At 36.7% G+C, this 72089-nt stretch overlaps 4 protein-coding genes across 6 annotated transcripts in view; 3 read left to right on the top strand and 1 right to left on the bottom strand.

Moving 5' to 3' along the window:
* The first annotated feature begins 3762 nt into the window (after positions 1–3762).
* On the top strand, positions 3763–8976 carry lypd6b (LY6/PLAUR domain containing 6B). The gene is made up of 5 exons (XM_055215643.2): positions 3763–3927; positions 5970–6094; positions 6752–6850; positions 7089–7219; positions 7922–8976. The coding sequence occupies exons 2-5, from the start codon at positions 5992–5994 to the stop codon at positions 8090–8092; spliced, it is 504 nt and encodes a 167-aa protein (XP_055071618.1). The 5' UTR covers positions 3763–3927; positions 5970–5991; the 3' UTR covers positions 8093–8976.
* Positions 8977–19606: 10630 nt separating this feature from the next.
* On the top strand, positions 19607–49878 carry lypd6 (LY6/PLAUR domain containing 6). 2 transcript variants are annotated; one of them, XM_055215642.2, is made up of 5 exons: positions 19607–19732; positions 38220–38385; positions 40370–40468; positions 46242–46372; positions 48324–49878. In XM_055215642.2, exons 2-5 carry the CDS (start codon positions 38268–38270, stop codon positions 48492–48494), a joined length of 519 nt encoding a protein of 172 aa, XP_055071617.1. In that variant the 5' UTR covers positions 19607–19732; positions 38220–38267; the 3' UTR covers positions 48495–49878. The 2 variants fall into 2 exon arrangements, with proteins under 2 accessions (XP_055071617.1, XP_055071616.1); XM_055215641.2 differs by having other exon boundaries at positions 19607–19796.
* A 7568-nt stretch (positions 49879–57446) lies between these two features.
* On the bottom strand, positions 57447–61757 carry mmadhcb (metabolism of cobalamin associated Db). 2 transcript variants are annotated; one of them, XM_055216027.2, is made up of 8 exons: positions 61629–61757; positions 60982–61017; positions 60623–60761; positions 60271–60488; positions 59954–60062; positions 59245–59375; positions 58119–58205; positions 57447–58031 (listed from the first exon to the last, which is right to left on the bottom strand). In XM_055216027.2, exons 2-8 carry the CDS (start codon positions 60988–60990, stop codon positions 57837–57839), a joined length of 888 nt encoding a protein of 295 aa, XP_055072002.2. In that variant the 5' UTR covers positions 60991–61017; positions 61629–61757; the 3' UTR covers positions 57447–57836. The 2 variants fall into 2 exon arrangements, with proteins under 2 accessions (XP_055072002.2, XP_073711237.1); XM_073855136.1 differs by lacking the exon at positions 60982–61017 and having other exon boundaries at positions 59954–60064; positions 60273–60488; positions 61629–61755.
* An 8269-nt stretch (positions 61758–70026) lies between these two features.
* Positions 70027–72089, top strand: part of rnd3b (Rho family GTPase 3b) — an 8448-nt gene continuing 6385 nt past the window's right edge. The window contains exons 1-2 of the mRNA XM_055215810.2: positions 70027–70449; positions 70602–70689. Of these exons, the coding sequence (XP_055071785.1) occupies positions 70318–70449; positions 70602–70689 (220 nt within the window). The 5' untranslated portion in view covers positions 70027–70317. The remainder of the gene's footprint in view (positions 70450–70601; positions 70690–72089) is intronic.

The following is a 72089-nucleotide window of genomic DNA, read 5'->3' as shown; positions in this document are numbered from 1 at the left end:
AGTAAATGTTTGAAATGTTGTTGCTGTGTGAATTATGAGCTTGGGCAAACATGTTCAAGTGGTTAAACTGAAACGTTATGAATATATTACTGTGCATCATGAAGGTCTCATGACTGTGCATCATGGTTAACTGCTGTTCTGAGTGTTTGTGTCTTTGGAGCTATTTTTTGTCCATACTGAAATATTTCAACAGTAGTGCATTACATGTGGGTGTAAGTATTTTTTACTTGAGTTGCCAGGATCTGGGTAGAAGCCATGCAGGTGCTTACAAGTGAAGTGTGGGAATGTTTTCTTTTGTCCTCTTCATGTTTTAACAAAGTGATACTTAATATACACTTAGTACGGAGAGTCTGGAGAGATGGATTAACGTTAAGCTATATGCCATTCAACACAATGGTTACAATGTTACATTTTAAGAAAGAAATATGATTATTTTATAATGGTTTGGAAATCAACATTCATCTGACATCATGCACTTTTGGCTTCTTTGTTTAACCCTACAGTAAATCTCCACAAATCCATTTTTGTAGTGTAACCTTAATGCGAAAATATCCCACTGTATCAATTGGATAGCTCATGAACCTGAGGGCATCAGTAATGCTTTTCAGCCCTTGATAAGGGTGTGTGTATATAAACACAGAGGTGCATGCCATGTGTGTTGCTTTCTCATCCAAAAGACTGAGAGTTTTCAAACAAAGCAATAAATCTGCCGAACGCTTACTCTTTCTGCAAATGAACAGATATAACAACGCGGTATTGTTCTAATGTGGGTTTGTTATTAATGTTTACAAAACATCATGCAATACTGCAAGTCCCTTTGGCTATAAACTATCAATCATGTCATTATAAATAAGGTAAAAGAACATGCTATTGGCACATTCCAGTGAAATTATTTTTTGTTCTTGCAGTCAGCCCTGATATCACAAATATTATGTTATTTATAATGAAGAATTGTATGCCCTATTGCCCTTACTAAGGTTATTAATTGTTACCATTATGATTCCTATTCAACACTTTATACTTTATATTTCTTGGGATAACTCATAAAAATTTAAAGCGATTTTATTAGTTAGCAGACTAAGATCCTAAAGTCATAACAATTTGTTCCTCTGACTTTCGGTTAAGTCCTTTAAAGCCTCTTTGTTTTGAAGCCTTCTTTTCCCTTCAGGCAAGACATAAGTGGCTGGAAAGTTTGCATTCTTCACCAAAATATTTTTTAAGAACATTTTCTCAGATTTGACATTAGCCAGGATGAATTGACTAAAGCACAAAACTTAACTGTGCAATTATATACACATGATATCATACAGTACAGTATGGATTTAATTGGATCAGGAGACTTTTACCAGCACGCTTAAAAACGCTCCAGACATGAATGAGAAACACCAAACCATCCTGCAGAGGATTAAAGCACCCATAAAAAGTTCAGGAATTTATTTGACAGTATCACCACTGATTTTTATGCGAGTGTGCATTAAAGGATGAGCCACCATTAATTTAAGGGATTTTAAGTGCTCTGCTTACTCTGGGAACATTCCTGTAATTCAATTCTAAGCCTGTCGGCACATCGGGCTTGTATAAACCTCAAAGGATCCACTAAAAATTACAACGGTGTGGTATTTACACAAGACTTGAAGATTTCACAGCTGTATATTTACTGTGACAGCTTTGAGAGACAGAATATGAGAATCGTTTTATCATATTTCATTGCAAGGTCTTATCACATTATCTTTTCTGAAGCAGACAGAAATCCATAATATTATGCCACAGCAGTGGCAAAAAAAAAAAAATCTGGGAGTAATTTCTGATTTACACATGTCAGCTGTCTGGATCATATTTAACAGTGGCAGATTTTTTTCAAATTAAAAGACTTAAATAAGCAGCTTTACTGATCTGATCTGATATTTCTATTAAAACAATTATCTAGTAAAGCTAGTTATCTCTAGCAAAACTGAGTAGCATAAAGTCTAATCCACATCAATTTAAAGTGCTCTTAAAATGCCTTCCTTCAAACTGTTCCACATCAATACAACTTGGACTTAGGGTGCACAGATTTCTATCAGTCTGATGATAACAAAATTGTATTTCAAGTAGGGATGCACCAATATATTGGCCAATAATTGGTATCGGCAGATATAAGATAAAAACATCCGCTACTGAATTTTGGACGATTGTTTAAAAGCAGCCTACACTGTAAAAAAATCTTTAAAAAACAGTAAAATTACGGCAGCTGGGATGCCAGAAAAATATCGTAAAATAACGGGCACAATAAATTACAGAAATTTTCCGTGATACACAAATACATATTTTTTCCGTAATTTTACATTAACACTGTTAAAAATAAAAAAACAATAAAAATTCAGCATCTAGGGTGCCGGAAAAATACTGTAAAATAACGGGCACAATAAATTACAGAAATTGTCCATGATAGAAAAATACAGATTTTTTCCCCCGTAATTTTACATTAACACTGTTAAAAATCCATAAAAAAATAAAATTCCAGCGGCTGGGGTGCTGGATAAATACTGTAAAATAACAGGCACAATAATTACAGAATTTTTTCATGATACAAAAATGCATTTTTGCTGTAATTTTAGGATTAGGGCAGATTATATGCTGGCAAATAAAAGGGGTGGAAAAACATCATAACTCATGGTATTATGTTGAATTTAGTCAATGACAACAGAATTACATTGTATGCTCTGTACTTTCTAGAATTTCATAACATACTGTAATAATTTGAAACAAAGAGTAAAAAGCAAAATTATCGGTATCTATTGAGATGGTTATGTCATTCTAGAGAATCAAATATCGGTATCAGCACAGGAATTTTATAGCAAGATGTCATCCCAAGTAATCAAAAATGTAATACCGGTACAGAAATAGTGTATTGAAATGTCATTTCAAATAAACAAATATCAGTATCGGCATGGGGGGGTGTTATATCAGTAGATGTTGCACAGAATTGTATTTTATCCACAGAAATGTGCCACCATAAATAATCAAATATCGGTATTGGCCCAGAAATTTTGTATTGGGATGTAATTTCAAGTAAACAAATATTGGTTTCGGCACAGGGGTGGGGGGTGTATTATACCTTTATTTTTAAAAGTGCGATTTAAAAGTTTGCTACAAATATAGGTCATTGTTTTGTTTTGGGCACTGTTTTTGGTAGCAAACATACTGTTCAGATGTATTTGATTGCTTTATTTGTCTGTTACATGGGTTCTTATCTAGAATAAGCTTTTATGTAAACTATTCTGTGTGCCACAAGTCAAATTTGTTGTTTTACAAGTAAACGTATTAATGTTTAAAATATAATTTTGTCAGTTTGCAAAACATTGAAGATCATCTGAAATGTCTTTCAGAAGAGGTTGCATGAATTGGAGTCTTTACAGTAACAAAGCAGATGACTCTGCAGCCCCTTAATGACAATCAAGCGGATTTATACCTTTAGTAGATTTATAGTATGGATCTCTGCTGTCAGATCAAAAAAAAATCTATATGTAATTTTCTCCTGTTGATATATACAGGAGCTACATGTAATTTGTTTTGTTGAGGCTCTTGGCTTTGCAAAGGTTATGGGGATGGGGTGTGTTTAAGGGGGCGGGCCTGAGTGTGTTTGTGTGAATGGTAATTACTTGGGCTAGACTGGCTTGACACCACACTGTTGACTTCACACAATGGCTAGAGGCTCCACCCCCAAACTGCACCTGCTGTCCAATCAAAAGCGGGGGTTTTCTGGAGGTTGGGGTCGGTGATTTCTGTGCTGTTGTTGTACGAGAGAACTGCACTGGAAAATGTCTGCTATAAGCTTTTTCTGTCCTTTTTCTTTAAAAGTCTCAGTGAGAACATGGTTATCTTAGCACATTGACGCAGGTTATCTATCTGTAAATGTGTAAATGCTTCATATTTCACAGACAGAAGGTAAGTCTTTGTTTTTTTTATATATTCTGAATTTCAAATTTATAACAGATTGTGAAACATGTGTGTTTACCATCTTCTCTCTGAATATTATTTTTTGGGTACATTTGTTTTTTAAATTATTGTATTAATTGATTTTGATTGTATTTCTATACAGTATGTTTAGGCAGGTTTTTATTATACTTATAGGCTTTTTTCAACAAATGTTAAAGAAGTATCAACAGGCAGCATGCACTATAACAGGAAAAACATCTAAGGGGTTAGGATCTTACACATTTGTTTTATAAGAAATGAATCTTTCAGAAGTGTAGGTCAATTTTGTTGCTTCACAGCTCATTGAAGCAAAGGAAAGGCCTCTCTTCTGGTTCTTAAACCAGTCAGACGTCAACTGGGCTCTCTGTAGCTCATTTACACTGAATTCATTTCACTAAAACCCAATTATTTAATGCATGCATTTAAATGCCAAACTGGAAAAGACTACAAATCTCTGAAACAAACTGTATGTGGGGATGGATATAACTACTATACCAATTTTACGCTCTTCACTCTTAATGAACTGCTTTTAAGTCCCTACATGTCCGTGAGCTGGTATATGACCTGAGAGCACTTGTGTTAGGAGCTGAAAAGACTTCAAACTACAGGAGGCTGTGTGTGTTCTAACCTTCGGGTCAGTGTAGCTCATTGCTGTTGTGGTGTCAGTCATTATATATGTGTGATCTCTAGAGACCCTCAGACACAGCGTGTCACTGCCACAAGATTAATGACATTCATCTGTTTGCTCAAAACCACATGCTCTGATCTGAGATGGAGTATTTATATCCTGTTGAGAACTGTTAGATCCATTCTTGTCTTTTTTTAAATCATTTGACCAGATTGAAAGTTGAATATGTTAGCATATTTAATAAAGCAAGCACCTTTCTGTTCCATTTTGCGTGTTTTACCTTTTCCATATGTGTTTATTCGTCGAGAAAATGAGAAATTCTAAAAGCTTGAGAACAAAATGCATCTAAATCAAAATTCCAAAAAGATGAAAAATGATTGTCAATAGTAAATAAATATTGACTGAAACAGATCATTGATTGAAGCAGAAGATGTAAAAGTGCTTTGAGAATGATTAATCTCTAGGTCACTATGCATTACTGCTCCCTAAAATGCCAGAGGCAGGTGAGAGAGGGTTTTTAGTGCAAGACATTTCAACTATGTGTATTGCATGGACGTCAGCAAAGCATGTTGATTCAGTCCATAGAGATCAGTTATAAGACTTGGACTACTATATTATTTATACTTTGCTAATACTTAAAAATGTATAGAAAAATACATATTATTGACTTTTTGCATTAAAGAGCACCTATTTCATTACTAAAAACAACGTTATTTTGTGTATTTGGTATAATAAAATGTGTTTGCATGATTTATGGTAAAAAAACATATTATTTTCCACATACCGTACACTTTTGTAGCTCCAGATTTCACTCTCTTCCTGAAACACACGGATTTGAAAAACTCTGTGTCCGTGATTGGCCAGCTAATCTGTACGTTGTGATTGGCCTAAATACCTCTGATGTCAGCCGGAAACGTGACACTTTGGTTGCAAAGATTTGGTTGCTAACATGAGTTAACTTACAGGCTGTGAGTCCGAAGCGGGAGGAATTATGATAATGTTGTCTTATCTACATCACCAATCCCAAGAAGTAAACTGTTCCCTACGATCCGTGTGTTTGTTGTAGTCTAAGAAAAGAGATTTACGTTGTTAATGATATCTCGTGTCATTGTTTACTTTGGGGTTTTTACCTTTTGCATATCGTTAAGTTAACATGTACTAATACACGCTTACACACCAATGGAAATTTAAAACCGTGAATCGGACAATAGGTGCTCTTTAAAGTGATTAAATATCAATTTAATCCAGTCTTTGTTATTAAAATGCATAGCTTGTGGTGTTATTGTATTTTGACAGGTAACAATTACTGAATTAAGAGACGCCATGTCATTGAACAATTGCAGGAAGTCTTACATTTATCTTATCTCTAACTGTTTATTTGTAGGTGTTGCTATCAGTCCTTTAAAATGGCAACATATCTGGCCTTAGTCACTGTTCTTATCCAGCTTCTAGTTGATAAGGTGACGAGTGACAACATCGACTTTTACAATCTCATGCCTGCCGTAGAAGGTAAGTTTATGTTATTCATTCAAAAAAATAATGAATCCGAATTTTATTTTAATATACAGTACCGTGCAAAAGTCTTAGGCCACCATGCTACCATTAGATTTGTTGTTTTTGCAATTGTGTAATCATATGTCATTATTTCTCAGTCTCTTTAATAGAATACAACCAGAAAATACAGGAAATGTGTATGTAGTATTAAAAACAGTAGAAAAGTATAAGCTGAAGTGTCAAGTATTTAGGGTAAACTCCTCTTCCACTTGAGCAATAGCAGGCAGCTGCAGGATCTCTTAAAACTAAATGAAATTAAATCCTAATTTATAATTCTAATCGAATGACTTCAAGACTTCAGTCTCTTCAAAAAAGCTCAAGATGTGTTTCATGCCAAGAGAGGTCACAATAAATACTGACTAATGCCTGAAGAAGACATTTAGTCCTGAAAATTGTTTTGTTTTTAATTTTGGGTACATATTTCCTGTATTTTCTGTTTGTATCTTAAAAAAGAGTGAAAAATAAATATGAATGGACATTAAAACTTTGCTAAAACAACAAAGCTGGTGATGGTGGCCTAAGACTTTTGCACAGTACTGTATATTAGCCAATGATCTATCAAGCAGAATGCAGTTTAATGTACAAATGTATAAATAGTGTTTATGTTCACAGGAACCCCTTATCCCAAGAGTTTCAAGTGCTTCACATGTAAACAAGCCACAGACAACTACAGCTGTAATCGCTGGGCAGAGGATGTGTGGTGCCCTCAAAGTAAGTCTGTATCTTTATTACAAACACAAAACATATCTTTAGAAAAAAGCAGTAACGGTTACCAGAATGTCAAACCAGTTGTCACTGTTTTTCCTTGCTATAATAGATCATGTGAAATTCATATTGAAATTTAAGCTTTTTATGAAATAGCAGGTGGAAATAAACAGTTTAGCTTCTTTATATTACTAACTCAATATGCTGGTGTATATCCTAATAATCTGTTCCTGGGAATCTGTAGATACCCAGTACTGTATGACAATACATCATTTTAACCATAATGGGAAGACAAAGTCTGTTACCAAAAGATGTGCAGTGCATGAAGAATGCCGATCATCAGGCTGTAAACATCATAAAAATCCACATCACATGGTGAGTATTCACATTTACAACACTACTGCACTCCTGAGATCAGTGCACACTATGATTTTACCAGCTGAGATACATTTTCTTGATTTTTTTGCAAAAACATGTATGTGTGATGCTCAAGCAGTCTACAGCAGTACAACTTTAAATGTAAAACAGAATTAAGAAAAACAATAATTTACAAAGTTTTGATATCAGTGGCAGACGGTGATTTCTTTTTTTTAGGGCGCATGATGCGAAGTTCATTACAACATGTATGTAGCCCGTCATGTGTGTGGTTCGTAATTTCAAAATATGTGTTGGGTGCATCGAGTGAACCTATGTGCATCACATGTCAAATAAGTGCCTGCTGCAGATGCATCTAAAGGATTTATGATAAAAGAGACGTTCGCGTCTGCCAGATACTCACATCATCTCATGCATAATAAGAGTTTACTGTTAAGGGAGTGTCTTGCGTGTATTTTGTGAACGTGAGCGTCTCTTTTATCATAAACGGTTTTGACGCGTGTGCAGCAGGCACTTATTGTGACAAAACACGTGATGCACATGGTTGCAACAAACACATATTTTGAAAACACGAGCAACACACATGACACTCTGAACACATATTTTGAATTTGCGCCCCTCGGAAGAGCAGTCACGAGCCGCCATGGTCAAATGTATTGTCACAGTGTAATTTCCTGCATTTGTATTTTTTCTGTCTTGCAGGAGTGTGTGTCTTGCTGTGAAGGGATGGTTTGTAACGTAGAGTTGCCTACCAATCACACTAATGCAGTGTTTGCTCAGAGACGAACCCACAGCTCAGCAGCATCAACTTTCAGGACCTGGAATTCTGTTTTCCTGCTTATAACAGCTTTGACTGGACTATTACCATTGTGATCCTAAATCAAAACAACCTGTACTGTGATAAACAGTACTAGAAATTAATGACTCATCACCACGGAGACGGCATCCACGATGAAATACTATTGCATGCTGACTGATGAATGTTTTCATTACATCATACCCAACAGTTGTTCAGCATCCAAAGCCTTCAAAGGAAATGGAAAATGTGATGTGATATAGCTGCATAATGCATTGTCCAGTCAGATCCGAACGAACAAGATCTGTTAATGCATTTCAAGTGCAGCTTGTGCTTACTAATGATGCTCTAAACAGGACAGGAAAACAGACGTAGTGTTAAGCAGCAAAGGCAGTGGATGTTAATAGTGATGCCTCACTGGATTTGTATTGACCAAACTTAGGCTGTAACTGAGCAATGAGAGTCTCTGTGCGAGGAGGACGGACTCGCTCGATGGCTCTGATCCCAGATTCTGTCAAACAAACCAAGCACAGCAAAAAGAATATGAGGAACGTATTGTTCCTTTTAAACAATGTGGAAGACTTAAAGAGATCTTGATCGCAGAGATACATCACTTGTTTAAAAGCATGGGCCAGGATAAATCACAAAAAAGCACTAATGAATGAATTAAGTATTTATGATATAGGCCGTTGTGGTTTGCCTATAGCCACTGAGTTTATTCCTTGGCATTTTATTTTCCCAAAGAAATAATAAAATACTGTGCCTAATTATACATGTGAATTCAAGAACAAAATGAAATATAATTTAAATACAATTATGTTTTATAAACATCCAATACACATGCATGCATTTCACTGGACGCATTGCAAATTGCAATCTACACTTAGGTTAGCCAAATTAAATTTTGTTTTAACAGAATCAGTGCTTCTAAATATTATAAATGAAATGAACTTAAACTGCAGATTTGTTTCTTGCTTAGAAAAACTTGACAGTAAGGTTGACCCCTTCGCATGCTGGATTGACGTGAGTTAATATGACAAATAGTCTTGTTTACCTTCACTGGGTTGTAGCTCTGAGGCTTGTCAGAGATTGTAAATGATTCCTCATCTCTTTAATCTATAACATACCGCTGTGCTTTTCGTGTGTGACCAGCGGGGCTCTCTGCACATTTAACATAAAGCTTTTAAAAAACTTCTCTCCTTGCTGATCGGAAAACAGTTTTGTGTTTTTATATGAGACAGTCTGGGTTTGAATTAAAAGGAGGGAGCTGAACCACAATCAGTACAAAAGAGCAACTCCACCCCCAGAGCCCAGAGCACAATGAACAGATTCCCAAGAGGATCACGGTGTGGGACACAAAGCCATGGATCATTTATATTATTGCTGTCTGGAATAATGAGGAGTTTTTTTCCAGACTGAACATGACATATTACTTCAATATTTTGGTCTTGGGAATGGTTTTCTCTGTTCTTAAGCTTCTTCGCCTAGAAAGAGAAAATGTGTGCTCTGTGTATTGCTTTAAATCGAATCACAGGTTTAATAGGTTTGTGTGAGGGTGAGGTGCAGAGGAAGGTTTAGAGATGGGCAATAGATGCACCTTTAAAGGGATAGTTCACTTTAAAATGAAAATTCTCCTCATGTTGTTTTAAACCTGTATGCATTTCTTATTTCTGATGAACACAAAAGAAGATATTTTGAGAAATGATGGTTAACACACAGCAGTAAGTGACCATAGACTTCCATAGTAGGAAAAAATATATAATGGAATTTAATGGGTACTGTCTGCTGTGTGCTAGCCATCATTTATCAAAATATTTTCTTCATCATTTATCACAATACTTACAAAATATTTTTTTCCTACTATGGAGGTCGGTGGTCGCTTGCTGCTGTGTGTTTGCCATCATTTTTCAAAATATCTTATTTTATGTTCATCAGAAAAAAAATAATTCGTGCAGGTTTGGAACAACATGAGGATGAATAAATGATGACAGAATTTTCATTTTAAAATGCACCATTTGGGGAGGTTTATCGGACAGGGCTTAAGATAGTCCTAGACTAAAATGCTTTTTTAAACTTAAAATATTTCAGTACCATTGTTTTGTTTCAAGATTCACACCCGTAATGTTTTGTAAGGTTTGTTTAAACGACTTAATTTCCTAATTTAACTAAGGCCTAGTCCTTTTAAAAGTCATTTTAAAATCTAAACCTTGTCCAGGAAACTGCCCCTATAAGTTCTACTACATTTACTTACTGTATATGTTTTAGCAATTTTACTAAGTTCATTTAAATTGGATATGCAGGCTTTTTGAACCTGGAACTGCTCATGTCAAAAGAAAATCATATTACAATATTATCAATATGGCAATCTTTTTATTTATTGAATTTATTGATGACTGCTGTTAGGAAATATTTCTAGCAGAATGAGAGGGGTCCCGCGCACTATCTGCTCGCAAATGAAAACAAGAGGTTTTATTGCAACGTTTCGATCATTCAATCTTTTTCAGGCATCAATGATTGAAACGTTGAAATAAAACATCTTGACTTGTGTTCATTTGCGAGTGGATGGTGTCCGGGACTTTTCTTATTTTGCTGATATCAGGATCACATTGTCCTGCTTACAGACGTACCTATCACACACAGGTGTGCGACGTTGTTGTGATTGAGGAAATATTTCTAGGAAAAAGACAAATGTGATCCGGTCTGTGATATCCAGCCTAAGTCTCATAATCTAAATTTGAGATTTAAAGCATCAGTGTAGTCATAATAGCCTTAAAACATTGATATCAATCTTTGGCCTTAGTCAGTAAATATTAAAGATATCATGCTTTTATTTTCACAGAATGTTCTTTACATAATGTAAGATTATTTTATGTTGAAAATGACACAAAATTTGACTTTAGCTGGGTTGTCACAGACTGGGTCTCACATACAATCTTAGTATAAAAAACAGAAAATCTACATTTAAACACATTTTACTGTATATTTTGTGTGTTTCTGTTTAGATTATTGTTCAGGTTGCCATAGGGAAAACTGCTTATAACAAAGTCTTTACAACATAACGGTCTGTTTGTGTGTCCTGCTCTGCTCACTGTCTCGCCGTGTGTGCTGTTTGCACTGGCTGCTGTCTCTCTTTGTTCTCGTTTTATTAGGCGTGGAGTTGGAGTCTGTCACTTCCAGCCTTTGGAGAGTCATTTATCTCCCATTGAGAAAAACAGTATCAGTGTGGCAGCCCTCATCTACAATTCCTGCATCCTAGTATTCAGAAACCACTCTGCCTCTACAAAGAGGCACAAAGCTTATTTTTCTGACCATTACGAATGGATTAAACTGCAGGCAAGTCAGTCATCTGAAAGACAGCATGATAAAGTATAATATTATTCAGTAAAATAATATACGGATCCAATGTTTGAGACCACAGTGAATAAATCTGGGGAATCTAATTTAATTCTGGAAATAAACTTAATATTTTAAAATTAAATTTGAACATGTAATATTAATAAAGTATTTTTACTCATGGTCTTCTGGACCCCACTGTATAATGAAGATGGAAAATGAAGAAAATTATGAAGAAACGATGGAATGGACAGCACCAGTGTGCTCACGGACACAAAAGCGATTCCCGTCCCTGAGGTCCTTTGCCAATCCCGCTCCCCTATCTCCACCCAACACATTCCTGTCTATGCTCCACTATACTGTCTAAATAAAGGCCCAAAAAAAACATAACTAAAAAAAAAGATGATTATGATTGTTATACAGTATTGTCTCCACAATAAAACATCATTGTACATTTAAATATCATACATTAACACACATTTAACCTATACTGTATATGCATTGGAAAGTCCTCACTCATCCTAAATGTGTATTTTTTAAGTTTTTTTTTTACATGATTCAATTATTGTTTGATTTAGTTACGCATTCGGTCATAGGAATGATCACAAAGGTTAACGTTATAAAAGTAGTACAAAAGCATCATTCATTAACCAAATGTCATTTGCTTTTTTTAAACAATGAACAACTTATATTCCTGCTCTTGATTTTTATGGTGGCGCCATGTAAATGTGCATTTCATTGAAGTCTGGTGATTGATTATGTCATTTAGGCATTTTCAATAAATAGGCTCTTCCTGTTTCGGAAGTGACTTGTGCATATGATCCCAGCGAATGAAAAATAACACATCAATATTACTCTGTTTGAAGAATATGAACATAGTAATATTTTTTGTAAATTAGAATAGAGTTTATTTCGAATTTATGCAAAAAAACAACATTAAAAAAGGATACAAATCACACAAAATGTAAAATAATAATAAATAACAATAATTTCCCCAAAGATGTTTTTTTTTATATAACTATAGTCAATGTGCTTTGCATATTCGAAAAGGCAGAAATTAAGGATGACTTATGTTATGCATGTTATAAATCAGTCTTGGTATAAATCAGTGAGCATATGAAGAGTTTCGTTGCAAAACAAGATAAATCTATTTTTAACATTTTTGTCATAACATGTCTATTATTATGTTATCATGTTATTATTTTGTTTTATGGTGCAACTTAGCTGTATTTTTTTAAGTTATGAGGGTTTAAATCAAAACAAACCAACTGCAGTTTAATTGATATTAATTGGAATGCACAACCAAAAAACGAGATTTCAGAAAAATTAAAAAAACTGAGTTATCTCATTTTGCAACGAAACTCTTCATTATTGTACTATTAGGAGATTTAAACTATTAGCTTTTCTTTTTAAAAGAAGTGATTACCCAATGAATATACCAACATGATCTCATGGGAAGTCGTGTTATAGTCACATATTTTTATTAATTTATTCGTGTCCATGGCACGAAATTCAACTTTTTTGTTCCTTGAGCCCGAATGTCTTTTACGTGTCACTCACACAAATTTCTATAAATATTTTTTCGTGTCCGTGGCACGATTTTCTTTTTCGTGTCATTTTATGTAATCTTTTCTCTTTTTGTTCCCTATTTTTAAATTTGGGGTTAGATTTGGGGTTTGAGTTAGGATGTACTTTTATGTATTGGCAAATACCCTTCTAGACAAGCCTTGTTTTCTGCTGTAATCCCAACATAGCATTGGCAGCATTTGATCATTGGATCTGGTTTGTCCTATTATCCAAATGCATCACCCTGGCTGCATTTTCTAATTGTGTTAATGCTCTGCACCCACCAGCGGGGCTTAACATTCCTATGCACGGGCAGAGTTCAATGCACTAATTGGCAGCAGGCAGTGTTTTCAGGGAGATTTGGTTTTCCATTAGGATCTGACCTCTCAGAAACCTGGATAAGTAGATCCAGGTCTCACGCACACCCATGTCCCCTTTATGACACTTAGTCAAGGAAGCATAAAAACACCAGTGATTTCTGATGGAATGCAGAGCGGTGGCTTACATTGCTGTTTATGGATCAGACTTTATCAAATAGGGGTATTTAGTAATGTGGATGTACAATAGTGGCCAAATTTATGTCTGGAGTGGGATTTAAAAGGCAAACCCGATTGTATTAAGAATTCTGGATTTTATTCGATCAGTAAACTAGAAACTGTGATGCTTCATATGCACACTCCAATCTAGTCAATTTAAAAAGGCGAACATTTCGACATATCTAGATAAAGCTACATTATAAGGTATAACACCAGACTCCTTGTGTTATTAGAAACAGACCCTTTTGTAGGATCAAGCTTATTCTGCAGTGGTGACATTCAGCTGACAGAGGAAAAACAGGTGTATGTGCTGATCCTGTGATCTTTAAGCACATGTGAAGAGCAGTTTCTGTGAAGTCTAAAGTCTTGCTGAGATCTTAAACCCCCTGTGTTGCCACCAAACCTTAGGCCTGATGGAAAGTGCACATTTAGCCTCTCTTGACCCTCTCCCAAAAACGGTTTAAGGGGATGAAAACTGAAATTTTGATCAATTGTGGATTCAGACATTGTGCTTGCTATAATATAATGTATGCGTCATGTTCATGTAGCTCAGCTGGTAAAGCATTACATTAGTAATGCAAAAGGTCATGGGTTCAGTCGCAGGCACTGCTAAAATGTTTAATTTAAATGCACTCTAAAAAGCATTATTGAATAAAAGTGTCTGCCAAATGCATAATGTTTCACTGTATTAAGCATAAGGTCCTAAAATCAAAATGACCTAATATTTTGAGGTATGCTTGTTGATAAAAGCATAGAAAAGAAACTGGCAAAGGATGTTAGATATAGAAATGAGGAAATAAATAATAGCTTCTAGCTATTATTGCAGTTCATTTCGGTCTTAAATCATCTTTTGCAGATGGTCATGAGCTTTTGTGCCATTGAGCAGAAATGATTGACATCAGTCTTTGAAGAGACTGTCGCTGATTGAACAGTGCCTGGGGCTGTCATAGGTTCACCACTGTCCCTCTGGTGTATACCATCAAAGCCACATCCTTCAGTTTAAGATGATCATGCATGCCAACCAACTTGAAGGAAACCCTGGTGACAGGTAAGAGGACATACCAGGTGTGTTAATAGCCTCTGGTGGTAAATAACATAACATAGGTGAGAGGAAGAATGAGTTGTGTTGAGCTGTCAAGTCATCAATGTGCACATGGAGAAACTGAATGTTTTGTCTAAGTTGTCTAAAGTTTTTTTGGGTCTGGGATGGTTCTGTTTATAATCTTTGAACGAATGGAAGAGGTTTTCATGTATAAGAACCTCAGAATGAGATCTTAGTTACAAACATCACCACACCACTGCCTGGACACAAATATAACTAAGGTGCTCTTATAGAGAGCGTGTGGATATAAAATGACTGCCGGTGTTAGGTAGAAATGTCAATGGCGGTTTAGTCTGTTTCTTATCTTCACCTCTGTGTTTATACTATAGCAGCTCTATTTTAAAAGGACCCTTAGTTATAAAGTGGACCTCTTTGTGGTTTGGTTTGGTATGGTTTGGTTTGGTTTATTTGCACAAATATAAAATATATACAACAAAAAAATTACAATCCAAATACTTTTTTAAACAGAAAGGTTCATTGGATGTTAAAGGTTCTTTGTGGAACCATTTAGCCTCATATTTCATGGTTAAGTTCCTTGGCATCATAAAGTACCTTTATTTTCAACAGTGTGACACTTTGCATTAGAGCAGAACGTTATATAAGCACAAGTTAATTTTATGTTATTACCGTTTCAAACATTGACATTTGCTGGAAAGAGATTAAATACAGTTATGTTTGCTCAAAATAATAAAAATATCAAAAGTCATTTAATTCACTTCATACATATCATATTTCACATGAAGGTACGGTGTTTATTAATGTGACATGCTCCTCATGCACACACATTTCATAAAGTTCATGCCAACAGATACTGTATAAAGGCATGCAAGGAAAACAGATAAGCTGTTTCAGTCTCTGAATGGATCTTTGTATCTTTTAATGGCCTTTCACTAATATTAGCCCTCAGACACTGAGACAGCCCTGTCATGTGCTCAGTTTCAATACATAATCTAATCTGCTACATTGTTGGCACTGAATATTGCACTTTGAAAGCATCACCTGAGACTGCTTTTATATCTGCCCAAATTTATTCTGTTCCTCTATTGTCTTTCTAAGTCTCTATGTCTCTGCTATTCGCTGTTCATTTTAACCTGTAGTAAAATTACCCTTATCTTGTGGCTCTGCATACCAGGGAGACGCTGCACCTCCATTACATGAAATCTGAGCCTTCAGGAGGAGGTTGTAATTATGGCTGAACGGCTGATTTTAGATTTCAACTTCAAGCGGAATTCAGTCATGCACGAAATTTGTACATGGTGCTGATGTCCATTTTTACATCATGAGGGTCGGCTATGACAGTCTGTTTCAGATGTTTCACTTGTGCACTTGGTGGACTTTATCTCAGTCTGTCAGACAGGAAATTCATCTGAATGAGCGAAAAGTTCATGTAGTTCTTTTACAGTAGTGTGAATCACCCAGTCTGAGTAAAAAGCATGTGTTTTTACAGAGGGATCTGATTGATTGTTTGTCTATTTATTAAGCTATCCATGCAGATAACTGCTTTTACATATAACTTACTTTAAGTTAAAGTAAAACAAAACCTTATGTTGATATGATTTTCTTTTTACAGTGTATCCTATTCAGGCTGTAAAATTTACTCAGCAAACCCCAAACAACAGTAAAGTTTGGCTTTAGTTATTTAAAGGTGCAGTGTGTACATTTTAGCAGCACCTAGTGGTAAGGTTATGAATTGCAACCAACGGCTCAGTCCACTGCTCACCCCTCGCTTTTAAAAACACATAGAGAAGCTACGGTAGCCGCCACCGGACAAACATGCCATCATCGGAGACAACTTAGTAAAAACACTTTGTCCCCTAAGGGCTTCTGTAGAAACATGGCGGCACAAAATGACGACTTCCATGTAAGGGGACCCTAGATGTATGTAGATAAAAACATTTCATTCTAAGGTAATAAACACATAACGATTTTTAATGAAAGGTCATTTTACACCCCTGATAATATAGTTTTGTATATGATTTTGCATTTCTGTTAAAGCAACACTATGTAGTTTCCATGTAAAAATGACTTACAGCTCCCCATGTGGTTGAAAAGCGCAGGCAGGGGGAGGGGCGGGGCAGTGTTTCCTACCCTCCACCGCCACTTTCAGAGTGTGCTTGTAGCAGCTAGGAGGCTGCTCAGGTTGCAGCAACAGTACAATTTGTCCAGTTAAAAGTTGTTCTATCACTGAAATGATTTTAGAGACATTATTTAAAGGTAAAAAAAACTACATAGTGTTGCTTTAAGAGATCCTTCTAAAAATTACACACTGCACCTTTAAAAAAAATTCCAGAATGTCAAAAAAAAACGAATAAGGCCTTTACACTTTTTGTCAAAGGTGATGTTTTATTCATGAATGAGTGACATGAATCTTGAATTTTCTTAGGGCTCAGTCACACCAAAAGCGTTTATGGCAGTTGCCGGCGCCTTTTTTGAATGATATTCTATGGGCAGGGCGCGTTTGCGCGCTGTTTATGCGCGCCGAGCGCCTTGCGGTTTTCTGCCGCCTGCCGCGCACGCGTTTTTGAAGGAGCGCTGAGAGCGGAGGAGTGCCTGACGTCATTCGCGTCTTCCATTGTCCAATCGAATGAGGGGAGAGGCGGGCCTTACGTTGTGGCGAGGGAAGTTTACAGTTGCTTTGAAGAACCGGACTCCACTCGCTCACTCTCTCCTGCGTGTTTGTGCTCCTCTTATCCTCAAACAAGGTCAGAGCAAGCGCCCTCTTTTTAAAGTTTCTGCTAATATGACAGTTAACAGCAAAAGAGCGCTCACGCTTCAATATTTGATTGACAAGACAGCTGACTCGGTGGTTGCTTAGCAATATGAAAAGCCGCGCTGCACTGCTCTTTTTTAAAAAAGGCAGTGCGTCGCGCCTTGCGTTTGCAAGCGTTTAAAGCGCTTTTGGTGTGACTGAGCCCTTACTCAACCTATTTGCTGCCTGTCACAAATATGCAAAGAAAAAAGTTAAATAATTTTGTGATTAGGATAAAAACAAACATATATTTGATTAAATAAATTAATTAAATGCAAAATACCGTTTTATAGCTGATAAGAAATATTTTCATTTTTAAACATTTTCAAATAACTTAATTTTCAGTCAATACTTATTTTGGCCCAAGTCCTTTATTATACCTTTTAGAAAAAAATACATACTATGTGAATTAACCACATGAAAACTGTAGTTACATGGCTGGTCTCACATCAGGTTTTAACCTTGCCATCAATCTATCTGCACTTCCATAAAACGGCAGAGGCCTCCCGCATTGCTGTCTAAATCCACTTACTACAAATCAAACCTTCATCCTGTGTAGAGATGGCTGATCACAAAACCTTTGAAGTAGATCTTTAGGCACAGACCTTTAAGTAGCTACGATGGATTTATTTACACTTACAGTTTTAGGGCCCTAGATTTTTTCCAAATGACGTTTGTCCTCCAGAAAACACCTAACAAACTTTTAAAACATATGCGTCATCTACAAAAAGATTTTAAAATGCTCCAGCAACAAGCTACAGCATTTATTTCATGATAATTTCATTTATTTTAATGCATACTCTTGCATGTCATCACATTTTATCAGCCTCTTTGTCTTCATGTTGATAATCGTTGCCCTGGGGAAACATGTTGGATTTTTGTGGTGGGGAACATTTTACAACATACTGTATAACAGCAATAGATTAAAAGTTTAGCAGATTTAGCAGACAAATGGTTAATTACAGGTTAAATAAGATGTATTGACTTTGAACATACATAATATAGTAATGTGTGAGGATGATGCTATAATCAAGTTGATTCACAGTACAGTAATTACAGAGACAGTGCCAGCTATCGAGGTTAAGGGCCCTGCTAAAAAACACTGGTAACAAGGTTGTTCTCTGACACTCACCGGTTTATGGGTCCACCCATCCCCCATGGCTTTTAATTTGCCCTCATAAAAATGCTTACTTTTACGTGAAGGTATGGCAACACAGTTTACTAAAAATATGAGCTTTTAAGTATTCCTATTTTTTAGATATCCCAAATATTGATATTTTGAATTGTATCTTTATAAATAGGCTAATAGTTGTAGTTAAAGGTGCAATGTGTAAATTTTAGCGGCATCTAGTGGTGAGGTTGCGAATTGCAACCAACGGCTTAGTCCACAGCTCACCCCTCGTTTTTGAAACACATAGAAAAGCTACGGTAGCCGCCACCGGACAAACATGTCATCGTCTGAGACAACTTAGTAAAAAAATTGTCCTTTAAGGGCTTCTGTAGAAAAATGGCAGCACAAAATGGCGACTTCCATGTAAGGGGACCTTCTGTGTATGTAGATAAAAAGGTCTCATTCTAAGGTAATAAACACATAACAGTTAATTATGTAAGGTCTTCATACACCACTGATAATATAGATTTGTATATTATTTTGCATTTCTGTCAAAAGATCCTTCTAAAAATTACACACTGCACCTTTAAAAGGAGAGTTTAAGGGTAACAGAACCTTATTTTGGATTATAACAATATGTATGTGATATTGTGGGTGACTGAGAGAAAGATAAGATTAGAAAGGTCAGATTTGAGATTTCACTTATTTTTGGCCATTTACCAGCAGAGGGCAAATAGAAATTTGTAAACTAGACAGCATTTATGGGCATCATATAGGCACACACAGTGTGTCTGTCTACAGATTTGTAAAACATGACAAAAGTACTTATGACATTTTGGCTTATTGGATGGTTCACAAATCAGATCTAATGACAACAAGTATGTGTGAGGGTTTAGGTTAAGGTTTAGTTCATAAGTTGGGTATAATGTCTTTGTAATATCAGTAGTATAAGAACCATTGTAATGTATTACCAGTACAGTAGCTTCAGAAGTAGCCTATGTGTATGTTTGTGTGTCTGTCTGTCTGTCTGTCTGTCTGTCTGTCTGTCTGTCTGTCTGTCTGTGTGTGTGTGTGTGTGTGTGTGTGTGTGTGTGTGTGTGTGTGTGTGTGTGTGTGTGTGTGTGTGTGTGTGTGTGTGTGTGTGTGTGTGTGTGTGTGTGTGTGTCTGTGCGCGCGCGTTTCCATCGGGACGCGCCTCCTCTCGACCTCTGATAGGCTCAGCAGAGCGTCTCATCCGTCTTTTAGGAAACCCTTGAGTTCACAGGATTCAGCTCGGACGTGTCATGAGTACAGAAAGCCGAAAGGAGACTATTGATATAGGTGACTTTATTCACTCGTTGCTCTTAAAGGAAATCTGTCGTGATTAACCTTTAGAGTCGTGTAGGTAAGTACCCGGAACATTTTTATTTGACCTGCTGCGACTGATTTATTGGATGAGAAAGCATTTTAAACCTGTGCATTGTTTTACCTGTTTTCCATTCACAATATTTTTTACTTATTACTTGTCGAGGTTAAACGCATAGCCTAGATATACCGTTTCTTTTCTGATTGTAACCGTAGAAGGAAACCAAACATGACAAAAACAGTGACAAAAAAACAGTTTGACAGCGCAAATAGTCAAATCAAACTGCACGCGCTCCGCCACGCACCAAACTCTGCCATTTATTTTAATGAGAGCGTTTTAGTTTATTTCGTTGCGTAGATCGTATTAAACTTCAAACGTACTCATAGGTGTGCAAAAGTAACAGAATAAAACTAGCACGTTTTATAGTAACTTATACCATTTTGGAAGGTGATCTTGTTATACAAATGCAATTTATCTTGATATGCTGCAGTGTTAATGCAAACTGAGGTCTCACAAAATACTTTTTAAATACCTTTATACCTTATAACAAAAGGTTGGCAAGCAATGTTGTTATCTTATTCTCTTCATATGTTCTCTTCATAAACGTGTGCATTTTGAGGTAAACAATCAGTCAGTGTCAGTCTACAAATTAAATGCCAAGAATCATTTGTCTACCTGGATTTTGTTAACTGAGTTAAACTAACCAGGACTCATAAATCCAAAGGTCTGAAAATACACATCAATAGGTTTATATTATTTCAAATTATGCAGCAGGAGCATGGATCTGATGTTGCATGTTTGTAAGGACCAGGAAAGATTTGTGAATTTGTGATGGTTTCAAACCATACAGCTTTGAGAGAGCTTCGTGTGGCGCTTTGTGTTTGCCATGTTTTGTAGGAGTGGTTAAATCCCAGTGTATGTGATCATCGGCTTCTTTCATTTGTGTTGTAAAGCTATTAATGTACCCTATTCATTATTTGTTATTTAATTATATTTCATGTTATTTGGCTAACAGCCAATGCCCACGTTTGACAGACTACTATCTTCTCATTTCAGTGACCTTTATTTGAATGCACCTCTTCCATCTATAGAGTATGTAGGCTATGTCTATAATGTTTATATAGAGACTTTATTTATAGATTTAGCTTGTGCACCTGTGCAGTGCCCGGGAAGACAAATTACTCTGTCCATTTCCACAATGTGATTTATCAGGAGAAAAACAAACTTGAAAATGATCTTATCTGTAGACTGTGTTGGGATGTGTAGAGGAATAAGACACAACACAGAGAGCCAAGGACGCACAGAAAAGCAAAACTGTGACAAATTCACACTTGAGCAAAACACTTGAGGAAATCCACCGTGCAGGAGTTACTTATAAACCTTAGATATATTAACAAAAACATTTTCACTTAGATGAAATAATGTGCTCTCAATAGGAAACCCCTGATGATATCAGATGCAACAGAGATCGTTTAGACAATGCATATTAAATGTAGAAAAGAAAACATGGCAGAAGCAACATTTTATTCTATTTAAAATTCAATAATATTATTCCAGATTAACATAAGCAGTTGTTCATTGTCGAACAAACTATAGTCACATCTTCCAGTCATGTAAAAGGCATTGCAAGGAAATGCATTGTCTCCAACGAACATGCATGGGAAGAATAGAATTATACAGTTATGTGTGTCTAAAGCCCATCTGTAGACCGATTTGTGATGGGGCAACAGTCTTGGTCGAAGGGACACGGACCGAACAATGAATTCAAAAAGAAAATGTTCAAGAGATGAAAAGAATCTCACCAGCATGAAAAATGCATTTGTCTTAGTTTATAATACGCTCACGCAGGATTTTTTGTACGTTCGTTCTCTCAGGTTTACATTTTCTAGGTGGGGGCAACATAACAGCAGAACATCTCACGTAGATTTATGTTATTTTCTAGGCATCTAAACCGAAGAGATTTGCATAGCATAAAAATAAACCTCAGTAATGCAATACACATAATTTGCTACAAATAAATGCGCAGACCTCCAGTGGTTTTAAGCAGCAAATATTTGTATACAATAAATTAATAAAACATCTCATTCATACTAATTTATAAGAAATTTGACCTAATTAGCAAATTTGTAAATTACTGAAAATTTTACACCACTAGTGACTGAGAAAAAAGCAAATGGAGAGTCATTTTGGATGCTACTGTGACCTATTTGCTGAGTTGTTTTGTAAATTGATAGTATAACCCTGGTTTAAAGAGTGGTGAAGAAATGAGAAATCATGTTGTTTACTGAATGATTTATTTTCCCTTCAGACAGAAATGGCCACATATTTACTGTACATATCCGTTGACCAAAAGAAACATTAGTTGAACACGTCTGTGATTGCATGTTGGCCAAGGCAGGTGTCTCTCCAGATGTGTTATTGTAAAAACCGAAAGGTGTTATTTGAGACCTCCTAATAACAAGGGGTTGGATGCATTAGCAGAGGTTATATGGGTCATTATTAGCTTATGTCACGACCAAGTACAATATAAGGGCTGTAATGTGATGGTATGCAGACATAAGGAATGTCACGCAAAGGTTAGTGTTTTTTACAGTCTATTATTGCTGCTTCTCTTAAATCATGTTAATGTCATGTGATGTAAGGGCAAACATTGTGATCATGACTGTGTGTTGTTTCCTTTTATTTTTGGTTGTTAACCATAGTATGGTTATGTCACTCCAGCTTTAGATTTTCTTATTATTAATTTGTTTTATTACATTTTTAGTGGCAGTGTTTTAACTAGTATAGTGCATGATAAAACCAGCCCAGTCTCACGGAGTTGCTTATAAATAGCACGAAGTGTGAAAATCGTGCAGTATATACGCCAAATTCCACTTTGGCGTGCATATGATACGCCAGTCCTTCCCATTCACTTAAACGGTGCATCTTTTTTGTCGTTTAATTTATTGGGTTCTCAATTTTTTTTGCTATTTTTTACCATTTTTGCTTGGGTTTAGGGTTAGAACAACTTTTTGTTATATAAAAATGACATCCTAACCCAAACCCCAACTCTAACCCCACCTCCAAGCGACCATGGCTTAAATATGGACAAAAACATGGAGAAACCTGTATATTAAATAACCTAATTAAGCAAATCTAAATCTAACCCTAAAGCCACGCTAAAATGTTTTAAAAAATAGAAAAAAATGAGAAACCAATAAATAAAACGACAAAAAAAGATGCGCCGTTTGGGTGAATGGGAGGGACTGGTATCATATGCACGCCAAAGTGGAATTTGGCATATGTATTGCACGATTTTTAAACTTCGTGCTATTTATACGCATCTACGTGAGACTGGGTTGGATTTTAAGATTAACCATCTTTACAGTACCACAGGTGCAAAATATACAAGCTGATTGTTTTTCACATATATGCATTTTACTAATGGCTTTAGCAGATGCTTTTAGCTTTTATCAAAAGTGACTTTTTATCAATAAGCCATTTGCATTCGAAGGAAACATTTTTATCAGTGTGTGTGTTCCCTAGGAAATGAACTTATGACCTTTGCGCTGCTAACACAGTGCTCTACACAATTAAGATACAGGAAAATATATATATATACATTTTTTAAATATATACCTATAAGTCCACAGACTTCCCTAATACCAACGAGTCGCTCACCAATCTACCGACTAGTCCCTGTTATTTATTCTCTGTTTCTCAGTGTTTCTTTAAACCTTAACTTTACAAGCGGTCAGCTTCATTGCGTGACTATCAGAGGTCTTATTAAGCATCCCGTGTCATATAGGGGGAGGGGGTTTAGTGTTGCATGTGCTGATGATCGGACTCTCCATAACGCAGAGTGCCATCTCAATAGGGACGGTGAAGCAGAAGGCAGAGTGATGAGTTTATCTGACCCCTTTGTTTTCCTTCACCATGTCGAGGAAATGGACAATGGCTGATGGTCTTTAGATAATGAAGCTTTTCTATAGGCTGAGCACATAACACAAGCTTGTGCACCAGAGCGTATGAAAGAGTCCCTCAACGCGCTGCATTACTTATGCTCTTTTTGAATTATTTAGCAAAGTTTGTTTTACGTTAACCGCATGAGCGACTCGGGCAAGATCCCTGTCACTGGGTCAGTGCAAGTGCCTGAGGCTTTCTGCACTTTTAATGGGTCAGTTGTTTTAGCCTGTTACGCCGTGTTGTTCTATCACTATCATCTTTTTGCTTTTATATAGTATAAAAGCTGCATTTACTGTAGTATGTAGAATAGGGTGTAGTGTTGAAAAGCTTTTTTGAATGCTAATAAGCTCTGGCACCCCATTTCAATGCTTTACTGAGCAGATGTATCCGATTTGTCTTACGGGGGCCTTTTTTGCACCCTGTAGTGAAGCTGCTGCTTTCTTTTGTTAGTCTATGAAGATTTATATGTAGTCTGTTAATACACTGGGTACCAGAGGATTTGAAAATGAATGTTTAATCATTTCAAAGTGACTGTGAACTTCCATATTAATGTAATAAAATGTATTATATATTAATAATATTTATATTATATTATATGTATATTATATTATATTAATAAGAAACAAAAAAATTATAAAAAATAAATATATGAGAAAAATAGTAATTAGAAAAATTACAGATGTTTACCCAAAGTTTTTGTTACTGTAAAGTTTAAACATTTTCTGCTTCTACATAACATATAGTACAGGTTGTAAAGAGTGTCAATCTGGCTCAATTGGTAAAATGTAGCAAAGCTAAAAAGGTCTTGGGTTTAAACACTTATGGATGATTCTCACGAAATCCAGACTTAGAAGGTGTCCAGCATCAGATTTTTTTAAAAAAGTCCTTGAAGCCATTTTTTGTTGCACATATAAGATTAAGGTCTGAACTTACTATAACCATTATTTTTAACGGATTTAAAACATATTTTCTATAGAATTATTTTAATTTTTTAGATTATCATTATAAAAATTATCATTACCGCAACATGATATTACATTAAATATATGCATTTACAAACTCATGTTTCGGTAATGAGAACTAAAAAGTTGTCAAGGTACTATGACAAACAAAATTTCAACTTTTATCTGGAGAGAAAAAATAAGAACTGCTTACCTGGTACCCATCCTGAGTGTCACAGTCAATTATGTCCTTTCCAACAAATTAAACAATGATTAAAAATTGTTGCAGAGGATGAGAAAAAATTTCTTGGACACATTTATATTCCTGATTACTGTCTCTGCATTTACCAATGATCACCAAATACCACATGTTTCTTTACTGTAGGGATGGGACGGTATGAAAATTTCATATCACGATTATAGTGACCAAAGTTATTATGGTTATCAATATTATCATGGTTTTGTTAAAATGAGATGAAAATGTTCAAAAAGAACTGATACATTTGAACAAGTTTTATTTTTGAAAATCACAATTTAATATTTCATGTCTCTGAAATTATTTCCTTGGTAAAATAAAAACATAAATCTGTCTAATAAGTTAACCGTAAATGAATACAATAGATTACCCCTTAAATGTCGTCTTGTGCAAAAAACTAAGTTGCATGTGCGCGCCTACGTCAAACTGATTCTGGCTGGACAGGATTTACCGCGAGTTTTTAAAATCATGGTAATCAAACATGGTTGTAATGATACTTAAATTTTAAATGATAATACTAACCGGCAGGACATTTTATCGTGGTTAATTGTGAAACCGGTAATCGTCCCATCCCTACTTTACTGTAAATGTTTATAGTATAGACGGTTTCATCGGACGCACTTGATACACGTCTGGATCCAAACTTTACTTCCGGTTTCGTTTTTTTAATGATCTGATTAGTTGTTAAACTGATCTCTTGAACAACAAATGCTTTGTCGAAAACAACAAATGTTTTGGTTTCCTATAATCTATGTGTTGTTTTTTTGCTTGTTATATAAACTATAAACTACACTGTAAAAAATTTGCTGTAATTTTGCAGCTGGTTGCCAGTAACTTACTGTAGAAGATAAAGTCTGAAAATGTTTCATGTTCATTTAACTTTGAACAAAATGTTGCCAGTAAATGACATAAATGTAAAATCTACAGTAAGTTACTGGCAGCTAGTTGGCAGTAATATCCATTAATACTGTAATTTCTACAGATATTTTTACAGTGTATGTTTAAAGTACTTTGTTGTTATTTATTATTAGCGGAGTTTACCTGAAGTTACGTGCGGACCGCGACAGCCGCTTGTTTATCTTGTTACTGCTGAAACCGTCTATAAAGCTTTTTATTTTTTAGATTTTTTTAATTATAAATATTTCACGTCAAAGAACCCAGATCCATTCATGGACATGTTACGGTAATGAAAAAATTCCAATTAAATGTGGAAAAAACAACAAAATTGGTTTGAATGATGTCATTTGATATCAAAATAGTGCATGAAGAGATGTTTTTAACTGTATGCTTCTTATTTTGATACTCTTACATTGCATTTACATTTTTTATCAAAATGTTTCATGACACCTCATAAGTCTAATTTCGCGAGAATCACATACTAAGAAAAATGTATAGCTGGAATGCATTGTAAGTCACTTTGGATTAAAGCATCTGCCAAATGCGTTAATGTAAAAATATATTATATTTACAGTTTTGCAGTGGAATGGATGTGGCATGCTTTATGAAAAAAATCACAAATAAATGTTTTCATCTCACTACTTTATCTTTATGGATAAAGAAGGAGGCTGATGAAGAAGCAGATCAACTACAATTGTCTTACATTATAAAACATTTGTAAAGATTCATCATATTTATTTTATTTTGTATTTAAGGTAGGCCTATGTATATAAAATGTATGTTTTTTTCCACATTTTATAATTTCATTTTCATAATTTATAATTTCAATTTCTTCAAATGGTATATCCAAAGGATGTATATGATCACTCGATATACAGACGTAAACAGTATGTAACATATTTCCATAAGGCAACTTTACTTTGACCAAATCTAAGGGACAAATTAAAAACTCTGATAAGTAAATGCATTACTATTAAATAAAAATACTATAATTAGATTATTATTTTCACAGATACAGTTTGGGACTCCCAAATCTAAAAATAATAAAATAAATCTCCACAAACAAGCATGAGAGTCAATGTAAAGACTCTAATCTGTTATAGTAATTAGAAAACAAAGGGGCATTACCTAAAAAAAATGCCTGAACTTTGTATTTTGCTAGTAAGCTCTAAACCCCATATGTATGCATTCAATCTGTTTCTTGTAAACACAGTGCAGAATTTTTTCCTCAGCATCAGCAACCAGATATTTCAGCATGTCTCCTGAGGATTTCACCTTTCCTTTTGAAGTTTTTTTTCAGTTCATAAGAATAAGTGCCTGGATTTTTCTAGATAAGTCATAGTGCGTGCATATCCTGCAAGTATAGTATATTTTAGTTATATTTTTAGTTCACACCAGAAACGTTACTGTGTTTCACCTGCGCTACATATGCATTAAATGCATGCATTTTGGATCTTATAATCCAGCTTTGTGTCATCTCATTCCTTCACTTGAACTGTTTCCGAAAACATTTGGCGAACACCTGTTATGAATGATGTCCTTGGACTGGTATGCAGACCGAATCAGGAGCTTATCCAGTGTCAGGCGGTTTTCATCCATCTCCAAACTGTGCTTATAAATAGGTGTTTACAAGTAAACATGAACAAAAAGGCCAGTGAGAGAGGGGTGTGTTTCCCCTCATCCAAGAAATCCGATTAAAATCGAACACTCATGGTCCATGAAAAGGTCTTGCTGGAAGAATGTGTGGTTTTGCCATCTGAGCCCCAAAGACAAAAGAGGGACTAAATCCTTTCATGAAAATTCCCAATTAGCCCCCTCTGCCCTCTCATCCTAGTTTTAGTGGCCCATAGTTCAAGGGAATCAAACTTACCACACGCTCCACCCTCTCGGTTTGCCACAGCTGCCGCAAAGATATTTTATCCCTTTTCGGTCAGACCCCCCTCCACATCAAGACATTATTATATCTCTCCTTCCCTACAAAGGGCACTAATCTCTTTCCCAGTTTCAAGAAGTGGCCTTTACTGACTGAGAGGAACAGTGCATTAATGCAAAGATCATTACGATAAATCATTTAAACCCAAAGCTACAGGAGCAACATAGATTAATGACTTAGTAACCGAGAGGTAGAGTATAATGCAAAGATCATTACGATAAATCACTTAAACCCAAAGCTACAGGACCAACATAGATGAATGACTTAATAACCTGTATGAAGAGCATATAGTATATCACAATGGAGACATATCACAAGTATAAAGAATTCAAAATAAACCATCTACTACACTAGTAAAAATTATTTACTTTACCGACCTTTTCCATTTAATTTAAATACACACCAAAATTTTGCTAAACCTATTCTTGTTGCTCGTGGCACAATGTATTGAGGTATTTTTGTCAGGACAAACTCCTTTTCTTCATTATCTGAGGCATTTGCGTCGTTCATTGTGTTATTCTGTGCTACAGTACATCTGATTCTTTGGATCTTTGAATGTGTCAAGAGGCTGAAGAGGGGATTAAAAATTATACAGCTGAACTGGACTACTTCAAAAGAACAGTGCCGGATTAGCGTGTTTGTGTGCATGTAGGATTTCAATTAGCTGGTCTGTGATTCTGATCCAAAGTGACTTATTTGGATTTGTGGCATTGCTCATGGCTTTTGACTGCAGGACTCTGTTACATTGTGCATTGAATGGAGAACTCATTTACCAAATACCTTCATCCTAAATTGAAGCCGTTTAAGAAATATCCCAGATAGCAAAGATTTTATGTTGAATCAGTGTTTATATGCTATGGTTTTTATTCTATTAAACTGGAGAAAAGCCACAGCTTGCAGCTTGAAGCATCCTCACATTTCTGCTGCTTTCAGTACTCAAAGCTGTTCAGAATCTGGTCCGACAAGTTTTGAAAGTCACCAGAGAGGATTTGCATTTCGTTTCCCCCATTACTGGGAGTGACTGCCATTCACAGGCCGCTTCACAACCAGGAATATCGTGTTTCGGACCCGGGTTATTCTTACTCACCTGGCAGCGACTCAGGCAGGAACTTCTGGGCCCTTGACCTGCGGGGAGCCATGAGTTCCCCACTGCTGCCTCTTTCCTCCACCCTGCTGGGTGACCTGTAGTAATGACTTGACATGAAGGTTACTGCTGTTCACTTTATTTCAACAGTTCATTATGATTTAACACGATTGATTCAGTTTCTGTTTCAAACATAGTTGCATCATTTTAATCTGAATTGAAATTGTTACTCTTTGGCTTAACTTGATGTTTATATTTTTAAATATACATGATTTAGTCAAGTATGTTAAATTTTTTTAGTATAAAATGCGTTTGAAGAGGAAAAAACAGTTATAAGTCTCATTGGACTATATTATGTTGCGTTTATTTAGAAAATGATTTCACAAAACCAAGCCGATTTAAAGCAACACGAAGCGTTTTTGCTCTTTGCTCCCCCTACAGGTTGGAATTGGAATTGTCCATTACCACTGTCGTAAATAATTTAGCCTACTGCAGCAAAGCTGGCTCTGATTGGATTGTAGGTCTGCCGTAAAGCAATTTTTTGTAGTTTTCACTCAAACTACAGGACCACGAGCCGACGGTTGGAAACTTCTTTAGTGCAGTTTTGGCCGATAGAGGGCTGCAAAGCGAATGTGAAAGTGCCGTTCACCCTGTTTTGAGTGGATGAACGACTGAAACGTTTTTGGAAACGTTATTTTAAGGTAAAAAAACTGTTTAGTGTTGCTTTAATCTGGAAAGGCAAGTTATTCAACTAAACAATAGCCAGAACAGTAGGTTAAATAGAAGTCTGTATATGTTAAAGTAACATTAACAGTTATTTACACGTTACACAATAGCATACAGAACATACCTGGGAGGCTCAATAGGCTTAATTAACATGACAATCCAAATCATGTCAAAAAGGTTGCAAAGTCTTTCTGCATCACTGAATCCATTGAATTACATAAATACAGGAGCAGCATAGAGCGGACTCTCGCGGCTGTAGACGGTAATGGTTTCTCTTGGTTCATATAAAATAATTTTTACATATAAGTCGCATCTGACTATAAATTCCAGGACCCGCCAAACTATGAAAAAAGTGTGACTTATAGTCCGGAAAAACATTTTTAGGTGTTTAAGTTTATCCAACTTTTCACTTTTTGCAGATTGAAAAAGACTGAAAAAGGAGGAGACATATTAAAGTTTAGTGTTCTGTTGTGTTGGTATTTAAAAGAGTTTTTGTTATGTTGGTGGTTTTTATGGGGTTACCGTTGTGCTGAAGAATAGAGCATTTCTTATTGGTAGTTATTCAAGTTTAAAGTTCGCTCCCCCTGTACATCAGTGAGCCTTGGCCACCCATGACCCTGTCGCTGGTTCAGCGCTATTTCTTCCTTGGACCACTTTTGGTACTAACAGGGAACACCCAACAAGGGCTCCAGTTTTAGAGATCCTCTGACCCAGTTTTCTAGCCATCACAATTTGGCCCTTGTCAAAAATGTTTTTCAGCTGTTTTTCCTTACGCTTGCCCATTTTTTCTGCTTCTAACACATCAACTTTGTGTGTCCTCAAAGTTGATGCGTTAGAAGCAGGAAAAATGGGCAAACGTAAGGATTTGAGCAACTTTGACTACAGCCATAAGGGGGACCTACACAATATTAGACAGGTGGTCATAATGCAACCCAGTATCACGAAATTACATACCTATAGTCACGTAAATTTGTATTTTTTTCTGTGACACTGTCATGTTTTTTAGCATTTATACATGACCGCATCACGCATTTCTGTTTACATGTCCCTGTCATGTATTGGTTACTCAACTGTTTTGTCCTAATTTCTTACCATTGTCGCTTCGGTTTAGGGTTAGATATAAATAAAATGACATCCTTACTCAAACCCAACTCTAACCCTAACACCAGGCAACAATGGTTTAAAGGTGCAATGTGTAATTTTTAGAAGGATCTCTTGACAGAAATGCTAAATAATATACAAAACTATATTATCAGGGGGGTTATAAAGACCTTTTTATACTGAATACGAACAGTTATGTTTTTATTATCTTAGAATGAGACGTTTTTATCTACATAAATAGAGGGTTCCCTTACGTGGAAGTCGCCATTTTGTGCTGCCATGTTTCTACAGAAGCCCTTAATGGACAAACCTTTTTTACTAAGTTGTCTCCGTCAATTGCAAAAGCTTCTCAATGCTTTTCAAAAGCGAGGGGTGAGCAGTGGACTGAGCCGTTGGTTGTAATTCACAACCTCACCACTGGATGCCGCTTAAATTTACACACTGCACCTTTAAATATTAGAAAATATAAAAACATAAATCAGAAAAAAATTGTATAAACCAATACTTAAAGTGACATCCTAACACAAACACCAAATCTAACCCTAAACCGAAGTGACAATGGTTTGAAAATGGAAAAAGCAGTTAAGTAACCAATACGTGACAGTAAACAGAAATGTGTGATACGATCACGTATATAAACGCGAACAAATATCAAATATTTACATGACTATAGGTACGGAATTTTGTGATACAGGGGTGCATAATATTATGGCTGATCGGTGTGTGTCTATATATATTATTTAAAGTTATATAGATATATACTTTAAACTTGAATAACCACCCATAAGAAATATGCTATTCAAATACCTTAATTGTGTCTTTTAGATAGCAGTAAGATTCTACAGAGAGAAAATAGATATTAAGTCCCCTGCCTTTTAGATTTTACAATATAGCGCGGTACAGTTTTCTTCTAGGGATTCCCTCTGCAGTGCATTACTGTATGTAACCCATTAACATGATAAATAATGCACATGATGGATGTTGTACAGTTAGAAACTAAACTCTGTTTTGGAAAGAGCATAAAATATGTTGCAGCATGCTGTTAGACACATACTTATCCCTCCTTAGTAGCTAACCTCATAAATGTACACTTACACTGCAAAGTTTTGGTAGTGACAACAATGCGGGAGTGATTCTCCTAAATAATCATTCCATGTGTGTACAGAACAAGACTCACTTCTGAAAATGCAACGACTGACAGGGATGTAACCATAGCAAAGTTTGCTCTCTAGCATGTTTAGCATTTGTTGTTTTAAACTAAAGTAATGTTATAGCATTGTGCATTTGTCCCTACCTGCATTTTGTGGGAGTTAATTTGGTAGTAGAATGCGGTTTTCAGTCCTCTAAATTGAAGTGACAACCAAATTTGCCTTCAGTGTGTGTGGGCCACAGAGACTCCATGGAAAGATTAAAGACATACAAGCAATTTAATTATGCATTTGGCAGATGCGTTTGTCCAATGCAAGGGAATTTTTGTCAGTGTGTGTGTGTGTTCTTTACGAATCAAATCCTTGACCTTTGCACTGCTATAATGCTTTACAAACTAAGCTACATGAAGAGTTTGATCAAGTGCAAGAGATTCTGTACCAAGTTCATGTTCAACTGGATTAAATGTTTTCTCTGCAGTTACTTTATACTTCAACGCACCAGATCCTCTTTAACACTCTTCAAACAACACAAAAGACTACTTAAATACATCAGCGACCGCAACTTTCATTTTACAGTTTAGAAAGTTTGCAGGCATTCATGTCTTGTTGACAAGTGTTGCTCATGGCAGGTCCCTGGCAAAGCATAAGAGAAGATGGGCCACTAAAGTGAAACATCAGGTACTTCCTGATTGAGTCTGGAAATTTACCCTTCAGTGTCATATTAATTACATGTCTGAGAAGTATTTAATATTAGTATTTGACTGGCATGGTGCGTGATTGTCAACATTGCGATTATTAGATTGCCATTCCATGCCAACAGGATATGAAAATAAGTAAAAACATTTATAGATGATTATACTTAACTTAGCTTTGAATACCAAAAATATATTTTTGCTCTGGAAGCAGCGAATAACTGTCTATTTTAAACATTAAAATTGAGGATTTAAAATAAATCATGTTAAATCTATTTATGCTTCAGTCCTTGGATATTATAAAAAATATTTTTACATTTAATTAAATTGTATAAATTTATTAGTAAATGCTGCAAGGAGCATGAAGAAAGATTAATAAATGCTATAAAAGTTTTGTCTATTGTTAGTTAATGCTAGCTAATCTAACTAATGTTAACAAATCATTGTAAAGTGTTAGTAAAATCTGTTATCACTGGTGTTCTCAAGGTTCTGGCATAGGCATATGCTTCGAGGACATTAGATCTTCCAGCAAGAGATAATACAGAATAAGATGTCTTTGGTCACCTGTGTGGTGAAACTGAATCCATCTTCTCTTATCAGTTGGATGTCTTTTTGTTACTCAAGGCTTACTTACTTAACTCATTCTCCTAGACATTCATGTCACAGTCTCGTACGGCTGCTGATTTTATCAGAGCGAGCTGCTGATAGTTCACTTCACCTGCAAGCTTATATGTGTGACGTATTCTAAAATTCTGAAGCTTTTCTAGATGATGTCATTTGCTACCAAGCAGGTGCATTAATCTAGACTTGATTATGAATAACATTCATTTCTGTACACTTTTCCATTTTGCAAATGTGTAGCAAGCTGTCTATGACTTCTTACATGAATTAAATGGTTTTGTAATGGAAAGATTTATTACTGTACATCTGCTTTATTTTCTCTGCATCAGTTCTGTATCTACACCGTAAAGCACATCAGTTTATTTCTTCCTAAGATTGTTTAAGCCCAAGGGAAATTTTAATTGATCATTTCCAGTGTTTGTGTATGAGACAGAGGTGAACACATTTATCAAAGGTCTGGCAAAACATACTTAAATTGTTTGTTGACATTCCCACTCGTCTAACAGCTTGGGGGACCCGGAGCTAAAAACTGATCCTTTATACGGCCTTAGACCTTCAGTGGGGAAAAATCACTTTGAGGAAACCTAATGCTGTCTAACATGGCTTTGCCACTGCAGTCTCTGAAAGGTCAAGAGCTACAACAGGAGCTCAGTGTCGGCCTATTTAATCATATTTCTGAGACAGGCGTACTTAACACAATAAACAAGAGGAAATCTCTTCCAGACCCAGACAGGAAACCAGTGTAATCCTGTAGGATATGTAAAACTTAAAAAAACTTAGCAGTAAGTAAAGAAAAAAACAAAGAAATCTCTGGTTAGTGATAAGCCATAATGGTGGTCTAATCTTTATTAATCCTTTATTAATTAGTGAAAACACAAAAAGCAGAGGAAACATGTTTTCTTGCATTCCAGGTTCAAACTGATGGGCAAGATAACATGACTGAACTGAATGCCAAACTTTAGCAAATTTTACAAAATCCTTTCATGTCAATTTATGGACTGGACACACCATGCGTTTTGAACATAATTACAATACCATATTATGCTTGGATAATGTGCTGTTTTATTCATTTATTTTTTTGTGTGATAATATTTATATATATTTTTAAGTTTGTACAACTTAAGAAAAATTGTAGCACCCCAAATAGGAAACAAGAATTATTTTTCTGCAAGTGCGTAGAGCCAAGAGGATATTTGAGACCAAAAAACGGCTAGCCACACACTTAAAGGAACGGTATAAGAAATGTATATCAATTAATCATAAAATGGCCCTGATATGTCACTAGACATTAAGAAATCATTTTCATTTCAAATACTTATATCACTGACAGCAGTGGTCTGGCCAGGATATTGTCATTTATAAAGTGGAGTTGCAGCCCTCAACTGATGTTTATGTTGTCGTGTTGTCTATTGGCCACCAGGGGCCTATACCATGAAGCCGGTTTAAGTGGATAGCCAGGTAAGTTTAAGATTAGTTTGCGCCAACCCTGGGTTTCTTTTAGGTACCATGAAAGTAGCGCGGCTTTAATCGGTGTTGGTCGCCATGGTATCTTACGCTGCACGGCTAACCTGCCCCGGGGCAGGTTATGTTCTGGATTCGAGATCTAAGACTGCGGTATGACCAATCAGCTGCGAGCAAAGAAATATATAGCTGACGTAACTACAGAGTCTCCGCGCAAATTTTATTTCTTTGTATTTTTTTATTGAACTTTTATATTCAAATATAAACATTAAGGCATATTTAACAATCACTATTTTCCGTGTTGATACCGCATTTAAAGAAAAAAAGAGGAAAAAAACTAAGAAAAAAAGGAGGGCTTAAACATCCAAAGCAGATATAAGTCTCAGAGGTCTCCGCGCAAATTGTTAGAAGAGCACTTCGTAGAGAGAGTTTTTAGTTTTCCCTTGCCCAGTTATTTGTATGAAATATCTAGATTTTTCACAGAAGGGATCTTATCTTTGCAAACTTCTAGCCTCACATAAGAAATCTATCACGTTGAATCCATGCCCTTACTGTACCGCAAATGATGTGTATTGCGTTGCGCTTTTTTGCAAGTGGTACAGTATGCGGTCGGTGGGGAAAACACGGTTTGTTGAACCATGCACAAGGTGGTCCATGCACTGTAGGGCTACATTAACAGCTTAATAGTGTTTCCCCGACATTTCACGACCATGTCTTTAAAAGAAGGCTTTTATAAAATTCCCTGTAAGATTATTAACAAATTTAACAGTGTACATTAACTTAATAAAAGCATATTTCACTTTGGGTAGCCTACCTAAATATATTATACAATGAAGTATGTTAATGTACATGTTATATATATTAAAAAGAGCAGAGGCAGTATTATTTCGCTCTTGAAATACATTTTTATAATCTTCATACTTTTGTATAATTAGCTCATGCTCCTCCGCTAAAAAAATCCACTGCTTGGATGTGCTCTCTCCGTTTTTTATTTCGATTGGTTGTTCGTGCCGACGTCACTCTTTTATGTGCACGCGCGGGTGGAGTAATCATAGCCTAAAGATCAAAGCCTGAGTTGACAGAGAAAGTTGATAAGCCGCTTCATGGGACCAATAAAGCCTGATTGCATCGGTTTGGTTTTGTCAACTCAAAACCAATCCTTTAACTCCGAGTTTGTTCAGCTTCCTTCATGGTATTGGCCCCAGTTGTGTGATTGCAGTACCAGTTTTAGCCACAAGTTTTGTGATTGCAATACCCGTTTTTGGCCACAATCCTACATACTGTTCCTTTAAAGATACAATTTGTAAGATATTTGCAGTATAATATCCAAAAACCACTAGTCCAGTATTATATATTTTTCAGATGATTACTATCAATAACTCTAATGTTTTCAACTACTTGTAAATTATGAGGAAATTGCCATTCAAAACAGTGACACGTGGCAGGACAGTTGCCTGTCAATAGCGTTAATATCCATGTTACCCTTTGTTACCGCCTTTATTGACGTAGAAACCACATGACAACAGTGTCGTGGATATTAATGTTTAATATTTAATCACTTCTTTCATGTGTCTTCTTGATATACTCTCAGTCTTTTACACTCCTATTGGGTGCTTTGCTTTAGTTGGATTTCAACAGACACTGTGGACTGAAATGGTCACATACATGTAGAAATTATGATTAAAGGAAAAGCTGGAGTGGTCTCTTTATTCTTTCTGTGGTTGTATAGTAATTTAAAGGTCCCGTTTTTTCTAATCCCATTTTTCAAACTTTAGTTAGTGTGTAATGTTGTTAATAATACCTGCAAAATGATAAAGCTCAAAGTTCACTGCCAGGCAATATATTTTCTTTAACAGAATTCCCCTTTCAAAGCTTACAGGGAATGGCCAGTTTGGACTACAGCCCTCTACTTCCTGGTTGAATGATGCAATATACGAGGTTTTGACTAAACTCCGCCCACAGGAATACGCCAGTCGCCTGCTAAGCTCAAACGGCTAAGCTAAGCTGCTGTAGAATCACAATACACTAAACAAACTTCACAATCAGAACTCTATACATATTTCTGAAAAAGGGACTTCATAGAACAAGGAAGACATCAGCCTGTTTTTAGGACAGTGAAAGCAGTGGTATAGAGATAAGTAAATAGTGTGAAAAATACAGTGTTTTTTACACGTGAAACATAAACACATGTTATATTGCGCACTGTAAACACAATCAAAGCTTTAAGAAACACAAAAAGAAAAGAACGAGATCTTTAATATGTGAGTCAGTTGTGGAAGTTTACTAAATATTATATAGAGCACATAGCAATTATTGACTGTTTTTAATTATTATTGTTGACTGGGAGCTCTACAACTCTGTAGAAACGGATTAACAGCAAGTTGTAAAAAAAACATGTGCTGAACATTTCAAAGGTTAATTTAAGTAGCTGGTTTTAATTTACTCTACTTCAGGTATAGTCCTATAAAGGTCTTGATAATAGTCCTGAGGGTAACTCCAGTACCTGTGTCTGCATGAATTTAACAGTCAGCATATTGCAAAGACAAAATGTAGAGGAACTCATGTACCATAGTAAAATGGTTGATTTCTGGCTAATCTCCCATTTGACTCACTATTAAATCCAAAGAGCACCTCTGAAATCTGTCTCAGTTTTTGTTTTAGGAATGTAAAGCACAGAGCTTTGTGTTTAAACCATGTGCTTTTAACAGCTCATTTATAAGGGGCTTTTCAGTGAACCAAAATCAAAAAACATGCCACACAAAGTTCATTATACTGTATGTGATTAGGGTTGTGCAAAACGATATTTTCACGATAGTGTATCGATATTTCAAGCTCTACTATCGATTTTTCTAAAAATAAATTAAAAAACCCTCTGTGTGCATCAAACGACCTAATCCGCCGCTGCTGCTGTAGTTGTCGCTGTCATGTTGTCTGTCATATACGGCCATTTGGCCAATGTCTCAAGTTAGCGCGAGTGAGAAAATGACAGAAAATTTAAAAACACCTGCAGCTTTCAAAGTCGTGTGGAAGCACTTTGGCTTTAATAAAAAGTAAATCAGCTCTATTTTTTTTACATTTTTGATAAAAAAAGAAAAGTATTGCAATGTATCGCTACATGCAACGTATTGTATTGTATTGTATCGTGATACATTGTATTCACGACCCATGTATCATGAGACGTATCGTGAGGCCCTTGCCAATACCCAGCCCTATATGTGATCCAGTTTAATGGAGTGTAAACATAGATGTCCATTTGCGGTTTGTATCAAAGATGTTTTATTGTGACCATGGCATCCAGTCATTTAAAAACAATGGATTACTGTTTGTTCTCTGGTGCCAACAACCAAACAGTTAAGAGGGTCACTGTTGCTGAAGGGTCAGGACATTGGCAGACTGCTGACATTGTAATTGATATAATGAGGCACTTGCTACAGAAACATGCATGGCTCTTTGTGTTCTGTGTTTTGGAGAGCAATTGCAATGCTTTTGAACTGCTTCAATGCTGAAGAGCATTCTTTAACATCTTTATTTTGGAGCATTCATTCTTATGTTTTTATTTATTGTTAAATAGCTCATATGTACAGTATTTGCTGCCTGATAGTAAAGTTAGTAAACAAGAATGGCTTTATGTTTATGAACGTTTGTTGTCTTTAACAGGTGTCGTGTTGGATCTTGGCTCTTTCACATGTGAGTTTTACTCCAGCAATGGAACCCTGGCCTATTATGGCCTGGGGCTTAATGCTGAGTGCCATCACTGGCTGGATAAAAACGGTTCAATCGAGGGACTTCACAGAAAAAGACATCATTTTCCTTCATCCCTCCAGTAAGTTTATTCTGAAATTATTTATATTCTGCATGACCATATAACACCTGTTGTGAGGTCAGCTTTAGTGTGTGGTGTAAATATAATCCCAGTTTTCCCTGTGTCAAGAGTGGGAATCTTCAGACACAAAGGGGTCAAGCCTCAGATGTCAGTCACGGCTTCTGTAGATCCTTTAGGGCAGGGTTGGTATGGAGCTGTTAGATCGTCATCTTTAAAATTTTAGACTGAGGCTAAACTTAGCATATATTCACATTTTGTATTTAAACCTTATATCTTAAGTATGAATGTATACTGTTTTCTGATAGTTGGTCTTGGAGGGCGTGTCAGTGGTCCATAACTCAGTGTCACAACTGGAATTCCAACTGTGTCCAAACTTCTGTCATCATTTACTCACCCTCAGGTTTATTTTTATAGATATTTTGATAAATGATGTTGACCACACAGTTGATGGTACACATTGACTTTCATGGTAGGATAAACAAATACTATGAAAGTCAATGGGTAACGTCATCTGTGTGCTTACCATCATTTATCGAAAATGTCCTCTTTTGTGTCCAACAGAAGAAAGAAACTATATGATGACAGAATTTTTTATTTTGGGTAAACTATCCCATTAAGATCCTCTATCCTAAAACTCGACTGTGGTCATGAATGTAGCCGTTTCTATCTAAGGTCTTTATTTTTTCTTTTGTCCCCATTTGACCTTTTTGGGAAAATAGCTCTTCAAATAATACTACATTATAATTATGGGTTGAGACTGAGAGAGACAAGCTTCATTATATCTGGAGATATCTGTATCTGTTCAATACACTGCCAGATAAAATGGTCAAACAAATAGTACCTAACTGTTACTGCAACCCTGTATCACGAAATTATGTTCCTATAGTCACGTAAATTTGTGAGTCTTTTCTGTGACACTGACACATTTTTCCGCGTTTTTGCGTGAACATGTCACGTATTTCTGCTTACGTGTCACTGTCATGTATTTGTTACTCAACTGTTTTGCCCTATTTTCAAACCATTGACGCTTTAGTTTAGGGTTTGATTTGGTGTTTGCATTAGGATGTCACTTTAAGTATTGGTTTATACCTTTTTTGATGATTTTTTTTTTAATATTTTATATTTTTTTATAGGAAAAGACTCTAGGTGCTAGCCCACGTAATTTTGTGATACTGGGTTGGTTACTAGGGCCGTAACCTTTGCCCCTAAATAGTTCATATTAGTACCTCAAAGTTACATATTGGCACCAAATGTATTCATATCTATATCTGAATGGTACATATTAGGAACTTTTTAAAGGGTATCGCCCCAGTGACAGCTTGGGACAATTTTTTGACCTTTTTTTTGACAGTCTAATATACATCAGTAGGGATTGTAAGTGTAGCCTACATGTGTGTTTGGACTGGGCAAAATAAATCAGTGCGTGTGAGATCTCCAAACAGTCGGGGCACCCAACATCATTTTGTGACCTGCTGATATTCAGCTGTTGTGTATTGATTTGGAGGATGTGTGTTATTATGATGAAGTTAGTTTTAATCACTCCATATGGCAAGTATGGATTTACAACCCCATGAGATCTTAATGTAGCTTTAATTAAAGTTAAGTATAATATAAATATATATTTATTTAGCATGATATGATATGCTGTAAATGTAGACTTTTTGTTTATCTACTGTACTGAAGTCTTTTCCTATTATTCTTTTTTTTTGTGCTGTAAATAAATCTGAAGGGATTTCGTTATGTCATTATTGTGTTCTGACCATATGGCCATTCATGTACAGAAGCATCAGAAGAATTCGAGGGAGTTAAGAGTAAAAATTGATGGAAATAAATAAACCACCATGTTCCTACACACAGGTTTTACAGTATATATACATTAGAAAATCCGATGCTTTTATTTAAATCAGTATTGAACAAACCCTGTGTGTGTGTAAACATGTCAGCTACTGTAAATAAGGTACAAATTTTTCACATCTGTTTTCCACCACTCCATATCCAGGAGGATTTAAATGTTTTACTTGTGAAGATGCACCTGACAACTATGAATGCAATCGATGGGCTCCAGATCAGTATTGTCCAAGAGGTACCAACATCTTCTTCATGTTGTTAGAGACAATTGACATTTGAGTTCATTTTAAATCCCACCATACCCTAATATGTTTACCAGGATTATACATTTAGCCAAAGATCATCATCTGTATGTGCAGCTCTTACTGTTCCTATATGTTGCTCAATATAATTCAATCCATGAAAGGAAGTCCCCTGTGTTCAGGTTGATTTATAGCCCTGTGTTAATGACTCGGGTGCTCTGAACCTCTTCAGGACATTCATTCATTTGGTAACACATGCTGCTGCAGGTCATCAGAAATATTGCAGGAAACATGTACATTTCCTGCAATGCCTAAACACGGTTTTCAGTTTTGCATGTAATTTAAAAATATTGTGCAATATTCGGTGATTGTAAGAGTCACGTTACAAGGGCATTTATTAAAATATTTTCTGAAGGGGCTTCAGGCAAGTACAGCAAGATTTGAGTCGAAAAACCCTGCAGGAAAACGCTTAGGTTACTCACGTAACCCCGGTTCCCTGAAATAACGGGAACGAAGCATTGCGTCAGTTAGCTGACGCTATGGGGGAAACTCCTGTTTACTCCGTGACTGAAGCCTATTGGTTAACGTCTGTACAAAGTACAGACCAATGACGTTTGAACCCGCGCGCGGGAAGTACACGTCCTTATATAAGCGCGGTTCAAGCGTCAGGAGCTCATTATTATTCGACTGAAGCGCGCAGCCGAATACACTCGCTGCGTAGACGTTTGTAGCACGGCAAGTGACGCAATGCTTCGTTCCCGTTATTTCAGGGAACCGGGGTTACGTGAGTAACCTAAGCGTTCCCTTTCAATACGGTTCACTTCGCATTGCGTCAGTTAGCTGACGCTATGGGGGAACGTAATCCCATCACGCCGTGCATACACAACGTACAGAAGTGCCTTACCGGAGAGACACTGCGTGTGGCCCTATACCCGGCATATTCACAGCTTTAAGCAATGTGTAAGCACCATATAAAATGTTGACGCGCACACGGTGGGGTTTTAAACGCACCGGGGGCACATAACATAGCACAAGACGGCGAGATACCGAGCGCGTCGCGGGTGTGCGAGATAAGTAAATTCAGAGTCACGTTGGTGAGCTCGCTGAGCGCACCGTGGTGTACACATAAAACGCATGAGCGTGCATGATTGAGCCGAGAGAACCTGCGCTCGTAGGGCAGGGACGTCTAAGCTGTACAATCTGACAACGTAGACGGCGAAGACCAGCCGGCCGTGTAGCAGATATCAAATAGATACCCCTGTAGACCAAGTCCATGAAAAAGCCAAACTCTCACAGAGTGGGCTCTATATAGGACATAGCTCATAGAGGGGCGTGAGCCAGTGCGATGGTTTCAACGATCCATCTAAATAACCACTGTAAGCAACAGACATACATAGTGAGTGATCTGCAAAACTCACGAACGGCCGATCTGACTATAATATGCGGCAGAACGGTTCGTAGCGTGGGATTATACAGATACCACAATAGTGTGAACCCAGGTGCGCCCTCGAGCGCATCGGGATGCATATAGGTAGTGTTATAGTGCACAGATCGGTGAGCTTTCCAAGCGCGCCGTAAATGTATATTGACTATAAATTGCACGGGCACAGGTGAAAACTTGAATACATCGTGAATGCATATAGATGAATCAGAGTGTCATAATCCACAGGCCGGCAAGATTCTCAAGCGCGCCGTCATGTGTTCTGATAATAAGTTGTGCGCACACGGGTGAACCCTTCAGTGCACCGTGAATGCGTATAGATAAATCAATGCACAGAACGCGCCGTGAATGTGTACAGATATGATTGATGAACGTACGGTGGGCACTCAACGCACCGTGAACGTACACAGATGAACAACAATGTATGTATGTGTCACAGCCGTGTATACAGATGAGCTTTTCCGAGCGCATCTTTAGTGTATACCGAAATGTTATAGCGTGCATATGTGAGCTTCTCTAAGCGCACGGTGGACGCATATAATTAAAACCCATATCGTGCATACAGGTGAGCTTACGCGGCGCACCTTTAATGCAACAAACCTCACTAGTGCGCGAAGCAGGGATGTCGAAGCTGTAAACTGACAACGTGGACGGCGGGGACCAGCCGGCCGTGTCACAAATGTCAAATGAGAAACTTCTAAGACCATGCCCGAGGATCTAATCCATACATGGAGTAGACTTCATTGTCACGGGAGGTGATAACGTCAACGATCCATAAATAACCTGTATTGACAGGTGCGCTAGTGAGTGATCTGTGACGCCGATGAACAGCTGATCGTCTGATGTACGTCAGACGTATCTGTCATACAGGACCTTGGACAGTTCCAGAGCGCTGCGCCTCGGGCACCGTCTGCATCTGAGAAATGACAGACTTATGAATAAAGTGGATGGTCGGTCATAAAAGCGTGGTTCGCTGTTATCACCGCCACATATATATATACGCAGGGGGAGAAAGCCGCCGTGCACGAGCCTCTGTAGTGAGGAGAAAGCTGTTCCACCTACAATTCGCGGGGGGAAGACTCTCGCTGTCACTAGACAGAATAGATCAGACTTTGCATAAGGACGCCTCGCGAAAGGGGTCCTAGCAGCTTGTGTCAACGTGTTATAAGGCACGTAATGTAGGTCGTGTCCCACGGATGCAATCTCTGCACGCCCATCGTAACGGGTTAATATGTCTGCATCTTGGTACTTAAGCACGAGATGCGTATCACTCTGATTGAACATAGCTTATAAAGCGATGCAATGAGTTTATAAAGGAGATGACTCGCCAGCTTGTACAGGGGGCGAGATCTCATCTGGTTCGGTAAATAATGAAACCACCGTAGTTTGCCCGACCGCATTATCACAATAACATGGTCGAGAGTGCTGCAGTGCTAAAATCATCCCCTTAATGGACCGTATGTACAGTACAAGGTGATTGATATGAGACAAACGGGCGTTCCACGCGCCGAAGGCTGATTGCCGTCGTAAAGCGTGTTCAACCCACAGCAGATGCTGGCGATCTCGTAATGGTAGCACTTCATGCAGCTGTGTGTAACTTAAGCATGAGCTTCCCGGCCGTCAGCTCGGGGCGGGACCTTTGCTTAGTCAAACTGAAGTGGACTTATGAACAGAATGCCACGATTTTCAGTTTTCTGAGGCTCGTTAGAGGGGTACGTGAGCCCGTCTTAAACGAGATGCCGCGCGTCTGTCTGTGCGCGCGCTTGAGTTTTGAAACTTATTGTGGCGGGTAGCAAGCTCACTTCAGGTTGATATTACCCTTAATATCTCCGAGTATTGGAGCAGAGCGGAGGTGTGAGCGTCTTCGGATCCGCTGATATAAATCAGCTGTATGGCCGAAAAACGTCATAAACCGCTTGGCTGTAAGCCTTTGAGTAGCCGTCCGGAGAGGGCGCGATTCAAATGCTTGGAGCCATGCAAAAGTCTGAGGCTGCGTCTCTCTAGGAAGAGAGAATGACAGCCGTAAGACCGTGCTCGTTTGCGCCGTCAGCATCGTAGCGGAGAAACTGAGGTGGGCTGCGAGCGAATTTGGCAGAAAAATGTTAGAGACACCGTACAGCCGTGGGGTGTCAATACACAGTATATGGCCAAACCGGGTTTTTTTTTTTTTTTTTTTTTTCTTTTTTCGGCAAGCATCGATAGAATTATGGACAGCGGGCCGTGTGTGCGTATTACTGATTGCTTGTCAGTAAGGCGAGAAAGTGTTTAGAGACACCGTACAACCGTGGGGTGTCAATACACAGTATAGTAAGCACGGAAATTACTCTTTTTAGAGGAATTCAATACCGTTCGCCACTATAGTGAGGTCGCATAACCCACAGTATTACACAGTATGTTTGGATAAACAGCACACAGAAAACATTTCAGGGCAGTCCAGCCGAGGCGCGACTTAACCCCTCTTCAGACAGTTCTATGTCGACGCAGCTGTGCTGCGAAGACCAGAGCTCAGCCGTTCAGGTGCACGAGCCTCAGTAGTGACGGTGACCCGAACGGCTCACGGAGCAGAGCAGTATGTCTAGGTGGTTTAATGTCAGACTGAACCCATCGCAGAGAGGAAGTCTGCCGTGAGGCCCGCGGTTTTGCCGTTTATTAAAAAGGGCAGAAAAACCGGGTATATAAGAATGTACCAATATTCAGCGCACTGATATAGGACGGGACTGAATAAAGGGAGGTATTCGGGCCTCGGTATGTTAAACAAATTCGTTCTGCCTCTGATTCCGTCTAAACCAGAGAGAAATGACCGGGCAGACTAGTAGTGAGCTTTCCGAAGTGAGATAGACTCAGGCCGGTTAAGCTCTATAATAAGTGTTTTAGCGCTCAGATAGAGGCGTGTCCGCCTTATCGAGCAGACGAATGAGATCGCGCCGCTCCAGGGGGGAGGGGCATGAAGCTCTGTATAGACGAATAGTGAGCCGGTTAGCTCTTATAATGAGTGTTCTTGATGCTCCAATAGCGGCGAATCCGCCCTAACGAGCAGACGAATGAGATCGCGCCGCTCCAGGAGGGGAGGGGCATAAAGCTCTGTAATCGTTGAACACTAGACAGCTGCATTTAGAGGCAGCGAGCCGTAAGACTGCGTGCTAACTACGCCGTTAAGAGACCTCACCACTGCGGGGAAAGGAGCGAGGGACTCCGCGAGCGTGGAGCACGAGTGGCTGTGCTATGACAGGGAACAGGGGCAGATCCGCCCGTGTTTGCTTGTCGTATGCATCTTTCTAGTTTTACGGTTCCCCCGCTTGTTCATCTCAACAAGAGAGAAACGGCAGAGGGGAGCAGCAACACAGACAGGACAGCCATGCGTCATATAAACGGTATCACCCGATGTACTCGGGGGATTCATATGTGTCAGAGATCTCGCCACTGAATGTGAGAGGAGCGAAGGGACTCTGTAAGCATGAACGGTTGCGATGTGACAGAACACAGGGGGGGTTAGTCCGTGTGTGCAGGTCTATGCATCCATCTAGTCTCATGGCTCGCCGTGTGTTCATCCCGGGGAGAGAGGAACAGCAGGGGGAGCACGAAACATGGATAAGACAACCGAAGCATATAAGCGCGGTCCCGGCGTGGAAGGTGCCAGACCGGTGACGCGCTCGAGGAAATTCATAGCAGGGAGGCTCACTCAAGCCGCTGTGCTGGACGCTATTACAACAGCGCCTGCTCTTTTAGCTTACAGCTTTATATTAAAAATATTGATCTTACCGGGCGGCCGCAGGGGAGACCTCGTCAGGCATGTGTCCGCTGCACAGGGCTCGTACCACGGCAAGCGAAGGCTATCTTCGGTTCTCGGCCGGAAAGCGGAAGGGGAAGACGCTAGACCTGGATTCTGCTGTCTTCGGTTCTCAGCCGGAAAGGGCAGGGAAGACGCTAGGCCTGGACTCCGCTGCAGGGCTTTTGTCGACGGCGAGGTAAGGCTTCTTCTTCTTCGGAGCAGCGAGAGGTTCGCGCTGAAGGAGAAATTAATGAGCTCCTGACGCTTGAACCGCGCTTATATAAGGACGTGTACTTCCCGCGCGCGGGTTCAAACGTCATTGGTCTGTACTTTGTACAGACGTTAACCAATAGGCTTCAGTCACGGAGTAAACAGGAGTTTCCCCCATAGCGTCAGCTAACTGACGCAATGCGAAGTGAACCGTATTGAAAGGGAACTGCTTTTTCCAAACTCTTTCATTATAGTCAAGACTTACCGTTGTGCTTTATGAACTGTACAGTACTCTATGTGCCCCTGAGGAAATTAATTGAACGAAAACTCGCTCTGTGACTTTTAGAGAGCAGATACTGCTTCACACGTCATACGATGAGCTGGAATGGAAGCACGGTTGCGGTGACGAAACGCTGCGTGGCGCTGGATGACTGTCTAACAACAGGGTGTTCTGATATAGATCATGAAGGAAACAAGGTGAGCTCAGTTACTGTGACTCTTGTTATAGAGCAGAAAATGCTCAAAAGTTGTGTGCAAGATTCAGTGCCATTTCCTAAATATCACATTATGAAAAACAAGAAGGAATTAGGTATGAACAGGACCATTTTAGTAACAGTATTTGTCACACATTACAAACACGTCCTATTATAATTGTATTAATACATTTCATTATTTATTATTTTATTATAATTTTATTATTATGATTTTTAAAAATGCATTAACATATTTGTTTTTACAAATGTTGAAAACATGTTATTTTGTAACATATCTATGTTTAAAACATCCTATAAACAATTTAATATTGCTGTAAAATGAAATGAAGCTTTTCTTTTCCTAAACAGCCTCATGTTTTGTTCTTGAGGCCCATTGTACAAATTCAAGAAATCAGTGTTTACATTACAAAAATTATTTGTGCCAAAAAATTGTGTGAAAAAGTGACAAAATGTCTGGAAGAAAACGAGAACTTAGTAGTATTTCATATACATTGTAAATAGAAATGATAGCTCACTTTTACCATCTGTGTCTGTGAAAGTCTTTTTCAGTACTCAAAAGAGTGAGGAGAAGCATTTTACCCCCATTTCAGGATAGTAAAACACAAATATAGCAACAAACACTAAAAATATATATTTCATTTGGATCTGTACAATTGCTTTGGAACTAAACAAAATGCGGGTCAAATTGACCTGCAAACCTCAAAATCGTTACAAAATTATTTTTGTACACTTCAAAACATATCTGCGTGTCCAAACTTTGCATGCATGTTCATGGTCATAAATGAATAAAAGTCACAAAATTTAAAGAATAATATCACAGGTTAACTGGTCTTTCCGACAGCTTAAAAATCAAAACGTTCAAATTGACCCGGAACATAATATAAGGGTTAAAGGAACAGTATGTAGGATTGTGGCCAAAACTGGTACTGCAATCACAAAACTTGTGGCTAAAACTGGTACTGCAATCACACAACTGGTGGCCAATACACAACATGACAACATAAACATCAGTTGAGGGCTGCAACTTCACTTTTTAAATGACAATATCCTGGCCAGACCACTGTGAGTTATAGAAGTATTTGAAATGAAAATGATTTCTTAATGTCTAGTGACATATCAGGGCCATCTTATGATTAATTGATATACATTTCTTACATACTGTTCCTTTAAACTCCATAAACAACAAAGTTGTTGTCGGAGTTTAGACAATGTCGACCAAGCCACAGAGAATATACCAGATAGCACTTACCAGTAAATTACTGGTAATCTTACAAGCTCTCTTACTGGTAAATTGGCAGCATTAATTTACCAGAAAGGACCTGTTCACACTGCAATTTACTGCAAGGTAACTGCAATTTACCAGTAAAGACTGTATGTGTGAAAGGGACTAATCACTTCTGGCCAAGCTGTCTATGGGATATGGATCGAGGCAGTAACAGTAAACTGCTCAGCAGTTAATCCATTTATCCTCTCAAGTGTTTAGATGCTAGTTTCTTTCAGTAATCCTTATATAAGTAATCCTTGTTAAAACGTGCACATGGAAAGGACCTGAACTCTGTGTTGTACCCTTCACCTCTAGCATTAGACAGGAGTTATGCAGAAGTCAGAAGGGCAGATTGAGAGATAAATGTGGTATAAATATGCCACAGCTACACTGAAGGGGGAAGTTTGGGAAAAAAAATGGTTCATTTGGTAAACCGCAAAATGTTTGACAGCACTATAATATCTGCATACATTTACCTTTGTTCTTAAATGAATTGTGATATGTTTAGCCACCTATAGTCACATTTACATTGCAAAAAGGAACAAACCCAGTCATTTGGTTTAAATGATCCCAGAAAATGTTTATTTTTGACCCAACAATACAGGATTGGGTTTGTCACTTTTTAACCCAACACTGGTTAATGCCTGTATGTTTGGTTATCTTTACACAGGTGTGCACATCCTGTTGTGAAGGGAACATCTGCAACTTGCCCCTCCCACGAAATGAGACTGACGCCATTTTTTCCACCACGTCCCCCATTAACAAGAGCTTGAGACTAACACAGAGTCACGTGCTGCTGTCTGTTTGTATCTTCAGTTTGTTGCTCCACAGTATTAAATAAGAGACTCGTCCATGACGGATAAAACCTTCATGGCAGAAAGTTGACTCCAGTTCCAGTTGGGCTTTACGTTCCTTAAAATGAAGTGTTAATTGTTCAACTTTTTTTCAGTTGATAAAAAGGTTTCGTGATTTCTGCATTAATGTTTGCTATGTGAAAATCCAGGATGTGCAAGCGTCAGTAATGTGGGTTCAAATCTTTGGAGCCATGTCCCTTAAATTGTGTGAAAAATTCAGAAAAGTCAATGCTGGGGTGGAAACGGGGATATTTATGTCAAAACTGAAACAAACCTGCACAATTTTGTCTTTAATCAATGTGAGTTGTGTTTTATACATTTGTATAGATATATTTATTTTTTTATCATCCATTTGTTGTAGGAAACCTTAACAGTTTGTTAAATGTTATCCCTGTAGATAAAGCATTATGCAAGAGGTCAAGCTACACAACTTTTCCACCAAAAATAGGTAACTACTGTCATCATTGTGGTTAAGGTCAAATTTTTTGTTAACATTGAAAAAGGGCTTGGCATTTTGGAAAAAGTATGGACAGCTACCTTCCTCAGCCCTATACAATAAACAGTCTATTCAGCTTTTGCACTTCCATTTGTCTTGTATCATATTGACACACATATCCTTAAAGCACTTGTGTACAGATATTTGTCACGTTAATGTGTAGTGAACTAATAATGCTTTAATATCATGTGGCCTCCACAGTATAACACAGTGAAGGGCTTTTATGTTATTATTATTGTTATTATATGTATGTATGTTCTTATAACACATTTGTCAGTCAGTTCTGTACTGTAAAATCACAATTCTTGGTTGACAGAGCAGTCAGCATATAAAGTGTTGAGTTCAGTGTTATTTTATTCAGGCTGTAATGTATCATTTGTTTAGGCGATCTTTCCAGCTGTAAATGAAGCTGTTTCTTATCTGTTTGTATAGCGTTCACACTGAAATCAGTATCACATCAGTAAAATATAAAGGGCATGATGATCACATAAGGGCTCTTGTCTCTTTACTCAGGTAATTATAGACCAGCCAGTGCCAGTTAACTAATACCTGAATAAACTTTAACCTATAGGTGTAACCACATAAAAAATGTGATGAAAAATCATCCTTAGTTTATAGATAACATCATGTACATAAAAATCATATCACTTTAATCTTAAATGAAACACAATTTGTAACAAGGTTGCATGATATATTTTTACTTTTTTACTCTTAAGAAGTCACGTGGGAATGCTGCATTAGTGTGTGCCAAGGTTCGTTGTAAATGTAGATATTTTTTCTACCCTTTTATAATATCCCTGTATTCTTGTGTATGTACTTTTTGTGTATATAATAATGTGCTAAATCGTGCATTTGAAATATATAAGTAACACCTGTGTTGTTGTTTCCTACCCGTGTTGTATTAAATAAAAATCCTTAAAGGAATAGTCTACTCATTTTCAATATTAAAATATGTTATTACCTTAACTAAGAATTGTTGATACATCCCTCTATCATCTGTGTGCGTGCACATAAGCGCTGGAGCGCGCTGCGACACTTCGATAGCATTTAGCTTAGCCCCATTCATTCAATGGTACCATTTAGAGATAAAGTTAGAAGTGACCAAACACATCAACGTTTTTCCTATTTAAGACGAGTAGTTATACGAGCAAGTTTGGTGGTACAAAATAAAACGAAGCGCTTTTCTAATCGGATTTAAAAGAGGAGCTACATTTTATGGCGTAATTGGGAGTACTTTGGGGGGTCAAAATTAAGTGCCCTTTTCTCTCTTCAGAACTGATATAATCTGATAGTTTTGTTTTTTTCTAGGTTGTATCTATTACATTCGCACAGTAATTTATCTAGACAGGTTTAGGTTTGTTTTTATGAGACTTTAGATTTATAGAGTAGTTTAGTTTTTGAAAAACAGCAGAGACATGGAAAGGCAACTCCTATTAAATCTCAGTTCAGAGGTCAGAGGTCAACCCTATTGGTCACTTGAGTCACAGATGGACTGCAGGTTAAAAATAAATCAGGCATTGCTCAGCTATGGAGCATTAACAGTCTGTTGTTATAGATATAAAGCTCTTCAATGACCTTCTAACAGTGGTGGCTTCATAATCAGACAACCCATCAAATATAAAAGCTGCCCTGACAGTTGGATGGTGCTAGTTGTAAAGAGATAAATTAGTTAAAAGAAAGTTATTTTTAAATGCACAGTTATCTTACATTTTCTACTCAAGTAAATGGATATTTAAAACAAAATGTGAATTTGTCTGTAAAATCCAGATTTTACATGTAAAGAACATTCTGTGAAAATACACTCACCTAAAGGATTATTAGGAACACCATACTAATACTGTGTTTGACCCCCTTTCGCCTTCACAACTGCCTTAATTCTCTGTGGCATTGATTCAACAAGGTGCTGAAAGCATTTTTTAGAAATGTTGGCCCATATTGATAGGATAGCATCTTGCAGTTGATGGAGATTTGTGGGATGCACATCCAGGGCACGAAGCTCCCTTTCCACCACATCCCAAATATGCTCTATTGGGTTGAGATCTGGTGACTGTGGGGGCCATTTTAGTACAGTGAACTCATTGACATGTTCAAAAAACCAATTTGAAATGATTCGAGTTTTGTGACACGTGCATTATCCTTCTGGAAGTAGCCATCAGAAGATGGGTACATGGTGGTCATAAAGGGATGGACATGATTAGAAACAATGCTCAGGTAGGCCGTGGCATTTCAACGATGCCCAATTGGCACTAAGGGGCCTAAAGTGTGCCAAGAAAACATCCTCTACACTACTACACCACCACCACCAGCCTGCACAGCGGTAACAAGGCATGATGGATCCATTCTGTTTACACCAAATTCTAACTCTACCATCTGAATGTCTCAACAGAAATCGAAACCAGGCAACATTTTTCCAGTCTTCAACTGTTCAATTTTGGTGAGCTTGGGCAATTTCTAGCATCTTTTTCCTATTTGTAGTGGAGATGAGTGGTACCCGGTGGGGTCTTCTGCTGTTGTAGCCCATCCGCCTCAAGGTTGTGTGTGTTGTGGCTTCACAAATGCTTTGCTGTATACCTCGGTTGTAACGGGTGGTTATTTCAGTCAAAGTTGCTCTTCTATCAGCTTGAATCAGTCGGCACATTCTCCTCTGACCTCTAGCATCAACAAGGCATTTTCGCTCACAGGACTGCCGCATACTGGATGTTTTTTCCTTTTCACACCATTCTTTGTAAACCCTAGAAATGGTTGTGCGTAAAAATCCCAGTAAATGAGCAGATTGTGAAATACTCAGACCGGCCCGTCTGGCACCAACAACCATGCCACGCTCAAAATTGCTTAAATGACATTTCTTTCTGATTCTGACATTCAGTTTGGAGTTCAGGAGATTGTCTCGACCAGGACCACACCCCTAAATGCATTGAAGCAACTGCCATGTGATTGGTTGATTAGATAATGGCATTAATGAGAAATTGAACAGGTGTTCCTAATAATCCTTTGGGTGAGTGTATAACCTTTATATATTGACTATATCAAAGATTCAAATGAAAGTCAAATTAATGAGTGAAATAAAACGTTTTCACAGACAGGGTCACATATAGATTTAAAAGACGTATAGAAGTGAATTGCAGCATTTTTTAAATGAGAAACTCAAATCAAATCTTGTCAATCTCTTTGAAAGTTTCCAAGGCAAAACAAAAACTGCCTTCATGGTCTCGCTTTCCTTCACTAATCCAGTTTCTCGGCTCATTCCCTGCCGATACAAAGTCAAATTTCCTCTCTAACGCTGCCTTTCCAGATGAGCAGTAACATGTTTTTAATGATTGAGAGCTGTTGCAGCCTGGGTTTCAGGTACCTTGCCTTAAGTCCAAAGAATGACCATCATTGTTGGAGGGCATAGCAGCATATCCTGTTCAGTATGGCCATGCTGAGATTTTAATTACTCTACTCCAGAGCTTTGGGATCGATTGAGCAGCGATGGAAACAAACACAGCCCTTCTTTACTGTGGGAAAATATCTGTCCTCGGCATGATTGAACCACACATAAAAATACAGATTTGATATTTAATTGCAATAATATAAGCAAGTATATGTCATCACGATCTTCTTCTTAAACAACACTTTGCTGCAGCTGTTAGTATTATACCACTCCTCATAAAATGAATAAAAAGTACTCACCATAACAGAGTCACCAAACTGTTATAGAGTTAGATCTATAGCCTAAATAACTTTGCTAATGGTTGTTTGATAAGCTTGCTTTGGACTTTTGAGTTAAAAGACTTGAGAATTTCTCAAGGACACAGGAAATAATGGAAATAAAGTCTCACGGGAACGTCAACGTGAACAGGTGGAGAAAGCAGAGGATATCTGTACCACAGAAACACCATGTGAATTAAGTAATAGGGTGGAGACGACAACAGATAATAATGATGTAAGTGTGAAGTGTCTTCAGAGGAAGGCACAGACAGCGGGAAAATAACATAGGAAAGGATGGAAGTCTGCAGCAGTGTTTAGTGAAAACTTGAGGCAGGATCAGACTTAGAAAAGTGCATAGTTATGTACTCAGCTACAAGTTGTAGATTGGGGGGGGGGGGTTAATAATGAATCCTAAAAATAGCTTCTGATGAAAAATACTTTTTGTTTGCTACTTGGATTTGCCTAATGTATAAAGTAAAACCGTTATGGAAGGGTCATCTCATGAGGTCCACCATGTTCAAATCACAAAATAGGTTATGGTAACACCTTTAATATCAGACACTTTTGTTCATGGAATAAAATGAGTGACAAAAACAGCTGTCAATACACTTTTTGTCACTGGGATGGTACCTAATAGGTCCTACTATTTAGGTACCTTTGAGGTACCAGTATGTAGGCTACCTGGGTCCCAATGCTTTTGCCTTCGGGGCCCCCTCTTGTACATACAGAATACGATAATCTGAGCCCCCCCAAACCTTCTACATCTGTCTTTTTGTTTGATTTTGCACACATGAATATTTTGGCAATGTTAGTATATAATAAAAAAAAGTTTATATAAAATAAAATTATTAGTGGAATATTTTATGCATCTTTATTTGAGCTCAAAGCATATCGAATTGCGCGCTCCCTCTCCCCCGTACTCTGACGATGCCCTAGGCGGGCCTGGACCCCAACACTGCTCTAATATACGTGTATCTTAGAGGTACCAATGTGTAAGTTTTAGGTACAAAAGTGTACTTTTTGAAAATGTTTGCACCCCAGTGTAAACTTTTGTACCTTCATGTACTTTTTTCTGAGAGTAGAGATCTTTTCTACACTGAAAAAAAAGGATTATTTCAATTTAATACATTTGTTTAAGTTGTTGCAATCAATTTATTTAAGCTACATTTAAACTTAGTTTTTTTAGTAAATTGAATGAATAATTTTTTTCAGTGCATGGTGTTGGTCACCAAAAATGTATGCTTTTGTGTGCTGTCGGCGTGTCTATGACATATGCCGTTTTTAGTCAGTAAAACAAAGTAAATATTTTGTCAACATTTAAAAAACACCTAAACAATTATGTAAAAACAGACATTTCAGCCTAAATGTCTTTTCTATTTGTCTGCTGAATCAACAAATTGTCAAATCATTATGTCTTTCTGTGTTTTTAAATTAATTACAGCTCAGGGTTTAGATAAATCCAGGACTAGGCCTTTTCATGAATATATATTACAAAATCATTACTAGTGTGTGTATGTTGAGACAAAACAACGGCACTGATATATGTTATAGAGATATGTGTTTTTTAATTAAGGCAGCTCAAACATCAATTTTAATCTGGGACTAGGATAAGCCTTGTCCAGGGAAACTGCCCCTACAAGTCTAAACTTTAATCTAAGCCTTAATTCAATTAAATTCCATCAGAGAAAGCTTTAAAAGGATTACGAGTCAGAATACCCAGCACTGAATGAAACCCAACTCACATTAAATCTGGGATTACACTGGCTGCTGTTTTCTTTGTGAATACAAGGAGTTCAACAACAGCACGGTCTGATGTTCCCCTATCACTTCGGCCAGGTTACAAAAAACAACAAAACTTAATACTGGCGACACAAATAGAACTTAAAGTTACTACAGCAGACACCTTAATCATGTCTGTTTATTTTAATCATGTAAATGCCTTCCATTTTTTTGCCCAGTGCAAAGGAAAAGTCCAGTTATATCTCCTTAAACAGCATGCATGACCATTTCTCTTTGACCAAGCCAAAAATCTTTTTAAAAACAGGAAAGTGTTGGCAGATAACTATAATGGGAACGTTCCGTTGTCTGAACAGACCTCTGACACCAGTTTCCCTTTGCTCTACTGCCCTTGCTTTGGTCATTATCACAAATATAAGAGACAGACCCTCATCCGTATCCATGCAACTCATACTGTTTTAACAAGGTATCTGTTTATTTTGTAATTTTCTGCTGATACATCAAATTGTTTTGCACCAAAATGATCTGAACTTTGTTTGATACATCTAAAGACTTTCTATTGAATGTTTGGGGTAGGATTGGGGGCTTGGCATAATTCATCAATAATTCATTTCTCATGAAAAGTAACAAGATGACTGTCTGACCTAGATATCTAACCCCAATAAAAAATGTATGACTTTCACTTTGAATTATTCCACTATTGCAAATGCTTTATTTACATGTTATTTTCCTTAGGTAATGCTAACAGGAGGGTTTTTTTACTACAAAATGCTGTTATCCATTTTATGCTTAATCAACAATTAATTACAAACAATGAAGATTTTTTAAATTATTTAAAAGTATAAATCTTTTTCGTTTTATGTTTTGCTAAATGCAAATGAGAATAAATCGATTCCAACTTGCAAAGGAATAGACTCAGATATTTATTATGGTCCACTGGAAAGCTACACTTGGTAGCAAAAAAAAGGTCCCTAGCTGTCACTGGGGTAGTACCCTTTCCAAATGTACACATTTGCACCTAGTTCATATTTCTACCATATTGGTAATAAATGTATACATATCTGTACCTAAATGGTGCATATTAGTGCCTCTTTAAAGGTAAAGGGTATTGTCCCAATGAAACTTTGGGTCTTTTTGACAATTTTTCTAACAGTGCACAAGGACCAACTTACATCATTGTACTGTATTGTTATTGAGTGTGTATACCACTGGAAAATATCCCCAGACTCCAGTCACTGTGAAAAAGCAAACATTCAGCTTAACAAATGGGAGGAACTAAGGTTCGCCAGGACAAATAAGTTTAATTGATAGTCATGTCAATCAAGGTTTGCCATCAGACATGCATGAGGTAAAGACTTTTGTCCTTGCAACACGAGTCATTATGCAGACCCAGGCTGTCTCAAAACAAGCACACACACTTCCATTAGACCACACATCGTGATAGTTAAATGCCTTTACAAAGTACATTTAATGACATCCACCCATAAAAGCATTGTTACTTATTTTAACATATAATTATTTTGAAACATAATGCATGTATAATTGTGCTTTTGTCAACCTTTCTACAAGGGTCTTATAGTTCAAATGCACAGTCAAACATGTACTAAGAGTGTCAGAGTTTAAAGAAGACTGATTATAGTCCATCTGTTTCTATAAATGAATTCAAATGGGAGCATTGAGACATTGACCCCAACAGCTGCTATCTTTGGTAACCTCAAGCTAATAAGACCAAAACATTCAGCATTTAAGTTAGAGACAGGCCAAGACTAATGCATTTCATATTGAAGTAAACCATCCCCTTAAATTGCATAATATTACATTTATCAAGTCTACACACTTGGCATGTCAGTATTGAGTCATAAAAGCTTTTATATCTTTCCTACTGAAATGTTTTAACCCTTGTGCCTTGTTCAAATTCACTACCCCTTCGTGTCGTCAGCAGCCAAAAATGGCCACCAAATTAAATGGCCGCAAAAATGTATCAGATTAATATTTTTTTCATATTTTTTGCATAAATCTGTTAATCAATCTCAGTACTGATCAAAACTACCAAATGTTTTCAAAAATTTCGTGATTTTAACTCTTTAATTGCCAAGCTCATAAGTGATGCCACTGATTTGAGAAAAAAAAAACACAAAATCACCGACTCTCAACATAAAAAGTGATTGTGGACTGGATTTTCTGGACAGGCCTACTAAAGGGTTAATGGTGCCACGTGGTGATCAACAGTAAAAATGACAAATTTAACCTCTTTGCAAAGGGTAAAAAAAATCAAAAATGCATGACAATAAGGTGTCATGGCTCTGCAATCAAAAAAATGTGTTATAATGGAAGTCAATGGGGCAAAAATGGCCACAAACAATAAATGAGGGAGAAAAAATAAAATCTGATGCTGCACAAAAACTAAAAATGCATCAAAGCCAATGTTTTTACTAATCTGTGCCATGCCCAAGACTGTGAAAAAGGTAAAAGAATATCCAGTCCACAATCACTTTTTATATTGAAAATCGGTCATTTTGTGTGTTTTTATTTCAAAAAAATCAGTGACACCACTTATAAACTTGGCAATGAAAGAGTTAAAATCATGAAATTTTTGTAAACATTTGGCAGTTTTGATCAGTACTGAGGTTGATTAACAGATTTATGCAAAAAAATGTGGGGGAAAAAATTCATTTGATAGATTTTTACACCAGTTTTAATTGAGTGGCCATTTTTGGCCACTAACAACACGTAAGGGTAGTAAATTTCCCAACACGGTATATTGTTAAGTTTTTGAAAAATTTCGAAGCATTTTCTTAAAAGATGTGTAAATATAAGATTTGTCACCAAAAATCATTCCATTGGCTGAAACACAGAGAAAGTTGTGGCCAAATTAAGACTAAAAAATAACAAAAATGGCCAAACGGAGAAGCAAACATTAGAGACAGTGATTTTTTTCTTTCTTTATTTAGTTGATATCATGAACCAGTGGATAAAGCTTATATTACTGAATAAGGTTGAAATCTGAATCACTTACTAGTATGTAGTTTTTAATTTATAAAAACTGAATAGCTCTACCACTGCTTTCAAGTTTTTGAGTTTCTATGAGGTATTTATCATGGCGATGAAAGGCAACACAAAGTAAAGAGACTTGAATAGGAGATCCTACACATGATTGACTGACAGTAAATTTTACTTAAGCACCCACAATAAAATTTGTACCAAAACTGAAACATATTCTACACAAATAAATTCATATTTCCCAACATCAGTCACTAGGCAACTTCACTAAGTGCTATGGGATTCAATAGTGTCTTTGATTCTGTTGATCAAGCATAAAGGACATTAGGAACCACCCAAAGTTTATTTTTCTGGTGTGGGCATGACCATGTTTCCATGACAACACTGAATCTTTAACTTGTTGACTTTAGTTCCCCTGCAGCTTCTTCATGATCCGGCTCTCGGGTGGAGCAGTGGTGAACAGTGTGCCCACAAAAACATGCGTTCCCCATATAGTGTGCCGGATCACTTTGCAACAACCCAAATCTTCTATTTGGAAACCTAAATTTCGATATCTTTCATCCGTTTCAAAGAGGGTGTTGTTCGTGTATGACCCAAAGAACTGAGGACAGAGAAAGTCAATTTAAAGACAGATGTGTGAAAACATAACAGTAAATCTTGCATGTGTCAAACGTTCAGCAATACTTACTGCAAGGCCAGATGACGGGTCTATAAAATCTGCCCAAAACCCTTCTTGTTGAAGAGCACAGCATATCTCTTTTGCACCTTCAATAAACTGCATATAGCACAGGTATTAACACAACACAGCAATTGGTAATCTTTATAAGCTTCCACTTTATTTTCCTACAGCATTTTTATTGCTGTAAAAATATTTTCTTTTAAAATCAGTGACCCAAAAACACGTTAAACGTTAGCATTCTTAAACCTTGGCCCCATTCCAATTAGACAGGAACTGCACAGCAATGTGAACCAGACAGTTAATAGCCAAAGGCAAACATTGCTGAGTCACATAACTCTCTCAATGCACACACTTTTTTAAAATATGCTCATTTTCCAGCTCCCCTACAGTTAAACATTTGATATTTACCGTTTCTGGCTCCGGGTCTGGCGCCAGCACACCCAGCATAGCCTAGCACAATCCACTGAATCCGATTAGACCACCAGCATCGCGCTAAAAAAAAATCTAAGAGTTTGGATATTTTTCCTATTTAAAACTTGACTCTTCTGTTGTCCCATCGTGTACTAAGACCGACGGAAAATTAAAAGTTGAGATTTTCTAGGCAGATATGCTAGAAACTATGCTTTCATTCCGGTGTAATAATCAAAGACTTTGCTGCCGTAACATGGCTGCAGGAGGTGCAATGATATTACGAAGTGCCCGAAAATAGTCCCCTGCTTTTGAAAGTGACTATTTTCAGCTGCTGCGTAATATCATTGCGCCTCCTGCAGCCATGCTACAGCAGAAAAGTCGTTGACCATTACACCAGAATGCTAATGGTCTAATCAGATTCAATGGACCGTGCTAAGCTACGCCAAAAGTGGTACGGCCAGACCCGGAGATTGGCTGAATGGATTCCAAAACAGTAAAAATCAACTCTAGGAGAGCTGAAAAATGAACGTACCTTCCAAAAAAGTGGAGTGTCCCTTTAAGGGGGACACTTTTAAGTCCTACTGTACTGTATTTGCAAAAGGACAAAAACATGGAACGGTTAATGTGTTGTAACTCAATTAAAATATCAGGATTTGCATTGTTGTGCACAAAAATAGCACAGGTGTGATACACATTGCAAAATATTAAGCATAACTGTACTCACTTTAGCCAGTAGCTCTTCTCTCTCCTGGTCCACCTGTTCAGACCAGCCCGTCATGTCGTTTTGTGTCTTTTGAGTTACAGTGACCACCATCATACCATCTGATGGAGCCTCAGGGAACATTGACTCAAAATCTAAAAAACAAGATGAATAGGATACATACCTACGTCATGTGCAGACACGAACACTGACCAAAATACTATAAAAACACAGTAAGGATGAAGATGCTACCCTCTTGTGGCCAACTTTTACATTACACCTTTTAAAAACAATACATGCCAGTGATTCTAAACTCTAAATCTGGTTTTGAAGTCCCCTAACACTGTACGTTTTGCATATATTACCCAGTTTAGGTTACAGGAACAGTTTTCACAAACACACAGTTGATGGTACCCACTGACTTCCATAGTAGTAAAAAAACAAATACTATAAAGGTCAATAGACATTGTCAACTGTGTGCTTACAATTATTTATTAAAATAACTTCTTGTATTCAACAGAATAAAGAAACTCAAACAGGTTTAAAACTACATGAGGATGAGTAAATTATTTTGAGGTGAACTATCCCTTTAAGGGTTGAATCGCCTGTGCAAGATGCCGGGCGACTCCAGAACAAGATTTAGAAACATTTATTAACATCAGACTGTATATTAGTAGTCTGACAGTGTATTATAGTAGTTTGGCTTAAGTTCTTGAAATAGCAGCATACAAACCTTTCTTTAACAGTGCAGGGCAGGACTGAATAGCACACTCAACACTGGAATTATCAAAGTAATGCTCGACTTTATTGATGTTTTGTGCTGCAAGGGTTTGCTCGGTTTCATAAAGACAAAAATAAATCAACAGAATTGATGTTAGTGACAAATTAAGTATGTTAAGATATAAGGTTAAGATATGAGAAGCTCAGATGCAAAAGCCACTAAACGACAAAAAGATAGATTAATTAATGATTTGTAAGCCATTTATAATTAACATGACCAACATCAACAATTGTTTTTGAATAGACTCATATTATCTGATAGTATCATACTTGAAGGTCATTGATGAACTGGGCCATAACGAAGCCGTGCCTCTCGATTCTGGATTGAGCCGTAAGCACATCAGGCAGCATGCTGTGGACGGGGGCAGTTCTCTGCTCTCCTGTGCCTTCTAAATGACAGTCAAAACCCATATTACCCGGCAACTGAAAGCGTTCATCCTGAGGTCCGAATGGTCCCATGGTTCTGTCTGGCCACACTGTCCTTGGTGCTGTTCACAAGAAAACACAGAAGAAATCTGTAACCTCTATGTTAAATATTCTGTTTCTCAAAATCTATTTTGAATTTAAATTATTATTTTTTAATATGGGAAGACTTTTTCTTATAAATATCAAAAAATTTTACCAGTGTCATGGGTTGTGCTGTTCAGGTGTGGCTCATCTGAACCAGATGCCCCAGAGAAGGTTCTGGCCCCTACAACACGATGAACGAGAACGTGAAGCCCTGGCAGGTACGTCACCAGCCGAGCTCTGCTGCAGAGCACCTGAGACAACAGAAAACATACAAATCACTTATAAAACAGCTCATAAGGTAAGTTAAATATATCTACAATTATGGCACTATCACAAACAGCTAACATTCAATCCTGTGTAAATAAGAGCATCACATTTAATATTCTTGAGGCTATGGTGCATTTACTTGGACATATTTAATATGGTTTGTATAAGAAATATAGGTATCTATTGGAATGTACAAGAACCTACACTGGTCATCCTGTTGGGCTTCTGTTTACAGTTCAACTGTAGGTGGAAAAAATATTGAGTGCTTTATTACATGATCATTTCTATTTTAAGTCAATACCATTGCTATTTACAAACACAATGTAGAGCTTTATTTGATATAACATTAATACATATTTTGCTGGACATGTGTTACTGAATTATTTAGCTGGAAACAGCTTAACAAATTTTCCCAAATTAAGACTTTTTACATCATCTTCAATGTCTAACGTTACTTCTTATAACTGAGAACTGAGAAGTAACGTTAACATAAGTATTATTGATTTGTCAGAATGAAACATGCAGGTGTATTGAAACAGTTTCTGGCTGTTGGGTTTAAACAAGAAAAATAAAGGTCACAGGACCAATAGAGAAAGATTATGAAACTTACTAACCAACATTTTTTTTTACTTCAAACATATATAAGTATCAAACGTGAATAGCATATTTACAAAGAAGCACAATGTCACTATTGGACTATTAAAACATGTCCATTAGCATAGCTGCTAACGTTAAACTAAACTGTCTGACTCTGCGGTAATAACAAAATCACTGCAATACAACTTGTATTGCATTTTATTTGGTTCTCACTTTATGGATCAAATTTAGATAATGAATGTATTTCATCTTACCTGTATTTTGATGAACTTATGTTAGCTGGCTAAAAGCTACTTTCGTTTAACCTTTTGATTACGTAGTTACGGCAACTTGTGAAGGACAAAAACACAGCGGCTGAAATTCATTACAACTCCGCTAGATGGCAGCAAAGTTTGCACATTGATTACGCCTTATTTGCTGCACAACCGGAGACTGCAGTTTCAGGACCGTAGTTCTATGGCAGCAGGTCTAGGACCGTACTTTTTGTGACAGCGCCACCTACCGAGCTGGATGATTATTTGACCAAACCTCAGTGAGTTCTGATCTTCTGATGATAGAGAAACCGAGAACCTTTCAAATCAGACATTTACTCTAGTGTATTTTCCATTTACTTGGAAAAAAAAAACGGAATAATTAAAATAAAAGGAAATACATTAGAGTAGGCTAATTTCAGATTTTTATATTGTGCTTTTCGAATTACAGTTTTTCTCAGTCACTTTGGTGCATTTCTGACATCACTATTTACATTTGCACAACAGTTAATGCAGTTCTCAAAACAATTAGTACAAACTGCAAAACCTAGTTGATAACCTGCAAAAGCGTGTCACTTGTTCAAAATGGATAGGTCAGTCCTCAAAAGCAAGTAGGCCTATTCATGTCAATGAAAGTGTCAGTGTCATCAAAATGAAAAGCCCTGACATCATTGTTTATGAACAAGATAGTCAAATGGCTTAGTCATGTTTTCATTATGACAGTTTACTTTATAAATGTTTTCCAATGCAAAAAAAAGTCTTGGTGACACTACCTGATATACTACACTATATACTATTTGCACAGCTATTTGAAAAATACAGTAAAGTTACTGTATTTAGTGAGGTAACTGAGTACAAGACACTGAATATGTATGTTTCACTTTTTTGTTGCATATGCTCTTTGCGATTCTAAATTGTTCACAGCATTGTGCAAAAGAAAAAATACACACTTATTTACAACAAACATAAACTCCCTTAGTTTGGATAGAGCTGTGCTCAACTGTAAACAATATTGCAGTACATATTGGAACTGAACATACAACAAACATAGTACTGTAATCATTCTTGCATATTCACTCATTCCTCTCTGTCTGGCCACATCATTTCAGAAATTGTTCAATTTAGGAGACATTTTCGGCAAAAAAAAAGATTTTAAAAAAATGATTTTGACAACTAGTTCAACATTTTTGTATGTAATGACTTAAGGAATGAAATGAGGACTATTATTTTTATATGGAATAAATTCACAAGTATAGTTAATTTTGACTGGCATGACATAAGCAAATGATAATGTTATAAAACAGCAGAGAATTGTATGAAATCAATTGATGCATGCATGTCCAAAAGCATTTGCAATTTGTTCAAAGGAATGAATAAACTGCTACTATGATGTGCACAAATGACTAAATGTTGTGTAGGTTGAACTAACTGTTGTGCAAATGAAAATAGTGATGTGAGAAATGCACCAAAGCGACTGAGAAAAACTGTAAAGATGCTTGAGTGAAAGAGTGAAAAGAGTGAAAGAACTGAAGGCATTTATTTCAGAAAAGAGATACTATCTTTATTTTTGGATACTGCATAGCCCTGCATCTTAATTTTATGTAACTGTTTAGAGTTAAATGCAAATTGCTGATATAGCCATGCAGCAAAATAAAGTGATTTATAAAAACTGCTTTCAGATAGATAGATAGATAGATAGATAGATAGATAGATAGATAGATAGATAGATAGATAGATAGATAGATAGATAGATAGATAGATAGATAGATAGATAGATAGATAGATAGATAGATAGATAGATAGATAGATAGATAGATAGATAGATAGATAGATAGATAGATAGATAGATAGATAGATAGATAGATCCTTTGCCTATGTGGATTGCATGGGTTGTTACCAACATTTGATGAAAATGTCATGTCAATAGCACCCTTATGTTAACTAAGAAAATTGTGATATTTTCAATACTTATTTTATCTGTATCCCATGACGCGTAACAGCTGTATGAGTTACAGCTATAATCATACAGCTATAATGTGACAATGTGTCTCAATCCTCCTTTCCCTCCCGGCTAAGTATGGTTCTCTCACAAGGAGTTTTTTTTAACCCCTTGACCGCAGCCTGTCTATAGGCTCACTTACCTAGGAGACTGCTGATAATAGGTTACTATAGACTTTCGTGTATATATATATAATGCTAACACTGCTCTCATTATTGTGGTTATTTCTTAACCCGAGCGATTTTGTTACTTCTGTTTGATTTTTCTGTAGTATCTTAACCTAATAATTTCTTTAGTAAATACGCTATTACGCTAATACTAGTATATAGTTTGGAATTGGAGTGTAACATGCTTACACTGATCTAGTATTAACAAAAATAAACAATTGTTAAAAGTGCTATATAAATAAAATTGATTTGAATTGAATGTTTTATATCAGTGGTTCTCAAACTGGGGGCCAATTAATTTGTTTAATTAAAATGTTAAATATTAGAGCAGTTTTTTGTCATACATTTTCTTTGAGGGGCCACGAAAGAAATGCACCGTACACAAGGGGGGCCGTACACGGAAAAAGTTTGAGAACCACTGTTTTATGTCATGCAGTTATGTACAAATGCAAATTAATGGATTTCATTTATTCATCTTCTAAACTTTACTATGCTGAACAATGCCGATGAAGGAAATGTTTTAAAACAAGAATTTTAATGCAAGCTTTTCTTGACATAATTGAATTGGCCTTTAATGTTAGTTGTTACTTAAAAAAAAAGTAAAATCATTTACAGTACTGTATGTCTGTGAGGTGGAAAAAGTACTAAAATATTGTACTCAAGTAAAAGTAAAGTTACTTTAATAATATTTTACTTAAGTAAAAGTAAAGTTACTTGTCTAAAAATCTACTCAAGTAAAAGTAAAAAGTAAGTCACTTTAACTTTACTCAGAGTAAAAGTTACTTTTTTTTTTACAGCGGGCAGAGGTGGAGGATTCTAGTATAGTTCAAAAACGACAAGGGAATATAAATCTCAAACTAGTTGTTTTTAATTGTAGGAACATCTTTACAATTAAAGTGCAATAACAAAAAGTTAATAAAATAAAAAGCTTTTTTAAAGTAAGAAACATTTATGGAATTGTTTAATGATTTTACATGTGAGTTATGCACTTTTGAAGGTGGTCAGCAGCTTGTAAATACAATCACTATAGTAAGGTTGTAATTGATGTATTGCTGGTAACATACATTATTTTATTAAACTATATATAGTTTAAATGAGCATATAATGAGATGAGTGCCATGTCTATATACTTTTGACACGTTTATTATCTTCTTACTTCTCTGACCTGGGTACCTGATGACATTTATTCTTCTCTCTCTCTCTCTCTCTCGCGCGCGCTCTCTCTCTCTCTCTTGCTCTCTCTCTCTCTCTCTCTCTCTCTCTCTGTGCAATGTCTAATGACCTTTGCATTCTCGAGGACGTTTTGAAGTTCTGTTTGACTTGACGCGAAGCTGCTAGACCTCGGAAGATAATGCGCATGGTATTAAAAACGCGTCGTGCAATTTCGTACTTATGAGCATGAATCCTACCTTTCATAGAAATGAAACACTCGCTTCGCGTCAGTGGAAAGTGGTCGCTTAAATATGACCAGGGGTTTCTTTCATAAGATTTGAACTGAGGCGGGTCTGCATTAGCGCGCGCCTGTCTCGTCCGTCTCCATGGTTCTTTTTGCGCGTTCCCCGGGCCCCGCCCATTTACATCCGTTTCGCGTCTTTGTCACTTTGCTTTTTAAAATATTTTTTTACTCAGTAACGGATATGATTTAAAATGTAGCGAAGTACAATACTTTAAATAAAACATACTTAAGTAAAAGTAAAAGTACAGATTTTAAAAACTACTCAAAAAAGTAAAAATACACAAAAAAACTACTCAATTACAGTAACGTGAGTAAATGTAATTCGTTACTTTCCACCTTTATTGTAGTATTTCTCACTCCTTGGTGGAATTTTATATAAAAGTATGAGGTGCAAAGTGCAAAAGTGAAAGGAAAGCAACATTGAGTTAGAGACACTTGAAGCAAAACAGTTACTGTTTAGCGATATGCCTTCAAGTTTCTACAAGTTTTGAATATAAGCAAAAACACTTCAAAGCGTACTATAGAGTGGGTGTTTTTGCGTCCTCAAAAATCTGTCATTTTGCCAAAGTCTCCATTATGGGTCAGTTGTTAAATGTACTAATACAAAAAAGCAACAGAATTCATTTCTGTAGAAAAAGTTCCTCAGAAACTCTGAGCTCACCCCGCAGCACTGAAATCCATTACCACACAGTGTTTGTTAGCCCAGTCAATGAGAATAAGAACCCAACATATAAACCTGTAACAAAGCCAAAGGGTTTCTTTTCAATAAAAGGCATCAGTTGAAAACTGCAGCAATGCACTTAGTCTAATGGGATGTATTTAAAATAGCTACAGGGTTTTTTTCAATATTCTTTTAGTGGTACTCAAACAGCCATTTGTCTGCCATATTTCTGATATGTCATGTTCATTCACTGCCATATTGGAACATTTTCTAAAACGTTCATATCAATATATATGTTTTACATGACATACTGTACTGTCAGGATGATTTATCATTGCCTATACATTATCGAACAAGATTGCAAACACACGAGATAACACAAGACTGCGAAAAAGCCTAAATATTGAGAAAATGTTCATCCATGGCCCTCATATCCATTCAAAGTCAAACATCCTGCATCACAAGTTACCACACGTTCTCAAATCACCAGATGAACCGGTCGTCTTTATGAAGGACCAGGACCTGGTTTCTAAGAAATGCATGTATTGGGAGCTAGAGGCATAAACCACTTACTAGAGCATAAAATGTGATTTTTGTTGATAAGGCTTGGTTTTGTGTGTGTGATGGTACCATATCAGTTCAACAATAGCTGATACTGTAACTAAGTTAATGAATTGCCAGGGCATGCCTAAACCCACTGGCACTGCTGACAGAACTGGAACTACAACTTTAACTTATAGTGACAGCAGCATATAGAGAAAAAATTGTGGAACTAAGCTCATTTGATACTGAAATTTTCCACACTTTGAAAACAGCAGTTCTTTCATTTTAGTTTGAGGAACAAATGCATGAAAATAAATATTAGAAACATACAGACTTGCTGTGAAATATTATAAAATAATGTCTTTTTGATAAACAATCATCTTAAGAAAATATACTGCAGTTTGATTTTGCAAGGTTTGGAATTCATCCAACCCGATGGAAGACATTAGTTTTTAATCTGCTTTCAATAGCACATTTTTCCAGTTTATGATTGCAACATGATTTTAATCTGTCTCATTCTGCCAAAAAAACTCTTAAAGGTTAAAGATGCTGTGTTGAGATATATACATGCGCACATTCTCCTCTGCTTTCATCGAAAAAACTAAAGCCTATCTGGTTGCAATGCATACATTTTTGGCCTGGAAATCTTATCTATCTAAATTTAATTCACATTTTTGTAGGTTACATTTTATGAGTGATATTAAAATAACAGCTTCACATGCTTTTAATTCATCTCCATGTAATTTCCATATTATTTATATCTACTAAGCTCAAGCCAATATAGTTGACTATACTTAAAATTGAGAATGTTTTGCTTTGCGTTACCTCACATTGTACTTATTTAAGTAACAAGAACATCTTTAATGACAATAAGTGAGCTCAAGAACATAATAAGATTTTTACTATATTTATTTTCTCTTAAGAATCCCTCAGGGAAGAAAATAAATACAACTGCATTACACTGTAAAATATTGACTGTGAGAGTGTTCTTGAGACGGCATAATGTACTATACTATGATAGTAAATACTTTATAAAATACTGTGTTATTTTAGTTTGTTTCATGTCTACTGAATTCATGGGAACAGCACAGATATGTAGCAAAAATACCCTTTTTCTCCTCACTGGTAAAATAAAATTTCAAAAATGAGTGTATCAGCTGACGGGACGTCTCAGAAGAAAAGAGGCCCATGAGTTATGTTTAACTTTCACATTCCAGAGACTCGCAACGTTTGTTATTGTAAATTGGGGTGGTCCAGTGGGGGTTACAAATAACCTTTTTTGATAAATAGCATTATCAAATCCACATGTTTCCAAGTGACCGCTACCTAGCAAATTTTTTAGTTTGGTGTGGAGCACATGTGGTGTTTCTGCTCAGTCAGCTTGAAGCTAGACCAGCTGTGGCAAAGAGAGTTTCTAAAAGGAAATTACAGAAACTCGAAAAGAGTGATGGAGACATGAATCCATACTCTAGACCATATTATTAAAAAAAAAAAATTATGAGCTATTAACAAAATGTGAATTGCATCCAAACCTCTATAACAGTACAATGCAATAAGGTCTATTACAGAGATAAAGATATCAGCAAAAGTGTAGCAACATTCTTGAGTGCAAATTCACAAGTTTTTACCAAGAACTGTAAATGATCCAGGATGGAGACAGATCTTGTTGGTTTACTGTAAGGATGTGGTATCCAGTCATGGAACAACTTCTTGCTCTGGATGTCCTCCAACCAACTAACATTCCTGTTATGGGTTGTGCTCTTAAACTGCTGCTGACACTGAAGAACAGGAGGGATCTGTTATCTTGAGCATATATTAAACACATGTAGAATAAAAAAATAGTAATTCATCAGATGTGATTAATCTGATATTACACGATGTGTCAGATAAACACAGTTTTGTTAAGGTTGTATTATGTTGTTTACAAAAAGAAAACAAGTGAAATGCAAACTGCAAATAGAGTGTACAGTAAAATGTGGATTACAATTTAATTATTATGGATTATTGTAATGAATGGTGAAATGTAACTGGGATTGCAAAAAGCGAGAAAACAAATGTGTGTGTTTGTCATGTCGGACAATGTGGAGCCAGTGATATTGCGAAACCGAGTTGGGAAAAGAGCACAAAAAACCACAAGACATTCTTCTCACATTTCATCAAACCTTACCCTCCCCATAAGGTTGAAAATATGGCCATTTCCTCAGAAAATATCTTGTACATCGACCTCGAGGTGAGTGCTCCGTAAGACACTGTATTTGGGAAGCGCATATTCTAGAAAAATTCATAATCAGGGCACAACATGACAATCAAAGATCAGATACATTTTCAACCTTAGTTCATTGTTGCAAATCTTTAGAGCTGAACTAAGGTTTGTAATTAATGCTATTCAAGCTAAAACTCATACTGTTACAAAAAATAAATATGTGACTATTAATAAATAGTTAAAAATGACATCATGGTACTCATACTCCTCAGTCTCGACACTGTCAGAAAAAATATTCAAAATATGGTCCCAAGCTGAGATACTAATATGAACTCTTTTAGTGTACTTTTTCAAAGGATACTGTCCCAGTGACAGCTAGGGACCATTTTTCTGACAGTGTACATATTATCCCAGTTGCTTTTAATCAGAATTGGGAGGGTTACTTTTTAAATGTAATCCGTTACAGTTACAAATTACTTCATAAAAAAAGCATTCAGTAACTTAATCCAAGCATCAAAATATAAAAGTAATGTAATCTGATTACTTTTGGATTCCTTCTTTTGCATTATTCCTTCTGTTCCACATTTACAATGCTATGAAATCAGCTGAAGTAGTAACCAAGTAACTTTAATGACTTCATGTCATATTGGTGCATTGTAAAAAAGAAAAGTGATTTAAATTAATTGAATTAGTAAACCAACAACAATAAAAAGACGAAAACATTCAAAACAGGTTTTGTCCTCGTCTTTTAATTCATAGGTGATAAAAAATAAGATTTCAATGATATTTTAACTATTGAACATGTCCCCGGTTTTTATTTGAAAAATCTGGTCACATTACTCTACAGTCAAGCAGTGCTTGAAAATCAGTGTAAACCTTTGTAATCCTTAAAGTATTCCCATTTTTACAGAATTTAATCTGATTATTATGGTTTTTATGTGACTGTAACGGATTACAGTTATCCTGATTACGTAATCCCGTTACATGTAATCCGTTACTCCCCAACCCTGCTTTTAATGTACACAAACAGATACAAATACAAGCAACACATACAACACTTTAAAGTGTGTAACAGTTTGAGTGAATTATTTAATGAGAAAGTTAACAACAAAGGCAACATTTCTTTGTTAAAATTTTTCCAACGTTTTGGAAAAAAATGAAAAGATTCTAACCCCAATTTATTTGGAGAAACCACAAATTACAAACATTACAAAGTAGTTCACCCTCTCTTAATTACTTCTATAATGTACTTTAATGTTTACGTTTCATGTAAGTGTTTAGATATGTCTTCAATAATATCTGTTTAATTCATACTCTATAGATTCAGCTGCGTTTATCATGTGAGTGAAGGAGCGCGCCGCGCGCACTCGCTGACTGGAATCTGAGCTCGGGTGCGATGGGCGGCGTCGAGCTGCGCTCATCACACAAGTATGTGGAGGTTACAGACTCTGAGTGAAACGATCTGGGGCTTTTATTAAAGAGGATGCGCTGCATGCCAATGAAAGTTTAAGAGTTCTTGACAGTCTTCGATCACAGCAGACAGATTTTCTTTATCTGGAGGACCTGTACTGATAACTTAAGCACTTTTAGATCGAGACTCTACCATCATGGATATACAGTCTCATTTCTTACAAATTCTTCGGTTGATGTTTAACTGCACAGGATGAAGATGAGGTTGAAATCGTCTGTAATGGATCATCCTCACGATCTGAAATGTAAAATAGTTGTGGTTGGGGACACTCGGTGTGGGAAGACGTCCTTGTTAAGTGTCTTTGCAAAGGATTCGTTTCCAGAGGTTTGTTGAAGACAAGTTATGTTTGGCATTTACGAAGGCTGTCTCTCGGTCGTTTGTCTTCTTTGGCCAATATAGGCATTTCATGTATTCAATACCAAACATATGAGTTTAAATGTGTTCAAAATAAAATAAAAGTTTTATATTTTCTAAAGAACTATGTTCCCACTGTGTTTGAAAACTACACGGCAAGTTTTGAGATCGACACGCTGAGAGTTGAGCTCAGCCTTTGGGATACATCAGGTGAGGAAAACTCGATTTTTAGTTTAGTTAACGTAACACATCTTCATTGTCAAACGTTAGTTGAAAATTGGTTTTTGGCTTCGCTAATACATATAAACCACTTAAGTTAGTAGCCTAATATAGTCTGAAAACTGTAGTAAATTAGGCTATAGTAGCCAATTGGTACACTTTTAATAACTAGTAAAAATCAACTGTAGTAAATACTGTAATATACTTTAATATTTACTATGGTAATGTTTAAGATCAGTATTAGAATTGTACAGTTTACTATAGTAAATACTATTATACTACAATGTGAGTATACACAAGTACCTATATATGCATTACTCCATTTGTACCCCTTATTCAGAAGACCCATATGGTGCACACATTTTGGTATATATAAAATTTTTCCTATTATAAAAGATGACCAAATTGTTGTTTTCTTGCTTAAAATGTTATTGATAAATGCTGTAATTTTAATCCAAACATTTGATCTCAGCGGATGTACAAATGTCTCTAACCTTTATATAACCATGCATGTGCTGAATACAGCTCAAGTGGTACAAGTTTTTGTATTTATTGTTAAAACATTTTAGTTTGTGGAGTGTAGTTATCTTTATGCAATACTGGCCTTTATAGATATTGTTATATGGTGCTTTAAGTTGGTATATGGAAAACAGTATGTGATTCTTGTTCTTGTGTGTATTTTGGCACATTAGTAAGAAGGTAGAGAGGAGTGTAAGATTCCTTTGTGATAAGATTGATATGTTTACAGTGGAAGGCTAATGAAATGCATTATTATAAATCATAAATATGATTAACGCTGATGAAAACAGAGCAAATATTCCTGTGGACCACTATTGTTTTGACCTAAACCTTTCTAGCTGAAATGATGGATTGCCCAAGACAGCACAGAATCTGTTTCCCACACATCTAGAATGACTCATGGATGAATATTATAACTGTTAGGTAACAACTTTTTATTTTCAACCAAACTACATGTTAGAGGTAGTAATATGCTGTATGTGATAACACTTCAAATGAATTAGCTGACATAAAAACAATATTTTTACAGCATTTATTAATCTTTGTTAATGTTGGTGAATGAATCCCAATACAGTTTTCATGTTAGTTCATTGTGCATTTACTAATATTAACATTTAGACGTTTTTAAAACGTATTAGTACTGTAAATGCTTCAATTAGCATGAATGCTGTAGAAGTATTGCATTGCTAGTTCATGTTACAATATATGAGCTAACAAATACTACGATGAGTGTAAAATACAGTACACATAACATTTTAAGACTTAAGCAGGTTTTATACAACCTGATCTCATGGAAATTTCACGAGTTGGCTAATGTGTATGAAATTGTACGTTGTTAAATGTATAAAATGAATCATTGTATGAATTAATAT

Source organism: Misgurnus anguillicaudatus, chromosome 17, assembly GCF_027580225.2.
Source record: "Misgurnus anguillicaudatus chromosome 17, ASM2758022v2, whole genome shotgun sequence".
Taxonomy (NCBI): domain Eukaryota; kingdom Metazoa; phylum Chordata; class Actinopteri; order Cypriniformes; family Cobitidae; genus Misgurnus; species Misgurnus anguillicaudatus.
This window is presented reverse-complemented; position numbering and strand designations above follow the sequence as displayed.

What these genes read in the sequence shown, in the direction of transcription:
- lypd6b (XM_055215643.2), top strand. Translation starts at nt 5,992, where the DNA reads ATGGCAACATATCTGGCCTTAGTCACTGTTCTTATCCAGCTTCTAGTT. An exon ending in GGATGTGTGGTGCCCTCAAA is followed by an intron (nt 6,851 to 7,088) that starts GTAAGTCTGTAT and finishes GGGAATCTGTAG; the next exon opens with ATACCCAGTACTGTATGACA. An exon ending in ATAAAAATCCACATCACATG is followed by an intron (nt 7,220 to 7,921) that starts GTGAGTATTCAC and finishes TCTGTCTTGCAG; the next exon opens with GAGTGTGTGTCTTGCTGTGA.
- lypd6 (XM_055215642.2), top strand. Translation starts at nt 38,268, where the DNA reads ATGGAACCCTGGCCTATTATGGCCTGGGGCTTAATGCTGAGTGCCATC. An exon ending in CATTTTCCTTCATCCCTCCA is followed by an intron (nt 38,386 to 40,369) that starts GTAAGTTTATTC and finishes ATCTGTTTTCCA; the next exon opens with CCACTCCATATCCAGGAGGA. An exon ending in TAGATCATGAAGGAAACAAG is followed by an intron (nt 46,373 to 48,323) that starts GTGAGCTCAGTT and finishes ATCTTTACACAG; the next exon opens with GTGTGCACATCCTGTTGTGA.
- mmadhcb (XM_055216027.2), bottom strand. An exon ending in CAGCACAACCCATGACACTG is followed by an intron (nt 60,489 to 60,622) that starts GTAAAATTTTTT and finishes TCTTGTGAACAG; the next exon opens with CACCAAGGACAGTGTGGCCA. An exon ending in AGTTCATCAATGACCTTCAA is followed by an intron (nt 60,063 to 60,270) that starts GTATGATACTAT and finishes TTTTGTCTTTAT; the next exon opens with GAAACCGAGCAAACCCTTGC.